Here is a 72,089-nt window from a genome sequence, read left to right on the forward strand (position 1 = left end):
ACCAGGCTCCCGACGGGAGTGGGTGTGTTCGAGAGGAGGGGCGTGGTATCGGTCAGGTCTCGCGGCGTGTGACGAGGCGCACCTGAAGGGATTAGCCTTGTCACCGTCGCCGTTAAATACCTGACCGCGTCTCTCCTCGGGAGACCGGTCTCTTCCCCCGTGCATGCACGCTGGTGTCCTCGTGGGTCCAGGAAGGGTGCGCGATGGACCTCACCCCGCCGTCCGAGAAGTGCGTCGTGGGACCCCCGTAGTCCAGGCTGTGAGCACACAGCTCATCCCACTCTGCCGCCGGAGCAAAGAAACGACGGAGACGCCGCGGAAGAAGCCGCCGCCCCTCGCGCCCCGGGCCAGAAAAAGGAGGCGCGTGCGACCGCCGGACTCCGCCCCTTACCTGGACCCTTCCCCCTGGAACACGGCCTCAACCTTCACTTTCCCCGCGGCACGACGAGGACACCAGATCCCCTTTTATTTGGACACTTTTCCCCTGGACACTTTATTATTTTGTATTATTATTTTGTCAATAAAAGCCTCTCCGAGGCCTGACGCCACGCCCACTGTGTCTGTCGTTGGCTCCTCCCGTCACAATATATATATATATGTGTGTGTATACTGTATAAGTATAGGCCTAACAAAATAAATAATTTCATTTTAAATTTAATACAATTACATGCAAAAAGTAAATAAATAAATATAATCCCCATATTAAACTGGAAAATGCAACTGTTTCTAAATTTGATTGGTTATATTGGATTTAGGTGTGATTGGTGGACAAGTCATGGATGAGTAAAACATGCAGTGCATGCAGGTTTCACACCACCCCTCTCTTCATTCATCCTCTCTTTCCTTTTCTCCAGCTCGCATGTGTTTGCATATAATTAGGCACGATTAGAGGCACATGAATGTAAAATGTTAATCAGGTTGATTTTGTTGAAACTGCTGCATTAAATATCTGGCCACCCAAGGAAAGTCTGCTCTCCTAAAAATCATCCCCAATTAGTCCTGGAGGCTGTAGATGGGATTAGATCTGGGTAAATATTGGCAGAAAATGACTCTCCGTGCGGGAGTAATGAAGTCATGTGGCATGTAAACCCTCGGCTGTTCTGCCGGGATAGACTACAGAATTCCTTCTTTCATCCGTAGTAAAAGCTTGCCTAGGTTTCTGATTCTGTAGCAGGAGACTCGGGCTTCTGTTGTGTTTACTTCTGCGGTGAGAAACACTTTTGGGGGATCTTGTGAAGCAGCGCTAAAGGGCATGTTGAATGCTATTAAGTCAACAGAATTTTGCATTGATGCAGACACAATCCATGCGGCGTACGGCTCTTATAAAAACCCTGGCTGACATTTGTGGCGAGTGTGTCTTTTGTTATGCACGCACCACAAACGCTGTATCCTTCTGAAAGGTGGTGGAATTGTTTTCCGTTGTGTTGTGAAAGAGCTCTTGAATGCACAAGCCTCTCAACGGAGGCTTTTATCTTTCCCCCCATCGGCACAGACAACACAGCTGATTTTTGCCAGACAGGCAGCAACTTTACCATGGAAATGAGGCATTATTGATTTTAATATAATGACCTCACGGGATATTTCATTAGCATCTCTGTCGTTCTCCTCTGTTGGGCTCAAACAGCTTCGATGAGCCCTAACAGCTGAAACTCAAGGACGATTTTTTTTTTTTTCCCAGAGCGGGCCACGGGTTTTATTGCATCCACTGAAAATGGATATTTAACAAATCGTTGAACACAATTTTATGTGGCCGTAGGCTGTGGCAAAGAAGAGCAGCGAAATTCATAAGACTCACAGCTACATGTGGGTGGAAAATATATTTTATGGAAAAAAAATTCTCAGACTGCTCATTCTTCTTTGCAGGTAAAAAGTAAAAATATCTTTTATTAGTTTGGTGTCTTTTTTTTTTTTTTATAACGTTTGCCACTTTTTCCCTCACGGAGGTTGTAGGACAGGGAGAGGACAGGAAATAAGTGGAGGAAGAGGATGAAATGGGAAATTAAACTCCAGCAGGTTTGTTAATTTCAATAGATTTTAGCCACACAGTCTTTCCGCTGAAAGTTCAAACATGGAAAGGCCAGTCGGCGAGGCAATCTCTCATTTCATAAGCATTTGAGAGAGAAAGTAATGGTCAGCTGGAGGACAGGCGCTCTGAGGTGATTCATTCCTTGCACGGATACATTAAATTAAGCTATTATATTTAGCTTTGGGTTTATAATGAAAGCTGATAGACAGGTCACTCTTATGCATTGTGAGTCATCTCTGCTGAAAGGCATTCTTTTTGAAAACTATACTGTTGGTTTATACCAGGATTTTTAACCAGGTTAACCTGCTTCATCACCAGATTTGCTAATGGATGCTCACCACTTTCAAACCAGAACAAACAAGCATGATATTACAGCTGTTCTAAGCCAAGGCTTTTGCAACCGGTAGTTATAGTTTAGGAACTCAGTTAGTCACCAGCGGGGTTCTCCAAGAATACGCTACAAATAAAGTGACTTGACTTAAAATCATTCTCAGTTCCCAGTAAACATGCGAAGAGCAAGGCATACTTCTGCCAAATAGTTATTATGAACTATGGAAACATTAATCTCTTCAGAAAATTCTCTAGTTAACTAAAACTAAACCATTAAAAATAAAATAAAAATTACAATGAAAACTAAAAATTCAAGAACCAAAAAGAAATTCACACTACAATAGCACTGGTCATGACATTATATTATGTATAAAACACACACACACACACACACACACACATACAGTATATATATATCTCCTACAACACACAAAGCAGCAATTTTTACTGTTCATACGACCCATTAAAATCTAAAGCTGCTCTACTGCATACAGAGTTCAACACTGAAATTAGTGCATGTGAGAATGCCTGTCTGAGCATGTGTGTGTGTGTGTGTGTGTGTGTGTGTGTGTGTGTGTGTGTGTGTGTGTGTGTGTGTGTGTGTGCGTGCGTGTGTGTGCGAGTCTCATCTTAGACAGGGTGAGAGAAGGTGAGGCACTTGAGTTCTCCACCAAGGCCAAAGCTGCCAGGCTACACGTCACTCTCTCAGTCTGAGGAAGATAAATGGGCCTAGCTTCAAAACACAGAGAAAGAGAGGAAGAGGGATAGAGCCGAGCCCAAAAGAAGAGGAAGGAGAAGAAAAGAGGGACAGGAAGAGAAAGAAAGCAAGAGAGATAAAAACAGACACACCTTCCAGGTGCCAGTGCTTGACTCTTTGACTGATGAGAGGGAGAGGTGGCTAATTGCCTGGCAGAGGAGAGAATGAAAATGGATTTATTCTAATAAGTAGCCTTGGAAACGGAGACCCACGCAAAGGGTTCTCAAGAAAGGCCTGTCTGCTACTCGGATGTCTTCAAAGAGACCGAGTGTCTGTGTGTTGTGTGTTAGTGACCTTAGTTTGTATTGAAGGACAATCCTGGTTAGAGGGCTGTGATTCTTGTCAAATAAAGCATGTAATAGGAGAAGACATGCACTTTTTTTTTGTTAAGTTTCTGTATGTGTGTGTACAAGCATTATAAAGTATCTGCCTATTAAGTTTAACCTTGATAGTGACTCTTTCTGAGTATTTTATGTTGATAATTGAAGAAAAAATATTCTACATGCACATGAGGTTTTCGGTGACAGTGATGTATAGTGTATAGTTCCCTTTCAGTCGGTCACTCCGAGTCACGTCGGATGACCGACGAATTGGGATCTCGCTTCGAGAGACCAATCTACTTCGAGTGTATCTAAACAAGCCAATTGAAGATTGGCATGCGCTAATCGCATCCAGCTGCCGCTGATCACAGCGCGTGTATAAATAAGCAGCGGGTGCAGCGCATATTCAGCTTTTCGCTTTGGAGCCGAGCGTGACTGTTCCGCTCCAAAGACGATCTACGAGTGTTGGAGTACGGCGTTTCAGCGGAGGTCGTTTTCCTGCGTCGAGTGGATTGCCACAATCAGGCTGCACTACCCCCCTGTTTGTGTGCAAAACGGCTATCCCCTGTTGCCGCAGCACTAAAAGAGCATTCGCGGGTGCGTCTTTTTAAAGACGACGTTACGTCTGGCAAACTCGACGCGTCTTGGAAGACAGCGTGGGTCTTGCTTCAGACTATGTACACCCGTGTGTTTCTGGATGCGGTTGTTACCTGGTGTTAGGTGATGGTCACAATCGTTGCCTCGTGTGCCTGGGCTTAGCACGCTGAGGTGGCGGTTGTGGATGAATCATTCCTCGCGGGGAGATGGTCATCTCGGAGTGATGGGCGGGCTCTGTCGCCTTGAAAAAAGGAGGCGGAGCTTGTGTTTGCTCGACTTGGTTCTCATTCTGGCTGCAGACAGGTGGGCTCCATTTCGTTGTGACGCAAAGCTTAAACTCTGCAACCAGTGGAGCTGCAAAAGGGGCAGTCTGGACCCTCACGTGGGGTATCAGCTGTACCCTCTTGGGCTCCCCCTGATGATCAGAAGTCAATCGCTGCATCGGAAGGTGAGCCAGACATTTCTGGAAGTGAAGATCCGGTTGCTCTGCGTCTACTAGGCGTTGAATGTACTGGATACAGATCTAGAAATGGTGGCTATGCTTGCCCAGGCCGTCGAGGTGATCGGGATCAAGTGGAAACCTCCACTGCTTCCCGGCCCTCGAGGCTGGACGATTGGTATTTAAGGGTGGCTTGCGCTGGTTCTCAGGGCCCCACCCTGGTACCTTTCTTCCCGGAAGTGCATGAGGAGCTTACTGGGATGTGGAAAGCACCTTTCACTGCCAGAAACTGCCCCAGTGGCTCCTCCTCCTTCACCACCCTTGACAGTGGCACAGCCAGGGAGTTACGGTGATCGCCCCAGTGGAGCGGTCAGTTGGGATGCAGCTGTGTCCCAATGCCGTTCCGCTTAGTGCGGTGATCCTGTGCTCCCCTCCGGGCCTGCAGGTACTCGTCGGCTCTGAACGGCAGTGCCTTGTGCGGCCTGTGGACAAGCTGCGTCTGCAGTACACGCTTTGGTGTTGTTGCAGGTTCATCAGGCCAAGGCACTGAAGGATCTGCACAGGGGTGGTCATGACCTGGAAGTTCTGAAAGAACTCTGTATCGTGATGGACCTCGCGCCACGGCGGCGAAGGTCACAACGCGGTCTCTGGGTTGTGCAATGGCCACTACGGTGGTCCAGAAACGCCATCTGTGGCTGTGTCTGGTCGACATGCGCGAGGTAGACAAGACACGTTCCTTGAATGCCCCCATGTCCCAGACCGGCCACTTGGCGACGCAGTGGAGAACTTTGCCCAGCAGTTCTCCGCTGCCCAGAAGCAGACTGAGGTAAGAAACATCCTGCCTCGGCGTGCAGCTGCTGCCTTCACCCAGCCGCCGACGGCCCACCTCAGCCAGCTCGTCGCCGAGGGTGCCCCCTGCTGCCGCCACCGCTCCCGTGCAGTCAGCGCGCAGCAGCCCCATCTAGGCAGCACCGTGGAGCTGGCAGCAGGGCAGCCACCCAGCCTGTCCAGGCTCCTGCCAAACCTGGAGGAAAGCGCAGGTGCAAGAGGCCCTCAGATCCGGGGATGGAGGGAGCTGCTCTGCCGGGCAGAGAATGTTGCCGCTACCTAAAACCTCGACAAGGGCGGTTTCCTCTGTCTCTGGGTCCCCAGGGAGAGCGAGGAGTTGAGCGGGCCAGTTCCGCGCCACTCACGCTCTCCTTGGGCTAATATGCAGCAGTGGGAAGACTGGGAGGACGAACCAACAGCCTACCCGCCTCACTTCTGCGGGGATGCAGGTAAGAGTTGCACACACTCAGACCCGCCGGACCGGCCACGAGGCGCCCGAGCCGGGTCCCTGCACTCCCCTCGCTGCCCCATCGCCTGCACGTCGGTGGTTCCGCTCGAGCCGCTAGTTCGGTCTCTGGATGCCTGGTTGAATCTTCCCAGGCTATTCCGGTGGCTCCTGCGAACCCTTCGACTTGGCTATATGATTCAGTTCATCCGGCGTCCCCCAAGTTCAGTGGGATCCGCTATATGTCAGTGAACAATGCGTGTGCCCCTGTCTTGTGGGCGGAGATTGCTGTCCTTCTAGTGAAGGCACGATAAAGCCGCTTCCTCCAGCCGATATGAGGTCGGGCTTACAGCCCATACTTCATAGTGCCCAAGAAGCGGTGGGTTATGACCAATCTTGGATCTGTGAGTCCTGAATCGAGCACTCCCGTTCAGGATGTTGACACAGAAACGCCTATTCAGTGCGTCCGTCCCCAGGATTGGTTGCAGCGATCGACCTGAAGGACACGTACTTTCGTGTGTCGATTCTTCCATGCCACAGGCCATTCCTGAGGTTGGCGTTCGAAGGTCGAGCATATCAGTACAAGTCCTACCCTTCAGGCTCTCCCTGTCGCCAAGCGTCTTCATGCAAGTCGCGGAAGCAGCCCTTGCTCCACTGAGAGAGTAAGGCGTTCGCATTCTCAACCAACTGGATGACTGGCTCAGTCCCGGGCTCAGTTGTGCGAACACAGGGATCTGGTGCTACAGCACCTCAGCCAGTTGGGGTTTCAGGTCAACCAGGAGAAGAGCAAACTCTGTCCAACGCAGAGGATCTCTTTTCTTGGGATGGAGCTGGATTCGATCGATCAGATGGCACACCTCACAGAGGAGCGTGCCAATTCGGTGTTGAACTGCTTCAATATGTTCAAGAGCAGGATGGCGGTCCCACTGAAATATTTTCAGAGGCTCCTGGGGCATATGGCAGCCGCAGCCACAGTGATGCCACTGGGACTAATCCATATGAGACCGCTTCAACATTGGCTACACGATCGAGTCCCGAGGTGGGCGTGGCAAAGTGGCACTCACCGGGTTCAAATAACACCGCCTGCCGCCAAACCTTCACCCGTGGTCAGACCTCTCGTTCCTTCGGGCCGAGTGCCCCTGGAGAAGGTCTCCAGGTATGCTGTGGTTTCACGGATGCCTCCACCACCGGCTGAGGGGCCACGCACAACGGGCATGCAGTGTCAGGGGTTTGGACGGGCCCTCAACTGCAATGGCACATCAACTGCCTAAAGTTGCTGGCAGTACATCTCGCCTAGGCAGTCTCGAGAACTGCCTTCGAGGCCAGCATGTACTAGTCCGCACAGACAACATACTGACCGTTGCGTACATCATCAACCAACAAGGTGGTCACGCTCCCGTCGTGTATGTCGCAACTAGCCCACCACCTCCTCCTCCTATGGAGTCGGAAGTTCTGAGGTCGCTTCTCGCCATTCACATTCCAGGAGTGTGCAACCAGGCAGCCGATGAGCTGTCGCGAGCTGCACTACCCGGAGAATGGAGACTCCATCCCCGGGCGGTTCAGCTGATTGGGAACGTTTCCGAGCCACTCAGGTAGACCTGTTTGCCTCTCCAGAGACTTCCCATTGCCCACTGGCATACAGCTGGCTGCGGGGCCTTTGCAAGTATGTATTTCCCCAGTGAGCCTTCTTGCACAGACACTGTGCAAGGTCAGGGAGGACTAGGAGCAGGTCTTGCTAGTAGCAGGTCTTGCTAGTGTGCTCCTCGCGACAGCCCCTCCTTGGCCGATCCCTCTGAGGAAGGATCTTCTGACTCAGAGATGGGGCACCCCTTGGCACCCGCGTCCAGACCTCTGGAAACTCCATGTCTGGTCCCTGGATGGGATGCGGAGGCTCTAGGTGACCTACCTCAAGAGGTAGTCGACACCATTTCTTCGGCTAGAGTGCCGTCCACGAGACAGGCCTATGCCTTGAAGTAGAGCCTGTTCGTCGAGTGGTGTTCTTCTCAGGGTGAAGACCCCCGGAATTGCCCTATCAGTCGTGCTTATCTTCTTGCAGCAAGGGTTGGAGCGAAGGCTGTCTCCCTCCACCCTTAAAGTCTACGTGGCTGCAATCGCTGCAAATCATGACCCCATAGATGGGAGGTCTGTGGGTAAGCATGGCCGGATTATCAGGTTCCTGAGGGAAGCCAGGAGGTTGAATCCTCCACGGCTCCCAACAGTACCCTCTTGGGACCTGTCTGTAGTGCTGACAGCACTGCAGTAGGCTCCGTTGAACCCTTGCCAGCAGTTGTGCTAAAGTTCTTTTATCTATGAAGACATTGCTCCTGCTCGCATTGGCCTCCATCAAGAGGGTAGGGGACCTGCAGGCTTTTTCGGTCGACGATTCGTGCCTACAGTTTGGGCTCGCGGATTCCCAGGTACCACTGAGGCCACGGCCCGGCTACGTGCCCAAGGTTCCCACTACCCCCTTCAGAGACCAGGTGGTGAACCTTCAAGCGCTGCCCCTGGAGGAGGCAGACCCAGCCCTGACGTTGCTTGTCCCGTCCGAGCACTCCGATGCTACGTTGACCGGACACAAAGCTTCAGGACCTCAGTCCAGCTCTCGTTTGTCACAGAGGCCGGCAGAAGGGGAGTGCCGCCTCCAAGCAGAGGATGGCTCACTGGATAGTGGACGCCATTACCCTAGCATACCAAGCACAGGGTATGCCCTGCCCCCCCTTCAGGTTGCGGGCACACTCAGCAAGTGTTGCATCGTCCTGGGCGGTGGCTCGTGGCACCTCGCTGACAGATTGTAGAGCTGCGGGCTGGGCGACCCCCAACACGATTGCTAGATTCTATAGCCTACGTGTGGAACCGGTATCCTCCTGTGTTCTCACCTCAAACTGGTAGAAGCACTGAGAGGCCCGGTTTCGGGTCGGCTTGTTAACCGCTCCAGAGCGTCCATACAGTAGACCCTGTCGAGCTCCTCCATTCCCTCGGCAGCCAGATGTTGCGGAGCATCCGGCGCCAGGCCCTCTCGATGAATCCGTGAGAACCGGTGAGGGCTGGGAGCCATGTAAAGTACCCCAAGAGGACTTTATGTGTGTATTTCCACGGCATAGCCTTAGAGCCCGTGTTTCCCGGCAGACCTTCTGCCCGTCTAAGAGGGTTCAATCACCTCCAATTTTCCATATGCAAACTGAAATACTGTCCATATGCGTATTCGTTCCGAGACCTCCTACGGGAAGGCTGGACTTCCATGACGTCCCTGTTCACTAGAACGTGGGGCGTTTCCCAGTGTTCCAGTCTTACGAATGGGTAGTGTTACAAAAGTAGCTGGCTTCTTGTGGTTGAGCCCCGGCCTACGCCGATAGACTGAGGGGGCTTGTGGGCTCCCACAGGACACTGGAAGAGGCAGCGTCCATGGCGTTTTGGTAGGGATCCCAATTCGTCGGTCATCCGACGTGACTCGGAGTGACCGACTGAAAGGGAACGTCTCGTTACGTATGTAACCTCGTTCCCTGAAGAAGGGAACGGAGACGTCACGTCCCGTCGCCACGGTGCTGCACCTCTGCTGAAGGGGCCGGGTCACTAGCTCGGCTCCTCAGCGAAAACCTGAATATGCGCTGCACCCGCTGCTTATTTATACACGCGCTGTGATCAGCGGCAGCTGGATGCGATTAGCGCATGCCAATCTTCAATTGGCTTGTTTAGATACACTCGAAGTAGATTGGTCTCTCGGCGAGATCCCAATTCGTCGGTCATCCGACGTGACGTCTCCGTTCCCTTCTTCAGGGAACGAGGGTTACATACGTAACCGAGACGTTTTTGCTCTTTATTTTCATTTTAATTTAGTGTTTTGTCTTTATAGCTTTACAAATGTCATTGCATATCTCTTTTGCATGCATTTATTTTTGTTATTTTGTGAGTTTTATTAAGTAGTAACCTTTGGTGCCTACTTTTTTTTATACTGGCCTATTTTTAATTTATTCTTTTATTTTTATTCAATTTAAAATTATTTTAGAAACTTATACTAGTGATATGTGTCACGTAGCTGTCTTTAAAACACTACTTTGCTGTCTGCTCTGGTTTTTGTTGCAATTTTTTCTGTTTTTTTATTTTGTAATTTAGTTAAATAATATAATAATTTGCTGTATAGCCTATTCTTCTTCTTATTATTGTTATTGTTTAGTATATTCACACAACAGTAATAACTCCTTAATGCATTATTTTGCATTTTCACTCTAGTTACATATATTTGTGTGGTCATTTCTCCTGCAGAACTGTGCTTTTGAATAAGAGATTAGCCAGACAGCGCTAAAGTGTTTGTTTTATTTGAGGACGTATTTGCAGAGAGATTTCACACTCTGCAAACAGACTGAAGAAGTAATTTCAGCGAGATGCTGCAGGAGCCCATATTACGAACATAATCCTCATACAAGACCGCAGACACCAGCCGTCACAACCTTGATCTTTACATATTATGATTATTACTTCCTAATCAACGTAACTAAATACAGAAAGGTTTTAAACTTTCAATTAAATAACTACGTGCAATAATGAGCCATCACTGATATCTCGTACAAGCACAGATATGTAGCTCAAGCCTTCAATACATCCTTGTTGGATGTTAAAACAACAGGCAGGCGATGGATTAGTGACAGATATGTCATAAAATGTATGATTTCTCTATGCAAGATGTTTAAGTCTTTCCAAGTGATGCGCTCTTTCACAGACGTACATCGGGTTAGACGCCGTATTGAATTTAATGCTGATGAAAACAAGTCTGCAAGAGACAGATTTATAGTCTTTTACGATGGCAAGCACTGCATAAAGGTCCTAAATCATGCAATTTTACAACTTTTCTACATTTTTATCTACTGAATGTTGTTTTTCAGACATTGCATCAACTTACAATCTACCGAACTTCTATCCTTCTACCAAAATTTTAAATGATGTTAATTTCCACCGTTATGTACCTTATAAAAGCATTGCCTTTCTTTCATTAGTATCCACAGGCTGGCAAGCTCCAATTAGTTCTAAGAACTATCTTCTCAGGGTGATTTTGATGAATATAGATTTAAATTTTTATCTTTTCCCCTCAAAAAGCTTGAAATAGATTCGAAATAGCTTAACATCTCCTTTTTATGTACCCCGCTGCTTTTACGGTCCTTTTTAGCACTTGACAGCCCGTGATTGCTGTATACTTTCATTGTATAGAAAAGAGCTGCATCAACCTCCTGCCTAACATCTCCTTTTGTGTTTCAACGAAAAAGAAATCATGCAGGTTTTTGAATTACTGGTGAATAAATTATTTTAATTAAGAGTGCAATATGTTCCTTAAAGCTGAACTTGAGATCATTTGGTCTGAAAGGCAATATGTTGCCTGCTTTATTAGTCCTTATAACTAATTAAGGAAGTTTTTTTTTTTTTATTTTAGCCATTTCGTTTGTAATTTAGTTTTACCTAGGGATTGCACTTGATGTGTTTTAGAGAGCAGATTTAGTCTAGCTATGCCTGTGTTTTTTATTCTGTGAATATTTGATGGTAATTTGTTGTGAGGACTCAGCTGTTGATTTTGTTATTTGTTTTAGATCAGTGGGTCGGGAAGAGGAAATGTGTTTGCGCTGCACTTTGACTTTCACTGATGGATGTGCAGTGCAGGAGGATTAATTAAAAACAAATTAAAAAAGGGGGACTCACCTTTAATTATCATTTTGAATGCTTGTCACACACAAACACACACACTTCGTCGTGTAATATGGTCTTATGGTCATAAGGATACACCACTCTAAATGCCACTTCGCTCCTTATGCTGGAAAGTGAACACAATCGATAGAGAGCTCTAATACCCCACCAAAGTTGCTACAATGCAAACTGTCGTGTTTTAAATAGCTTCAAAAAAACTCTTTTATATTTAGCTTCAGCAAATAACTCTCTTATCATGAACGGTTTTTCGCTGACAACTTCAATTTCAGCCTGTTCTTCACACAAAGCTATTCTAGACTTAAGAAGATTTGAAATATGGTGCATATGTGCCATATGGACTGCTTTTATGGTCCTTTTTGAAGCTCCAGTTCTCATTCATTATTCATATCTGCATGGAAAACAGTGGTCAAGACAGCCCAGGTAAATAGTAAAAAAATAAATAAATTAAAGCTGAAGAAAATTATCACTCAGAAATTACTCTAAACAACCTAAAAAACTCTAAAATAATATATAATAAAATATATATTATTTTACAATAATAATAATAATCGCCTGCATTTTTAGGTCTTTAAAAAAAAAAACTTAAATATGTACTTTGTATTTAATAGAACATTTTGGATTTAAAAAATGTGTGAAAAGCCATACAGCCCAAAATCTTAAAATTAACTAGGGATTTATTTATTTATTTATTTTATTTCCTTCTCTCTATACCTAAAAGTCATAGCTTTTTATGTGTCCCAACAGATACATTTATTTAGGCAAATAATTTAATACTGCGTTGTAACTGCTTCAGGGGGAAATAAAAGAAAAAGAAAGAAAGGAAAAAAAACTAAATAAGTTGTACAGATTTGGACCGGCATGAGGGTGTATAAATGATTTTCATTTTTGGATGCACTTATCCTTTAATTTTATCTGACTTAATTAAGTCGCGCGTTGTGATTGCTAATGTGTGAAGCTAAATTACAAAGATTTTTTACTGAATACATGAACAAAAATCAAAAAGACTCGCAGTAATCTTCCCTACAGGGCGCTCAGGATGTGGAAAGCATCCAAGCGAGCGCTTTCTCTCACTCTCTCCGTCTCACTGCACTCCATCCGGCCCGCAGACCGTTGTAGCAACCTCTGTTTCCCAGCAAAGTCGTGAACAAGAAACAGTGCGTCCAACGAGAGAAGCGTGTTCGGACCGCAATCACATCCTTCTCTTCATAATAGAGCTGTCAAGCCAATCAGTTCCAGAACAGAGAGAGAAAGATGGTGATTGCGATAGTCTTTAGATGAGGCTAAGCGCAGACTATTCAGTGTGGTGCGTGTGAAGAGTAAACAAAAAAGAGAGCGAAAGAAGGATGAGATCAGCCAGCGGAGAAACAAGCGGCAGGGTGATATCAGTCATGGCAGCGGTCTGAGACGTTCTGTCAGAGTCAGACACAGCAGAGAGAGCTGAGTGAGGAGTTTGAGAGGAGCATAACGAGTGTAATGACAGCCATCAGACCAGAAGAGGCGGAGAAAAAACGAGACAGGCTGTAAGATAAAGAGAGCGAGAGATTGAGTGTGAGGCATGAGGAAAACAAGACAAAGAGAGATCGAGAGTTCTAGTTGAGCGCTGTTTGGGTTGGGTTCAACTAATTCTGCATCGCAGCCCACGGATAAAGCTTTACTTTTAGCCCCAGAAAGAGAAATAGCACCTGGCGACTGAAATAAATTCATGCTGCAGGCTATCCAATGGGACACGCTATTATCATCGTGGGGTTTTAAAGAGATGGCTGAGATAGGAAAATATCAGGGGGAGAGAGAAGGACCACATGAGAACCATCTCAACATGTTTCTAATCTTAAAGGCATACACCAAAAATCTGTCAATCAATCAATAAAAAATTGTAACACTTTATTTTATGGTTACACCTATTAGTTGCTTATTAGCATGCAGGTTACTAGAAAATTAGCCATTTATCAGTGCTAAATAAGCAAATATTAATGCCTTTTTCTACATGTACAACTTATTCTGCATCCCTAATTACACACAATACCTAAATTTAATAACTACCTTACTAACTATTAATAAGCAAATAATTAAGAATTTATTGAGGGAAAAGTCGTAGTTAATATTTAGCAAGTGTTACCTTTTCTAAAGTGTTACCAAAATATTATGTGCAAAACAAAAGGACTATATGAAAATTCTATGACAATTTGTCACGAATTTTTTTTTTCACTCGGCCCATCCTATTCAGACATGATGCACATGCAGGTTGCCAGATTCCCGCCCATTCCCCTTTCATTTGCCAGCTTCTATGATTGAAATAAAATATGCTGTGTTTTCCGCCAACTGGCAACCCGTGGTTCTGAAACGTGATTGGGTAATCTGGCAGTGGGCGGGTTTCACAAACCAAAACAGAAGTCGACATTCAGGGCTGGAACACACATTTTCAAAGGAGAATAACTGACTGTAGCATTGTTTTTCAGAAAAACAAGTATGTTAAGTGTGTTACATCTGCATACATATTATAGTTTTTTTATGCTTTAGTACAGCCAAAATCCTAGAAACAGCACCTTTAAAGTTCTCGTATTATGGGTTATAAGTTATAAGTTGCATATTTTTGTTTTGGGAGTCCCCAACAGACTGGCATGTAAGGTCAAAAAAACACTTTAATTTCCTAATAATTTGCATTTATTTTTACCTTATTTGCTCAACAACTTTAAATAATTTACTCAAAATATCTTTTTTTCCAAACCCCTCCTTTTCCAATCTGCGGTGGTTGTTCGAGTGTTGTCATTTTCATTTCATTATACCTGTAATGCCTGATAAAACAGCGTTTGTAAGCGCAATGCTGCTTTGTGTACAGCTGTCCGTGGAAACTGCTACATTACCATTTCAAAAGCAGCACCTAATATTAAAGAATGACTTTGCATTCAATTCATTTTAAAACGACTAATTTCAATGATTCCTTTAAGATACAGGGTGCACTTTTAGACTTAAAACTTTGCAGGTTGTTTTTATTCATAAGAGCTATGTTACACACTGCATGAAAGGTCTTTTTTTTTTTTTTAAATCCATAATAGGGGCACTTCAAAAGCACACTAGGCTATTATAACACTTCATTATTTAAAGAACTACAATGCAATATTATTATTATTATTATTATTATTATTATGGTAAAATAAAGTTACCACTTTGTCTTAAGAACTAGCCTGACCAACTAAACTCCAAAAGCAACTATGACCAGTTCCATTACTACAAATAGAGTGCAATGGAGCTTGTGACCGTAGTTGGATAATGGTGCTAAGATGTATGCTTTTTTTTGCTTTAAAGAAGAAAAAGAAAAGAAAAAGAAAAATGACAACATAATTGCAAGCCAGTAAAAATGTAAAAGTTAAAATTTAATTTTAAGACATCAAGTGCACCTGTAGAGATTGTGTTGACAGTCTGTGTAATTGGTTAAATGAGTTCAAGAAAACCAGTTATGAAGTGCTTTGAAGCTATTTTTCAAGGGTGGGAATAAAGAACCCTAATCTTCAACACAAGAATGTCTAAACAGAATGTTTAGCACATGTAAGGAACCATTATTTTTCAGAAGGTAGATCACAGGCATTACAGAGGATTAACTAACAGACACAAATATTCAGACAGGGACTGATCAGATGTGATGGACGGAAACATATTTAAAATCAACTGAGGAACTGGTAAGAGCTTAGTGAGATTTCACAGTTCTTAAATTTCTCTGTATGTGCTTTTTTTTAATTATGTCTTGGCTTGACACAGACCACAATTTTAAGTTTTATGAGTATTACCAGCTCATTAACCTTTGACACAGATAATGTACAGTCTCACATTGATCTTACATGGTAGGCTAAGTGATCACCTTATAATATGTGGAGCTCTAGCACCTTATTATATGTGGAGTTCAGCACACCTCACTCGTCTGGAGACGCCTGGAACAGCTAATTGATGTCGAGTTCAGGAACCTGAGGATGAGGCCATCTCACAACACAATGAAGAGTCTAGCACTCATAGTACCGTGTGAGAGAGGCTGAGCAGAGAATCCATCACTAGTGAGAGAGAAACAGACAGAAACAGACTGTAAAACTTCTTTTTAATGCCTCATAAAGCTTTTATAAACTTCTTTCAGCATTCATATGTACATTTAGACAAGCAGAAGTTGCCAGAGGCAGTTTCACATGATTATTATTTTTACACTTGCTAACAAAGAGCAGGATCTATATTTTAAGACATGTTTATTTCATAGCATTCTGAGTGAGTATAATGGCCACTGGGGCTCAATATTAAAATGTGGTCTGATTCTGCAATGACTGACTCTTAGATGTTGTTTCTTTTTAACGAATCAGCATTACCAATCTAGTCTTACAATTGAATGTTGGTTATTAAATCAAAACAGACAACTAGTGTAGTTCATCTAATACCTCAACAAATGACTTTTATCAGTCGGTTCTTTTTAGTAAATGAAATATAAATAGCAAGTGTTGTCCAATTGATTCCTGAATGAATGACTCTTATGTGTTGTTTTTTTTTTTTACTAAATCAAAACCAAATAGCCAACCAGTCTAATCCAACCAATTCCTGAACAAAGGTCTCTTTTCATGAATTGGTCATTTTTAATGAATTAAACCATGCAGCACAACCAGTGTAGTCCAGCTGATTCCAGAATGAATGACTCTTATGAGTCTGTTCTGTTTATTGAATCAAACCTATATAGCTAATCATTGTATATAATTCCTGCACAAAGGACTTTCTGGTGGTTGTATCTTTTTAATGAATCCAAACCATACACTGTAACCTAAATGATACCCAAATTAATTACTATTATGGGTTGGTTCTTTTTAACAAATAAAATCAAAAACGAAATACAGTATATATATATATATATATATATATATATATATATATATATATATATATATATATATATATATATATATAATTTATTAACATTTTTTATTAATTTATGTTATTTACGGGCAACAATTTGTTCAAAGATAAATGAGCATTAAACATTTAAAAGTATTTATATTTCAAGTAAACAGGCATATTTTAAGTAAAATAACAGGTTGATGAAAGCTTTCAGAAAGCTTTGCATGAGGCCGTTTTTAATAGTTTTATTTTGTAAAGATAAAGACTTGTTTATGTTTAACGTTCATTTATATTTGAACAAACCGTTGCCAAATCTTTTTACAGCGTACGATTCAGTGTAATGATTTTAAGTGTCAAATTATATTTTTTCCATGTTACATTTACCATGTTATTTTTTTATTCAATTTTATTTTTTTCTAAAATATTGCTGCAGGGTTTTGATCTTGAACACTACCTGAGAAAATCATGCATGAGACTGTACAGCATGGTACTCAACTCGTGTCGATTTTTTTTTTCCTCTGTCTTTCTTGTTATATCACAGTAATCCTCATTCCAGATTGTGGAAGAAGCAGATCGGAGGTGCTGCTGAAGCTGAATCTCAGTGTGAAATGATACATTCAACACCAGAAGATTGAATCCAGAGAGTGATGAGTCCCTCTAGACGCTGATGTCTGTGCTCTGTGAGTTTATAGACTGAGATGCAGCTGCGTGAGGGTTTCATGGTCCTGTAGAGGCTGTATACCCCAGAGGCACAAATACCGATGCCCTCACCCAGGTGTGGGGAGCGAACTCACCATTTCTTATCCGGGTGGTTTTTGATATGCACGATACACAACTTGCTTGTTTTGGTATCACGACATGCAGACAACCATGCAGATAACTACAAATAAGGTGAAACTACATGCAAGAATCTGCTGACACATACTTGATGCCAAAATCACTGAGAAATGTTTGAGAAGAGTTTGAATAAAAACTTTTGCCAATCAGTTACTTATTAAACCTAAGCCAGTGCTAATCCCTGCCTGATAAATGAAGACTCGTTTGGCCCCAGATCTGTCTGTGCAGATTTCCGTCCGGACAAAGAGGCCAGCCGGCAGTGGATAATGAGATTCAGAGCTGTATATGCTGGGCAGATCCATCTTTTCTCTAATTATGCAGAATACCCTTCATTACTGTGCGTTCACGTAGCCTCCTGAGAGGCCTGTGGCCTTTCCATGAGAAAAATATTCAGGGTTCCTCTTCCCATGGGGATGTGAAGTCGTCTTTCTCACACCCTATGGATGTACCAAACATTTTGCCCACTTTAAGAAATGTAACCTCAGTAGAACTTCAATAGCTTTATTAGTCATAGGTCTAGCTTACTCAAAGCAATAACTTCTTTACTAACTTTACCTGCCCACAAGCAAGCCATATACACTACTGTTTAAAAGATTGGACTCAATAAGATTATTATTTTTTAAATGTTTTTGACTCTTGGTTGATCAAATATGAAGTAATATCGCAAAATATGTTTACAATTCAATAACTGTTATTCTGTTTTAATGTAATTTATTCCTGCGATGTCAACGCAGAATTTTCAGCATCATTACTCCAGTCTTCAGTATCACACGATCCCTCAGAAATCATTCCTGGTATGCTTATTTTGTGCTTAAAGATAAACCAGGAGGTTTTCAAACGCGTTTTCTTTAGCAGACGAACAAAATATAGGCCATATTGAACTTTTGGGGCATTTATAAAGCGTGGCGTTTGCTCAGATTTGATTGTAGAGCGCGCGTGCGCTTAAATCCGCTCTAATATTTATAAAAACTGTCTTTGCCGTGGAAAAGTGCTTAGCGTCACGTCAGAGTCTGAGCAGGCGTACATATTTTTATTGTCACAGTATTGTATGTTTTTGAAAATGTAAGCTGTTCTTGCAGCTTGCTGCTGTAAATTGTGATTATTGGCGATATTTTATCTTCTAATGGTATTATTTAGGAGTTGTTTACACGCAGAGAGCTGAAACCATTAATTTACGCGCAAGTTCAAGATAATTTGCGATACATAGATACCTGAAAGAGAGGCATACATGCAATTTCTGTTCGTATGAGCATTCTATGAATCGCACAGAGGAATGATCGTGATTTAGGATGGTTTTCTGTGCAACATTTTATAAATGAGGCCCCAGGTCTTGTGCAGCTAAAGCTCCCTGTTGATGGAAAAGCAGAAGGTGAATTAGATTAATCTGGGACACTTCTACAGTTACTGTGACTTCCTCCTCAATACTTCAGACCAAATAAAATGTTACTTTATCACTTCGAAATCCAGTAAGTTTACATAGTGAGTCTACAGCTGTCGAAGATTGCTCTGATTCTTCCTATTTTCTTGAGTGAAAGAGTATGGCATTAAATAGAATGAAATAAAGTAGTCATTAAGTCATGCATACAATAATAAATCTAATTGTTTATATTCAGAAAATCGGTGACATTAAGAGAACTGACGCAACGCTTCATGTGTGCTTCTACTCATATGCTAAATTAGTTTATCGTGTAGATTTTGAGCTATTCTGTGATACACACAATGCAAACCTTAACGTGGAAATGTGCCAATCAGCTAAAAGGTACATTGCGGTCTCTTTGAACTAGCAGCTAATGGTGGATTTTAAGAAAAATGGATTTTAAAGAGAAAATAGTCTGTCGCCTTTTCTGCTGTTATCCCATTTCCATTTTCCTCAGCTCTCGCATTTCTCTTTCTTATTCTGTCATTGACATTTCTCATTTTTGCTCGTCCCTTTCCCACTCCCTTTCTCTCTCTCTATCTCTCTCTCTCCACTTGTCTTCATATGTACTCATCCTCCTCTGCATCCCACTCTCTGCCGTCTCGCCATCGCTCTCTCCCTGATTGTTTGCCGTATTGCTGTTATGATAATGGGCCATTCTCTCCATCTCTCCAATTCCACATCCCACGCTCTCTTCCGCAGCTGTCTTAGCCGGGCTGATACGAGGAGAGAGTGAGAACCAGACATCTGCTCCTCTCTCTGGCACTCATAATCCAGTGCATTCAAATGTTTGACTTCCCTGTGTATTCAATTTCCTTCACGCCGCTAACTGCGGCCTCATGCTGTACATCATTCTAGCCGGTGATGGGAAGGGCGTTCGGAGTCCTGCGGGCAGAGGATGACCAGGGCCTCGTTCACGATCACTGCCAGCTACACACAAGAAGAGTAATAAAACAACTCGGGGACATTTACAATGTTAGAGCTTGTTCCTGCTGACAGCGGCTGTGCATAAATTACTGTTAAGAGGGGGAGAGGGTTTTTTATGTAAAATCAAAGTTTGGCAGGTCTGCATAGCTAAATTGATGGAATCGAGTCACCTTTTTGATAGCTTCATTGATTAGTATATAAAATCTATTTTGTTAAATGTATTAACAATTGTGAAATGTATCATTTGTAACGGCTTTTATTGTTTTTGTGTTAGATGCGGCATCACATTATTGTAAGGGGCTATAACACTTTTATCACATGCTTGAGGTGTTCGGTCACTCGCTGTGCACTAAATAGCTGGCCAATCAGAGCACACCTCGCTTTTTAGAACGATAAGCTTTGTACAAATCAACCCGTTTCAGGAAGACAGGATTTTTAATGGGGTCTCCACGCCCGATAATTTTTAGGATCCAGCCCCAGTCACCAGATCCTGTTAGAAAATATACGTTAAAGCTGTTGGTGCCCACAATGAGTGTTTAACAGTCTTATGCCAGCCAAGACTAGACCAGGAAAACCCAGAGAAGAGCAGAAGCAGGACATGAAGTGATGATGGTTGTTGAACAATCTTAGTTGCGTATGTCTCAATGTTTACCCTTCATCCGACTGGCACAAAGTCAACATGTACTCTTATAGCAAAACTGCTTCACAACAACATCCCATAAACCTTGGCATCCCATAGACATTTCCCTTTATCTACTTCTATTCATACAGACAAAACAGATCATTAAACCCTACGCGCATGAAACTGAACAACAATGAAAATACATAAGCAAGGAAAAATGTATAAGAAAAATAAAAGTTAAGTTAGTGAATAAACTAAATGATTTTTTTTAAATGAATAAATGATCAAAAAAATCTAATGATTTTTTATTTAAAAATTATATAATAATAATTCATATTAATAACTAAGGATTATAAAAATTTTTTGTAAATGAATAATTATAAATTAATAAAAAAAAAACATAAACATAGAAACATAACACACACAATTTGCACATGAGGATCTAGGGATCCTTCAAAATACACAGAAAAAAATAACTTTTTAGCAACATCATATGAACCCTTTAATCATTTTTTATAGTATTGTTAATGTAATTTAGCTTTTTAGCCAAAGAATTTAACACATAAACCATGTTTCAAAACAAAAGTCCATAATCACCATGTGAAAAATAACAAATTAACAAAGTAAAAGCCACAAAGCTACAATTTTGAAGTAGATATTAAGTGAAACAGTTTAACTGCATGTGCCAGTGCTGCTTAATAAAAGCATTGTAAAGTTTCAGTGTTGCGTTGCAGGAACAGTATATTGTAATAAAAAAATGCCTAAACATTCATAATAGTGAAGAGTATAGAAAAGTCAATAAAAAAAATAAACCTTAAAGTACTATTTCAGTACGAAGGGGATTTTCTGTATTGATTTTTCAAAGGTGTTTCACAGGTGTTACATGTATATGTGAATTACACATTCCACTGTGTCGTGTTTTAGTAGTGAAGGCAATAAAATCGAAGAAAAAAAGTATTTGCGATTTTTTTGCAAGGACATTGTCCTTTTTTCAATGGATTATTTTTTAATCCAAACAATACAATAAATCCAGACAGGTTTACTCTAAATGGAGGTTAGTCATTAGTCAGCTCATCGTTGGTATGTTTTTTTTTTTTGTTACGAGTGCATCATAGCAACAGCATGAATCTGTCATAAGTACTGCATGCACGAGTGCCCTCTAATCCTCAAGACGCGCTCAGCAGCAAAAAGGAAAAATTAACTCGAACGGATCACAGCGCCATTTCCATTTCAAGTCTTTATACCCAGATAAACGGAATGCTAAAGTGTTATGTACAAAGGCTTGCAGAACTGTCTGTATATGTGGGAAAGATGTAATTTGTTCTGAATATCAGGCTCTTGTCCTTTAGCGCCAGTCTGAATGTTAGCGCGCCGGCTCGCTTGCGGTTGAGTCACGCCGACCTGATTACATGAAGATGTCACAGTGATTTTACCTCATTCCACCGTTACAAATGTCTCAACCACGTTTTTGTAGATTAAATTTGTTATTTTGGAAGACTAATTTCCCCACAGAACACAAATAGAACCGTGACCTTTAAAGCGGAGAGACAGTGTGTCTCGAATCGGAAATTCGCCGTTCCTCAATGTATTTATTTATTTATTATTTTGCGAAAGCTTAATTTCCAGTGTTTGTTGGTTTACTTTATCCACTTTATTGTCTCAGGGGCTTTAAAATCACACCCCTTATCTGCTCGACACACATTGTAATGCTGCAGACAAGGTCACGGGAGCTCTGCCTATATCAGGAATACAAACACGCTATTCTAAACCGTGTGTGAAGGGCGCAAAAATCCTCCAGCTGATGAAGTGAAACCCAATCAATATGTGCCATATAAAGAGGCACGTGTTCATTTTGAGTGTTTTCCATTCTTTTATTAACATGGCCTCCCGCTCTTTAGGTTTTCCCTCCAACGCAGTTACTTTGAAAGGCATCTCACGCCAAGCAATTTGGCTTCCATATTTTATCCTGAATTACCTCGCTGATGCCTCTAATGAAATGCGGTCTATTGTGGCAGAAAGACGGGGAGGGAGAGAGACAGAGCGCGAGTACATGACAGTTTCTCTGGAATAACAATCAAGCTGTGTTATTTTTTTTTTAACACCATTGATGACCTCGAGTCCATCTGCAACGAGAACAAGCAGTGGCGTCAGGAATTAGCACCAGACAGTTTCCGTGAGCATTTACATTAACATTTACTTGGCAGACATATGTCACGTTGACTTGTGAGAAAAAAAGCATAAAGCATATTGTTGTTGCCAATTAGCTTCATGAGGTAGCAATAAGAACAGAGTTCCTGGAAAAGATCCAAGCTGGTTAGTTAGCATTTTTAAGAGTCTGAAAGACTGCCTAATTCCCTCACTGAGCATCAAGGGGAGGTTTCTTATGTAACTCTTCATTTGAATTTTTTATTCAGACCTTTGTATCTCCAAAGAATTGTGATTTTTCTTGTAAATGACTTCAAAATGAAATTTGAATCAAATGTGAATGTCTTCTCTGTAGTGCATGCGGTCCAATGACTTTTTATGTTTGAACTTGTTATTTACCCTTCCCTCCATAGTGTGTCCATAAAAAAAAATAATAATAATAAAACAAAAATAAATTATAATAATAAATAAACAACTGCTGAAAATGTTCTCACCCTCAGGCCATTCAAGATATAGATTTTGTTCTTCATCAGAGCAGATTTGGAGAAATGTAGCATTTAGCAAAGGGTGCCAGTAGAATGAAAACCCAAACGGCTGCTAAAAACATTGCAATAATCGTTTAAAATGGAAAAAATATTAAACCAATTTTTTTACCAGTTTTTGCTCGTAAATGGTGCTTAATCTGTGCATATTTCTCTCCTGATTCAGTGAAATTATCCTTTTACTCAAACAAGGGAGAGCATCGAATGTATAGATTAAATTTTAGCAGAAAGCAACAGTTAAGTAATAAACAGTAATAAAAACTTCTTGATGAATTTATTACAAACACACATCTTTTTGCCTCACAAGATGTTAAATGATGAGTTGGGGTGGTGTGGATTACTTATGGATTATTGTGATTCTGAATGAAGAAAAAATCTATCTATCTATCTATCTATCTGAACACGTTTTTGAAAATGTTTTTAAATATTTATATCCAAAAACATACATTTATCATCTTTTCCGTGACCTCCTACCGTGAAGATTTTCTTCAAACAGAAGTGACACACGCCTTCATACCACCCACACAACTTCTACCTCTTTTCATCACTTTTCTGTTTATCACTCCACATTTCTGCCTTTCCTCTCATGCACTGCAAACAATCCCAGCATTTTTTTTTGCGGCGAGGCAGCCGGTGTGCCATCTCTGACTGATAGCATTCCTGTCAGGATATCAGAGACACTGATTCATGCTGGCAGGCATGTCATTGGGTTTGTGGACTGAGCTCAGACTGGAACGCTCACCTACACTGCTGGATCAGTCCATGCGATTGGACACGGTCCACTGTGAGGCCAGCTCTCCATATGTATTAATTTCTCCTTGCTTATAATGTGTTTTTCTTTTACAGTTGGCCTTCCCTCTGGGACTATTGACAATGTCTCACTGCTCAATTGGACGCTACGGCTTCGCGGAGGCCGTGAGATTTTGAGGATGCACGAGCTTCTCGCTTTTCAGAAGTAAAATTGCGTCATCTCCTATAATCACTCTGACTGTTTACAGAGCTGCAATCGGCAAGCATGAATAAATAAAACCACCCAGGCACTTTTCAAAGAGGATCCTCATTTGCTGGTTGATCGGCTGATGGCGGTAATTTTGCCTTTCTAGCGGTTTAATCATGAGTCGACCAGAAATGAGATGACAATCAGCATTTGGTGTTTGAAAAAGGCATAATGTAAACTTATTTATATAGAGACAGTTAAATAAAAATGATTCGAGATTAGATTTTCCATTTTCATCTGAGAGAAATCACAGAGACATAAATAACATTCATGAGAGTCTGTGCTGCGCAAATTAAGATGCATCAAAGCTTGGCAATATCAACAGTACTCAATGAATTGGTCACATTAAAACTCACATAAATGGAAATTAAGCAAAAGTGGGAGTGAAATAAAGGACAAACAAAAATGTATGTTTGCCATGTAATAATGTCATTATTGGACTGTCTATTTACTTTCAGTGCAAATAGCTGTCTTGTTGGAAAACACTTTTTTCAGTAATTGTCTACCATTGCCTAGTCGATAGATAGATAGATAGATAGATAGATAGATAGATGTAATGTACACCAATACACTTGGCTGCAGACATCTCGTTCACACAGAGTGTAAATGGCATCTATAGTGGAAAGCAAATGCTACTATTTTATACTTAGTCTAAGAAGCTGTTAATGCTATTTTATCAATTATAACATTAGACAGCATTACATAAGTTTGGCAGTTTAGTAGTCATCTGCAGAAAATGCCGTGAACCGATCGGCTGTGTATGAATATACCTTGTTTATCTTTAAAGCGTGCATAGTAGTAGACTGTGTATTTTGTTGTGTAGGTTATTGACGTATCATTTAGAAGAAGAACAACCCAGTCTATACGTGTACTTTATTATGCTATTTGCTATTATAAGGTCTTTGGGAACATGTTAAAGCAAAAATGTATTTGATTTATGATGTTAATTAAAGCAGAAATGTGTCTGTGAAAATGAGTCCATTTATTGTGTGCAGAAGAATAGAAGCAGTTTTATTAATGTTTACTTTTTATTAACATTTTGAACAGTTTTGTTTTTATCATTTTGGTCAAATTGAAGTTTTAGTCATTTTGTTTTATTTTACGTCTTTTTAAAGCACGTCTATACGATTTGTATTCCTTTTTGTAGTTATTTCAGTACATCAATATAAATCAAATTTAAAAAATAAAAAGCGTTACATGTGCATTTTCTCTGTTTATTTCAATCAACAAAAATGAGTTCATGGGTTTTGTTTTAGTTAATAACCATACATAAAATTCAAAAATTTCTAAAATTGTGTCTGTTTTATGGAATGAGTGTTTGAGGAAACTTAAATGGTTTCGCAATGAATGCTTCTGTAAGTACAACCATCATATTTTTGAAGTTTTTAAATGTTAAATCTGTGCTGTATCTCTAATTATTGTTTTGGTACGGTAGAAATGCAGTTCTCTGCAGCCGTATTGTTGTCTGCAGACGAATGCTGTATTTCTATTGGTTCGGAGCTGGCAATCAGCCCAAGGTAAGCGATGTTGATGTGAACACAGTCGAGGCATTACATTCTCTCTTCCCTGCTATAAAACAAGCTCACTGTGAAAGAGAAGTTCACGCTGAAACACTCGTTTTGTAAAGGCCATTTACCATAATGAACCTGGAAACAAGCTGAAAGAGCCCCACTGCAGCGAAGGAATTAAATGTCAACTTTGGTCTGAGAAAATAGACCGGAATTGTCCAAGAGGCATTCACCTCCGAAATGAGCTAATTTAACACTGAGAGGCGTCTCTGCATGGAAATAAAATCATCCGAGTGCTCCAACTCTACCGAGACGAGACCAAACCGAAGCAGGGAGAGAAAGATACACAGTCTGGATACAAAATATGATGCTCTTCCTTTGAGATTCGGCTGCGATATGAAGCTAATTAATGCTCCTTCTTGTAAAAACGACCTATGAACTCGACCATGTGGTCCGGGGCTGTATGGGCAGGAGCGAGGAGAGAGGAGGAGTGGATGTGCGTGAGGGCCAAGAGGGGCACAGAGAGGGAATGTGCCGAGTAGATAATGTTGGGTGGTGCGCCGTGTGCGGAGATTGCTTGGATCTCGCTCTAATAGAAGGATTATCCAGAGAGAGGTCGAGCTAATACTGTTGTTCAAATGAGGGATAGAGAGAAAAAGAGGTAAGGAGTGTGCGCCTCATCAGACTAACAAGCAATCCAGTTTTCATTAAGTCCCCGGCAGACCTCAGATCAGTGTCTTGTTAGCGAGAGCAGAGTGGGATTAGTTCAGCTCAGACGCTGGGGATGGAAGACAACTACAGCCTGATTACCTTACACAGATACTCTGGCACCGTTCAGATGGACACACAGGTCGGAACTAGAGAGCACACCGTAAAAACAGCACTGTGTCATTCTCAACGAGGGTAAAACATTAATGAAGTTCCTGCATTTTTCATTTGAGTTCTATGTACCTCGGACTATGAGTTTGTCACTTTAAGATTTCTCAGCCAAAAGCTAAGAAAGGAGGAATTCATTTTACACCTAAGCACTCTCAGAATGATTCTGATTTCACATTTATCAGCCATTAATTGAGAAAAACAACAACAGTATTAAAGCATAGAACTTTTTAAAGAAATTATTATTATAAGTCAGTCTGGCAAAAGTGATTGTAAATGCTAAATTTAAATAACACCTTTATATTTTAATATACTTCAAAAATACAATGTATTCCTGTGATGCAAAGCTGAGCTTTCATCAACCATTACTGTCACATGATGATTGAATATATGCTAAATAATCATCTTTTGTTCAGATCTTCAGGGATTTCTAATATTAAAGAAAACAAAGAGTTTTGATGCTACATTGCAACAAGACTGACATGAGGATCCACTATATATATATATATATATATATATATATATATATATATATATATATATATATATATATTATCTCTTAATATATTTATTTCTCTCTATTTCTCATCCATAAAAGTGGTGGTAAACTGGTCAAACATTTACACATAAAAGAAGTATCTGTGTTTAATTAGACACTCTACATACCTGTCAAAGAGTCTGAAAACATTCAGCAGATGCAATAACAGACTTTCAATAAATGTTGCTTATCGGTTTTTGAGTGAATGTGTGAAAGCTTCTGCTGTTCTTCACCTGTGTCTCTTCTATTCTCAGCATCGTGATGGTTCCAGAGCAAACAAGACGCAGGAGAATTTGTCCTTCCTCTTTTTTTCCTTATGCAGCAGATCGACCCTGGTGTGTGCTCACACACCCTGTCTGGAAGTTCCCAGTCGTCTCATGGCCTAATAAACCGGCCACGGCTGTCTGGGGGCCTCTCCCGAGGCCGGGGACCCGAGTGCTAGAGGATGAGAATAGCTGGATGATGGATGAGACAGAGTCTAAACAGACCCAGATTATTTATCGATTACATACACCAGACCTGGTCTGAGAGGCACAGAACCTCATAACGGAGAATATATAGACTTACATAAAGTCATACATAAAGAACTTGAAAATCAGCGTGTTTAAAATAACACTTTGTCTTACAAACAAATATGTATCTCATAGATACTTTTACATTACTTTTACATCAATCTTTCTATAATTTACAAATATAATAAATATAAACAGTTCGTATTGGCTGCTAAAGCTGCAGTGCATTATGGGCGCTTTATTTCTCTCACTTTCTTGCAGGACTTTGGTAAAGTAAGTTAAATGCTTTTGTGAACTTTTTCTGCATTTTGTCCCAATATTATAGTACTTCTTTCTGTGAAGATACTACTACATTCATGAATTTATACTTTTTCTTTTAATGGATAAAAATGTATTTATTAATATACGTCTATAAGTAGAAATAGTAACATAAATACATTATAAAGTATATTTATATGAACATGCAAACTTATTTAGATTTATAGATATATCCTGTTATATTGTGCCATCATATATCTTGTGTTTTGATTTTTTTTCAGCTATCAGACACTCTGCTGTTGAGTTATTAGTATCTGCGTCCTTTTTTCCCCTTCGGATTTACAAATGAGTTTCCTTTTTTGCATTAAATTTATCAGCTAGCGCTTCATCTAAAATTCTCTATTGTTATAAAAAACTATATGTAAGAATAATGCTGCTCATGCTAATGCCTTAAAAATGGCCAATTTGCTAGGAATTATGACCCACCCTGGGTGTTTAGCTGTTTCCATTTGCTCGGTTTCAGTGCAGAGAATCAGGAGGAACCTTATTTAATGCAGTGGGGTCTGCAGGAAGTATTGGTAGCCTCGACTCAGTAATTACTCTTGTTTATAATCATAATAAGGAAGTTTAACAGCTGAAACTTTGCTTTTAAAATGAGCCGTGCTTAACACAGGGGTGTCAGAATTATTTAGCGATTCAGTGCTTGCCCGATGGCAGTCGGCTACTTGACTATAAAACTGATCGTTTGGGACTGAGGTGAATAGGACGACAGGACTATCCATTACCATAATTAATTGATTTGTTTTCTTGAGCCTGCAGGTTAAATGCACTCTGTCTTCTCACAGTATAAACCGCAATAAAAAGCCTTTTAAAAGTGGTTTCCACGGTCGCAATGCAAAACTTCATGCCTGACCTGTTTCCATCATCTTTGCAGGATATGAAGATTGATCTTTTTCATTTGTTTCTATCCAGGTCACTGAACTGTCGATGCATTAATAGAAGGCTGGACGATGTCCACATTGGATAATAAGACTCATAGACTCACTGATGGCGAAGGGTCAAGGTTTGTCTGGTAAGTATGATCCACTTAGCTGTGTTTTCATGTCCAACTAAAACATGTTATAATATTTTGCAGTATATATCATCACTCACTCTCTCTCTCTCTATGAGTATATATATGTTGTAGTTGAAGACATTAATATTTTATTTGACATGCAGAGAAATCAATGCATGTCGAAAGTAAACAGCTTTTAACTTTACAAGAAAATGTAACCTTGAAACAAAGCATGAATATTCCCCTAAAACTATTTTTATAGCAATCAGAAATGTTCCTCTGATTCGACCACATCTGCGAAGCATCCTAGATAACCAGCGATTCTGTTAAACATTCCCCAGACCATTTTGACTCAGAGCACCCTGGCAACCGCATAGCAATGCCTGGGAGTTTTGCACGAGTAAACATCTGTAAAAATGTGTTAAATCTAGTTCCAGTCAGACATTTGTTAACATATGCTCTGCTTTCCAGTTTGGTGTCAACATGCTAAAGTCTGTGAAATCAGGCTCCCGACACAGCCGTGTTCAGCACAGCATGCATGCCTGCAGGGAACAGGCCGTGTGTCATTAATACACTGTCCTACATGAGTTTCTGCTGTGACACAGCGTATAATGAATCATGGTTATAAAACCCATACCTGAAATTAAAAATCTTATTATAGCCATCTATTCCGGCCGACATTTATATACAACCACAAGCGCACCAGGGTAATACTTTGATGTTCTCAACTCCGGAATATCATAAATAATCGTGTTAAGCAGTGGAGGAGCCATTGAACTATGGCCATTAACAAATAATAAACAGAAACGATAAATAAAAAACGCATTTAAAGTAATAAAACATAAATCAGCTTGATGAAAGTTGTACTCCGTTCAGTGACCTTTGATATGATACTTTGATATTATGAAAAAGCTTTAAAAAAAAAAACTTTCCTAGCCAAAATTTATTATGCAGTTTTTTATAAAAAAAAAATATGGCTGTCGCTGAATCAGTGCAGATTGTCATATTTTAAGTTTACAGACAGCTTAAAAAAGTTGCTTTGTAATTCATCATGTAATCCTAGATTGATGAGATAGTGATATTATATTTATGTGCATCTGTTTTAGGACTTTTTGTTTATTCAAAAATACTCAATATTACAATAGCTATTTGGAAAAGCAATGTTTGGAATTGCCAAGTAGCACAAGCAAACTGTTTTTAACCATAGCTTATAATAAGCATTTACATCCATACATTTACACATACATATCGCTCTGTGTGTGATTTATTGTGATTAATTTGGTTAATTGCTTACCATAGCATGTAGCTTATTGATCTGATTACATTATAAGCGATTGAGACAGTGCCAGTGAAAACACACCTAGCAAAATTAGCCTTCCGGTTTTGATGCAGGCGATTCTGCTTAGTATTCTGCTGGGATTTGTCACAATATTCAATAGGCTGGTTGGTTTTCCCGCTCATGTGAGGTATGTGGAGGAGTATTGTGTGATGGGTAATGAGCGTTCCGCCGCTCGCCTCACCTCAAGCTTTTGTTTGCGGGAAAAGATTAGCTTAAAGCGCGCTAACCACGGAAAAGGTGCACAAAACCAGATGATATCCTCTCATGCGTGGTGTTATAAATTGGGACGAACTGTCAGAGTCACGGTGATTTATAGCATAATTAATGAACAATTAGCTAACAGATTAACGCTCGCGACTCATGACTCATTTATTTGCGAAACTTTTGAGTTAACGTTCCGCATTTTATGAGGCGTAACTCGACGTCGTTCGAAGGACGAAAGTATGAAAAGGCTGTATCAAGGTGAACGCCGTATTTTAATATGTTGAGACTGTAAGACCGTCACGTGCCTTGTGTCGCAAAGGTTCGGAATAATTAATGCCGTCTGGCCACGTTCGCGGTCCAATTCAAGCTTTTCATTCGTTTTCCCCTCAGAGCGCTGAATGGAAATTGTTTCTGAGCGCACGCGCGCGCGTCTGTATGTAATAGCAAAGACTGATTTGGCTCTGTTGTGAAAGGATTAGAGTTTGTGAGACATTGTGAAGCCGCTAAGGAGGACTAGTCTGTTAATCGGTGCCATGGAACGAAAGAGAGAGAGAGCTCGTGAAGCGCACGCATGTTAATGGAAGAGAGGTTTCCCTCCCAGTACAGGCTTTTCAACGCCGAGCTACTCCACATTCATCATTTAGGAGCACTCACGCTGACTGCAGTTATGGAACAGTTCCAGTCGGAAGACTTGCATTTCTCTCTTCCCTTTAGCCATTACAAAGTTATTACAAAGTGACATATGTATATCTATCTATCTATATGTATATCTATCTATCTATCTATCTATCTATCTATCTATCCGTCTGTCTGTCTGTCTGTCTGTCTATCTATCTATCTATTAATCTTTCTCTAATCAGTAAAATTCCCTCAACATATTTTAATATTTACCCATGCACCAATCAATAAAGTAACCTACGTTTCTTCTAGATTTAGTAAAAAACCAATTGTAAGTTACTTTTAAAAGTTATGCGTACTGCATTACTCTACAAAAAAAGTAATTAATTGCATTACTTATGGAAAGTAATGCATATTTTTTCACTACTTTTGTCACTTGGGCTTAATCTGAAATTTGAAATTGATAAACCTCAGCCTGAAGAAAGTGCCTCACTCCCGATTTCAGGTGTCAGTGAATAAATAGGAAAAATAATTTAACATTTATTTAAATTAAAAAAGTCATTTAATGTAATGCATTACCGACACTGAATAATTCTTTGCCAAGAAATGTGTTTAAATAATTCCAACGGTATGTAATATTTAAAGTAATCCAGTCAAAATAGCCTCAAGCTGATTTTATAAGGCTATGTAGGCTATTCAATATATAATCGTATAATATTTTTGCATCACATTACTGCATATTAGCTAGCTGGTCATTAGCATTGATAGCATGCTAAACGCTAAGTAAACGATCTTTGAATAGCAAAAGCCATCCTCTTCTCAATGTTTTGAATCTCTCCAGCAACTCCCACATGAAGCATGCTGGGAACTCCAAATCTATTTGACAGCTATATCTTGTATTAAGAATGAGAGGCGTGCTTTAAACCACTCAGACACTCCTTTCTGCGCTTTTGTTGTTTTGTTGTGTTCTCTGTCTATCCTTTAGCGCTGACCCCTCATTACAGACTCATCTCTCAGGTGGAGAAGTCTAACTCGTCTGCCTCTCATGGGCCCGTTTCTGTCCATCTAGCTATCTGACTCAACCGGCTGGCTATAATCAATAGCTTCTCCCATCATTTCTCATGAGATACAACCACTAGAGCAATGACCTTCCTCGCTCTCATTCTTTCTTTTGCCGGCCTCTCCTCCCTCATTAAATTCTAAGCTGTGAGGTCGACCCTAACGATTCCAGCATGAGAGAAAAGGATAAAAGTGAGAGACAAAATAGATGAGAACTATTTTGGGGCTGGATATCCAGGAATGACCCAAAGGCTTTAGCATGATTCCAGTCTGATGGAAAACGGGACTCCGTAGTCACTGCGGTCCCTTAATATGAAGACCATCGGACCAAAGAATTCATCACCCAAAATAGTTGAAGGACTCTCAGACGCCTTTTTGAATTTAAGAAAACTAAATTCAGGTAGACATGTTCACTCGATGCAGTATTCACAGAGGGGCCATTGTAGGAAGCTTGAGATGCATCCACCCACATCTAAACCAGACCGTGGAGAAATATAGCAGCTTTAGCTGCATCGGTGCAAAAGCTGATAGCGAGAGTTTAGGCTTGATTTCCTGCTTTCATTCACAAACACTATCAACACTAGACACGCTATGAGTGGGACCAAAACCTCAAAAATTCTGTCTTATCAAATGTTATCCGGAGGTATGAAGGCACCGGGCCACATCCGAAGCCAATGTTTTCCTAACATCTTGCCTACTGAAACACCTCCATACTGCCAGTTTGTGACTGTAATATAAATATATCCTTTGTCACCTATGATGCCCTAAAAAAATTCTGTTTCTATTTAGAAATAAGCATCAACATTGACATCAACACAAACCCAGTTTGTCTATCTATACTGCATTTTTAAAGTAATTTTTTTGGCCAGATTTTCAGTTAAATTATACATGTAGTATATGATGAAAAAAAAAATCATATTGGCTATTTCATTTGTTTTTGATGTGTAAATTATTATTTTGTGAAAAAAAGTCGGTAATGCAATACATAATATACTTCTATTAAAGGTGCCCTCTCTGAAATACACGAATCAATAATAATATGTTAAATTATATGGCTAAATAGAATGAATAAATAATACAAAAATAAATGGCTTGACAAATAAACGAAAAAAATAAGAAAAATTAATTTGGGGGAACCACTGAATAGACATTGACATTGTAGCTGCTTTTTGAGTTGGAAAAAAACGCTATAAAACAAAATCACCGTAATTAGAAGCATCTGGAATGCTGGGATTCTGCTGTTTTCATCATTAAATCATGGTTCGGTATGCTGCTGTTTTATAGATTTAATATTTAATGTGTGTGTGTAACACAAGGTGTAAGGTTATCCTAATTAGGCTGTAACCTTCAGCTGGTGTAATCTGTTGAGTCAGCACATTGCAGGGGAAGCGTTTAATTGGTCAGTAAAAGTTATGTTGCTCTCTCATCTTCTTACTCTCACACAGTCTACCAAGGTCTGGCCTGATGGGAAAATGCTCACTCTGTATAAATACACACGGGCACTAATCAGCGGATTAAAGAGGCAAAGGAAAACGAATCATAATGCACCAACAGAAAGAGAGCGAGTGTGACATTTCTGGGCTATCTGTGCTTTAATTAAATGTTTGAGACTTTCTAAGCGCTTTAATTTTCACTTAACTGCATTTCTAATCATGAATCACTGCTTCACAGTTAAAATTAACACATTTGATGTCGCCAAAGAGAAAACCCAAAGGACAGACCAGGGGAGAGAGGTGTAGTTTATTTGGTTGATTTGGAACTTTGTTTGTTTAACAGGTTGTGACATACAAAAACCAGGAGTTAAACTTTAGTGTAAAGAATGATGAAGGTGTAACACTAAACGAGAGCAGTTGCAGATCAGAGAATCCCTACATGTTTAAAACATGGCCAAATATTCATATTTCAAACTTCAAAAATATATGGTTTTTATGGACATTTCATGCATCTAAACTTTTTTTTTTATGTAAAACTTCAAAGTGTTTTACAGAAGACATGTCAGAAGGTCTACATACATACAGGTACATAGAATACAAAAACGTATTTTAAAGGCAGAACAATTCTGAAGTTCTTCAAAGTATGTTCATTTCTGCACTCAATACTTGGTCTGGGCTCCTTCAGCGATACGTCTGTGACTCTGCTGAAACACTGTTGAGCTTCAGCTCATCCGTGTTGTTGGATCCACTCATCTTTCTCTTGAAAATATCCCATAGATCCCACATGAGGTTCAGGTCAGTCATGTTAGCTGACCAGTCATGGTGGGCAGGTGCTAAGGTCCTGCTGGAAAATGAAATCAGCATCTTCATGATGTTTTTTATCAGATTGCGCATAAAATGCTCCAAGATCACCTGACAGAAGGCTGCATTGACTTATGACTTCATGAAACACACTGGTCAAACATCAGCAGATGTCACAGCACCCCAAACCATCACCGACTTCAGAAACCTCCCACCAGACTTCAAGAAGCTTGGTTTCTGTGCCTCTCCAGTCTTTCTCTGAACTCAAGACCTTGATTTCCAAATGAAATGAAGAATTTACTTTTATGTGAAAAGAGGACCTTGGACCAGTAACAGTTCAGAAAACTTTCTCCTTAGCCAAGTTAAGATGCTCCTGGTATTGTTTTTGTTGCAGAAGTGGCTTGGTAGCCCTTTTCCTGAAGATGTTTGAGCGTGGAGACTCTTGATGCACTGAATCCAGCTTCAATTTTTAGTTGCCTAAAAACCTTTTCCTATTCAATTTCTTCCTTCCAGTAAAATTTGCATTGAATATGCTTTGATACAGCACTCTGTGAACGGTCACTCCTTTCAGTAATGACTCTTTGTGGAGGGTGTCAGTGATCATTTTTTAAAAAAAAAAAAAAAAAACTTTTTTACTTTACATGCTATGAGTCTATTTATATATTAGTGAATTAATACTTTTGCAATATAGTGTGTGTGTGTGTGTGTGTGTGTATATATATATATATATATATATATATATATATATATATATATATATATATATATATATATATTATATTGCCAAAAGTATTAATTTTTTATATTTTGCACTTCTATTTTTCTGAGAATTGTGTTTATATATCGTAATTCAGATTTTATTTTTCTTTCAATTTTAAATTTACACCTTCTAGTTTTAGTACAAGTTTATTTATTAGTATTTACCTTTTTTTTTTAATTCCATGGTTTAAACTGGATTTCAATATTTTTTTTACCATTTCTGTATGCCTGAAGAATCCAGTTTCAAATAAACTACCAAACTTTCTGCAACACAAATATGTTTACATTCACAGTATGTATTTGAGATATTAATGTATTTTTCTACAGCAATAAGGTCGTGAATAATTGCTTTTTCGTTTGATAATTCTAACTATATATATATAATTGCTATAGCAACACGAGCACCCTACATGTGTGATGCTAATGGTCTTCTTACAGCTGTATCCTGAATTTTGATGAGAAGCAAAGGCGAAAAGAGTGGGAATTTAGTATAACTACTCAAAGTAAAGTAAGTGAGAATAATTGCAGGTTTTAGCATTGAGTAGAAGCAAAATTATGACGGTACCTTCCAGCACTTTTCCCTTTCTTTTCTCAGCAGATCCAAACAAATTGTCTTTGAAGAGTGGAAGCCTGTTAAGTCAGAAAGTGGTGGCACAGGTGAGTTTAGTCGCCGCTTGGATCAAACTCCTGAGGGTTTCTGGGCATGTGAGTACTGACTCTTGACAACTCATTATCAGTAAAGTGAGCCCAAGACCATCATCCCAGCTGCTTTACAAACCCCTCCGCTCAGGACATCTATTCCCTTTACATGCACTATAACACCCGCTCGCTCTCAGAAGAGAGACGCTCTACTCCTTATCCATATTCAACAGCAAAGAGTTTCTTCTGACAGTTCTCTTTATATGACCTCCAACCTTTCTCTCTCGGTTTCAGTTTAATCTGCTTTATTGGAATGATAAAAATGTATTTTTTTAACAGCTGAATATATTAATAATAAAAAAAAAAAGAAAAAGAAAGAAAAGTTCTGACTCTAAATTATTGTTGGAAAAGCTGTGTAGAGCTGTCACTGTGCATTGTATATTAATGATGATCTGTAACAGAGCCTGTAACAAACAATCTGTATTGGATGAAGTAAACCTTCAATAATCATCTTTTCAAAACATCAATCAAATCACTCAGAAGAAAACTGTAACTCACAAAAAAGGCAAATTAATATTGGCTATAAAGTTACTCCAGCCACTTTAATGTACACAGTAATGTAAATGAAAACCAAAAAAAAAAAATTATTTAAATGAATAGATTTATTCAGCAACGATGCATTAGTTTGATCAAAAGTGACTGAAAAACGTTATTTAAAATAAAATAAGGTAGTGGTTTCAACACCAAATCTTGTCTTCACTGACTCCAATTATGTGCAGTAGTGTGTGAATGAAGAAAGAAAGATCTTAATACTGATGTTAGCACATCTATTGCAGATTGAATGAAGCAACAGTTATCGTGTGGCCACCCATCAGCGTTGGGGTAAATCTAGTCTCATGACCTCCTGAGATCCTTTCTAAAACATCTGCTTTGGAAAATCACAGCCGCCTGACCCTTCAGTGTCTACACTGACGAACAAGGACGTCCTGGTCCTGAGTGTAGACTGTGTGTCAGCATGAAGGGTGGTCTCACTCACTCACTCACACACACACACACACACACACGTACGTCCACACACCTTTCTCAGAGCAGAGCTGGCGTTTAACTCACACTCTGAAGTGTGAAAGCAAGCTGAGACTCCAATCCTGAGGGTGTAAGTGCGCGCGCGTGTGTGTGAGTGTGTGTGGGAACGAGTCACAGCGGGGTGTCAGCAGTCACCCAGAGGCTCCTCCATCATTAGTGTAGTCCTTCCTCTTCCTACTGTCACAGAGAAGAATCACAGTGCCTTTGTTCTGAATCCAGCCATCCAAGCATCTGGCAGCCGTCTGTATCTCCTGACAGAGCAGATTCAGTGTGGCCACCATGCAGCGCTGCTTCCTTTATCTCCACAGACTCGTCTTGGTCTGTCAACAGCTCTCTCTCCCGCTCAGTTCAACGTAAAAAAAAAATTGTTCTTTTGTGTTTTTGTTCGGCAAGCAAAACAAAATACTCTTCTTTTCAAGAATGGATTTCCGTGCACTGTACAAAAAACAGCATTATTAATATTTCAAGTTGATTAACAGATGTTTCAAAGTATGATTTTATTTATCACAGGTTTTTTGTTTGTTGGCTTACATGTATGTATGTGCGTATTTGCTGCTGCTTTTATGTAGACACATTCATTTTGTGTTGAAACCACATGGATTGATGGGCTTGTTCCCTGCATTCCCAATATGTTCCCAAGCATTATAGCCATAGCCTTAGCATGTTATATATATCATATTTTGTTTTTACATTTTTAAAAGAAGTTTAATCTCACCAAGTCTTATTTGATCAAAAATACATTAAACATTGTGAAATTGTATTTCAAAAAAAAAAAAAAAAAAAAAAAAAAATATATATATATATATATATATATATATATATATATATATATATATATATATATTTTTTTTTTTTTAGATATATATATATTTGATATAGATATAGATTGCACTGCTCATTTTGATACATTTATTTGATATAACCATGATACGTTTCTTTAGGACTCTTATACAAATATTTTGAAAATCTATTGCAAAAGACACATTTAATCACCATCAATTTTAAATGAAATGCTCTCAAAATGTACACCATAACTTAACGGGATAAAAAATATATGCATACATATAAATTTCTTGTCAGTTTAAAAAAATGCATGCAACATAAAAGTACAATTTCAAAAAGTCTATTTACTCAAAGAACCTTTGACCAGTTTACTTCAGTTTATTCAGTCAATTCCACCTCATCTAAAACTTATTTTGAAATCCAACATTTGTGCGTCACAACCGACTTGGAGTTGTGCGGAGTCAGCTGAGACCCGGCAACTTAAGACTCTGATCTTCAACAGCCCGCGATATCCCATAAAACACTACATTTTGCTGAGGCACAGAATCAAGCTGCGCTATGATGGATTTAAAACCTCACTAAATGTGTGTGTCTCGGTATTTTCCTGAAACAATGCTAGTCTCTACAACAACCGCGAGCGGAATAATAAAAGCAGACAGCATTGCTGGAGGAATCAGACGTCAGGCGAGCACACGGGCTAATCGTCTGTGTGTGGGATTACTCACAGGATCAGTCCCACCACAGCCTCTGCACCTTTTCAACAGTAGCTGCAGCAATTTTCCTCAAGATTTCACCCCAAAACAATCTTCGACCGAGAGCTGATAGAAAAGAAGCGAAAGGTTGTTCCCTGCAACCGCTCTGTCACATTTTCTGCCTCAGTTTAGGCCAGTGCTTCTCGGCCTGCGCATAAGTACCTTTCACTGACATAAAACCACAATTATGTTCATTTAAATTCATATCATACTGGCTATCGTTTTGCAAAAGTATTAATATTATTCATATGGCCATTAAAACAAAGATCACTGAATGACTTGCTGTAACTTTATTATACTTCATCTGATTTTATATTCATTTCAATGGATGCCACATATGTTTACATCAAAATTGTTAAGTAAAACTACTAAAAATCATTTCTGTATATACATTTGTAAATAAAATTAGTGCTGTCAAATGATTAATATATAATCATATGTAATAATATATGTTTGTCTGTATATATACATATCCATGTAAATATTTTATACATATATGCTGTCTGTGTGTTTATATGTATACATAATCAATATACACAGTACACACACATATATTACTATGTAAACAATTTTTTTATTTAGGATGTGATTATTTGCAAGTAATCAACTGATAGCACGAAATCTAAAAAAAAAAAAAAAAATTAAACTTAAAATACTGGAAAAATGTAGCCTTAGCAGCTAAATGAAATAAAATAATTTAGTACTAAAATCTTAAAAAATAAATTATAAATAACTGGTATAAAAACATGAACTGACTAAAACAAAAAGGTAATTCAAAATATGAATGAATACTACACTAATATATAATAATAATAATTAATTATAGGTGTAAAGCCGTACACCTAAACACACTAAATATTCCCATATTTCAACATTTATACACATTATAAATTATTATTATAAACATTATTGTTTTGCATATGTGAATAATTTTATAATTATTATTTTAAATCATAAATTCTATTTTATAAATTAGCTTAAACATGCAATTGTATTGTGAAAAAGTATGCGTTATATGAATATATTAAAAGATTTACTTTTAAAAAGAGATGCTGAGAAGAAAAACACATTGCACTCACTGCAAAGGCCATAGATGTCCATCAGATGCATGGCTATACATTAAATTAAAAAACAGCATAGAATGAAAGCCAGCAAGTGTCCTAACGGGGAAGAGTAGACAGTACATATGTCACTGCTGGCATTTGGAAAAGTGTCTGTAACCACCATTAGCAACGTGTCTGCAACATCAGCTTATGTCAACAGGTTAAATCCGTGGCATTTCATTCAATTCTGCATCCCAGATCAACAGCAGACAGCAATTGTTGTGCAACCATGTGGACGAGTCACCATACGAGGTTACCAAGGAAATGATACAGATTCTGGCATAGTGACAGATGTTCAGTGACATTCAGAGGACCGTCGCCAAGGACAGGGTATTTGACGAGAGAACCTGCTGCAAAGATCTATTATTGAGTTGCCGCCACACAGACCTTGGAATGTAGCGATAAGGACAAAAATCGTTAGATAAACAATGCATAAATACCACAAGTGCTTCTGCATGCAATTCCGACCGAGATTCACAAGACTATCATCTTGATCTTTTCCGAAAAAAGTTCCACACTCTGTTTGGATTTTCGCTAAGCATTAAGAATGAACAGAAAATTCAGAAGTCAAGTGCTTGGAGCAAAATCAGGTGTGAGTCGAAACTATTCAAAGACCGAGACAGAACATAAGTCATCCTTTTATTTGAAGGTGGGTCTCGTCGGGCAGTAGGAGCCCGTTTGCCTCGGGCGAACAGCGCTCAAGCTTATGAGGTCGTCATAGAAACATTGGTTGCATTTCCTTTATGATTTCACGTGGAGAAATCTCAGCTCTGCTGCCGCTCTTATTGGATGAGAATCTGATTTGGCCTGAAGTGAAGCATCTGACTCAACTACCAAGGCCTGTATTAGCTCAGGTTTGGAGTAAAGTCGTCTACAAAGAGGCTCCACGAGACTTTCCTTCCAACATTCCAACATTCACACACTTCTTTATTTTTTAATGAAGGCTCTGTAAGTGAGAAAGATACCTTGTACAGAAGAAAAATATAATGAGCAGTTGTGTGTGTGTGTGGTGTAAATGTTTAATGTGTGCTCAGGGGGCTATTTCCAGTTATCACTAACAGTCAAATAAATAGATCTAGGAGCCCAAATCTAAAAAAGAAGTAGTGTGTGTGTGTGTGTGTGTGTGTGTAAGTTGAGGCATGTAAGCAGTGCTGATACTGATCAAACACAACATCTAATTAACTTAATTTGCTGCACTGCAAATAGGAAAACATGTGAAAGAGAGAAAGTGAGGAAATTACCAACAAAAAAAAACAAGGGGGGAGAAAAAGACTTGCACCCATTAGTTCAGCTTGTAAGAGGAAAGATGAAGATCAACAAGATAGAAAAATAAAATATGAAAAAGTACTAAAGTAGAAAAGAAAAAGACAAAAGAAGTATAAAAGGAGCAAATCAAAGCAGGAAAGTCTTCTGTTTGCACAAACACGTTTGCCTTTTTTTAGTTGAGTGTTCATCATCTATTTAAAAACAAAGAGCAATTAAATTTAAGCTTGGTTTAAGATGTTAGGTCTAGTTGTAAAAGGGTTCCCTCTAGCAAGAGCTGAGGTAGATTTTTATTACTGAGAAAAAATTTATACTGAATGTATATAAAGAAATACTCCCTGCTGTACCGAAATAGTAAAGAACTGTGATGTTAAAACATATTCATACATCGTATTTGGGTAACGTTACACCACTAGTAGAAATGGAAAACAGAGAGATAGAGGAAAAAAGAAAGCTTGATATAGAGAAAGTATTAAAGAAAGAAAATGTAAAACAGAGAGATAGTGGAAAAAAGAAAGCATGAGAAAGTACTAAAGAAAGTAAAAAAAAAGTATGAGAAACTTGTTTCAACAAAGTAAAGTCTGAAAGAAAGAATTAATAACAAACACTGCAAATTTGATTTTGATGTTTCGATGTTTTGCACTAATATATTAATTCTCAAATCATTCTAATACGATAAGAAACGTGAGCACGAACTGTTACGATTGTGTGTCTCTGGCTGTCTTCGCGGTGTCCTCTAATTTACAATAACAGATTTGTTGTCAGATCCAATATATATTTAGTGTACAAAAACTCGTCAATAGCTCAACATGAATAATGACATTTTAATGTCTTTATTTACAACTCTGCCAAATGTGCTTTGACAGTTTTATTGTGATGATGGCAGGGAGCCCAACGTACATTATAATCAGCTATGAAAGAAATGCTCTGACATTGGAATGCTGCAGAGACTCCTTGACAGTGAATTATGCACAGGATTCCCGGCAAAGCCCCGGATTCGCGCAAAACTAACTAGTTTTTAATTCCCGGTCAAGGACGGGTGGCGTAATCGCAACTCGGTGATGGACATAATATAGTCTTTTCGTCTGAAAGCTTATAGAGTCGGCAAACAGATCGGACAGCAAATGAACCCAATGAAAGACGATATTCACCGGTAATGGTGGGCAGGCAAGTGCTCCCGGTTGTGCTGCATGCGGTGCTTTGTCGGGCCGTGTTATCGTTATGTCATGCTTCCATCAACGAGAGGACTTATCGATCTTGGCAGGACTTCAGAGGTAAAGGTAGATACAGTATAGGGAAGCCTATCCTCATCAATATTCCCCCTGCTGCAATCATATCTCCGCATACTGGCCCTCCGGGAACGGACGGATGCAACGCCGGAACCATGGACACCTCCAACATATGTAATTATGTAGGACATACTTCATAAATGTTTGATGTGTGGAGAGACGGGGAGCAAGATCAGAGCGGTTTTCGTTGTATGGTGCTGCAAGCGGTTGTCATAGCTCATGAAACTGGTCGTCAAATTTGATTTGTCGAGCAGCATTCTTGCGACGTTATTCTATGCATAACCGGTTATTCTAATAATTCAATGACCCAACGTCAATTATTCTGTACGTATCGCGCTGTGCATTCTTGAAACTAATGTTATTGTTCTTATATGTATATTTGCAGTTATTAATGTCAAACGATTAATCGCTATTATTCACATAAAAATAAAGGTTTTTGTTTGCAAAAATATATGTGTATGTACTGTGTTTATATATATATATATATATATATATATATATATATATATATATACACACACACGTATAGAAAATATATATACATATACTTTTTCATATTAATATTATTATATTTTATATTATAGAATTATATATAAATGTATTTAATATATAAACATCATGTTTCTCTTGAATATATACATGCATGTGTTTGTATACATACAAAATTAATATACACATTGCACACATACCAAACATTTTTGGATGCGATTAATCGCTTGAAAGTACTAGAATGCATCATAATGGCTGTTTACATATTGGCTCCTATTTACCGTAAACCCTGCAGAAATGTTTCCCATACCTGGACCTTTCGGGGGACTACAAAGGTTAAAATAAAACATACTTTCTTCGTTCCTGTTCATGCGTTTTCTGACACCATTTAACATGTTTCTGCTCAAACGCCATTTTTCGGTGAGTGTCCGAAACTTGCGAATATGAACCATGTTATTAGGTGCCTGATAAGCATCTAACCGTAACATTCTACTGTAACATTTCACACTGTTCAAGTTTGGTACTGCAATGCACTTGTGACTTAATTTATAACCTCTATATTATTTAGAGTTAAATGTACTTTAAACTAGGTTTAAAAGAAGGTTTTGAATGGCAATAACTCAAGGTTTGAACTTTTCACTTTTTGAATTACTTCGCTTTTTCGTGTTTACGCAGTCCAGAAAAGACTTCACACATGTTGCTGGAACAACATTACTGTCCAAAAAAACAGGCCTAAGCCTATCCCTGTCTCTACCCCTAAACGTACCCATAATGTATCCCAAAAATAAGAGGGAAATGATGAATAACAAGGGTGCAGAGGCACCTAAGCCTTGCCATAAGCTAAAAACAGTAATTTTCTGTAATGTATCTATCAGTTGTGATTGGCCGATTGAGATGATGTTCCCTGCTCCTAGGACATTGATTCAGGAATGTGTTGTACTTGATGAAATCACGTGCACCCATTTATTTCCAATTCATTCAAATATATTGATATATTGATATATCCAATTCATTCATCATACCGTCATTGTCATGTTCATCCAGGAACGAAACTCCACTAATTTGTGTTGAAATGGTTCTACGATGCCTTTTTCACTTGCTTTTTGCTTTTTTGTTGTGTGTTGTGTTTTCGCTAGCCATGCAAATAGAGAAAACTGTCAATAGTGTCTTCTGGCGCATCTGCCAGCTCAGAAAGGCTGAAAAGAAAACACTCAGCCAGTTTGTTATGATCCATCTGAGTCCAAAACTGTGTCAACCAATGAGCAGTTTTATTTTGCAGCCAGTTTCTACATAGCTAGCTGGCTATTAGAATAAGACCACCTCTGAGCCACATACAGAGTCCAAGGCAGCAATTCATGTGTCTTGTGTCGACTCCGCATGGAAGAGAGGAGTGGGGTGATCAGTGTGGGGTTAGAAATTTTGTGGAGAAGATGTTTAGAGAGCACAAAAATTATTTTTTCATTTAAAAGAAGCTTTTGGAACATTTCACTAGCTTGCTACCCCGATGCCCGCCCTCAGTGCTCTCTAAATTCTCGCTTGCTCAATACGGACGGCTCAGAGCTTGCTCAATACAATGTGCCAACAATTTCAGCCAATCAGAGCGAAGCTGCTAAATTCTGATTGTAATTATCTTTGATAAGCAATCACAACATTCCCTGCATTTACCAAAATGACGGAAAGCCTAACTACTACTAAAATACAATGCATCATTTTTAATTATCGTAATTATAGTACCTTATTCTAATTTATCGCTGTGGGCAGATCGTGGCAAACAACCCCAAGAGTATTTTTAGTTCTTTTTGTTGTTATCAGGTCATAGAGAAAATACCAGACAGACTGCACCGGTGCAGGCTTAGAGAAAATACCAGACAGACTGCACCGGTGCCCAGAGGGTTAAAGAGACATGCACGAAACAAGTCACTGTGAACAGAGCCGTTTTAGACGAGGTAAAAATAGCATTGTTTTACATCAAGCAATTTTAACCAAAGTATGTTATATATTTCATTGAAAACCTTAAGGAACCACACCAACTTGTGAGAAATGGCCATCCGATTGCCCTTTAAACTAACTAATTAAATATCTAACTTTGATCATTACTATCCTATTTCATAAATAATGAAACAAGACACTTAGAAATGTTTACTAATTTTAAAAAAGAAACACTAGTTAAAGAGTAGGTCTAATTGTATAGTAGGTCACACATTTAACTTTTAAAGTCTAAATTCTAAACTTTTGGCAAGTATGTGACAAATAAAGTTTTAATTAGCTATCTTCCCCAGCTGAAAGAGTTGAGACATTAAAAATCCACTTATGGTTTATCAGTATGCAGCAACAAGCTGCTAATTATCAGTTATCAGCAAATAAACTCTGTATTGGTGCATCACTAATTTACTTGGTCAGTATCTGTCTAATAAACAGGATGAATGGAGTCAGACGGTCATTAATGCAAAAACTTAAGCAGACGATCAATACATAAAAGCTTTGTAGCTGGCAGCGTGATACACAAACAGTGTTTTTCCCTACACTATTTCTTTTCAGAATGAACCGCGGGTTTCTTGAAAAGCAGCTTGCGGCTGAAGTGAAAATGTCATGTCAGATCACAGAGGGTGTGGGAAATATAAAATGCAAAATTGCCGGCAAGAGAAAGTTAAAAAGAAACAGAAGGTGGGGAAAAAAAGAGAAGTTTAGGTTAAAAATAAAAGCAAAAATTAGAGAGGAAGCTGTGACAGGCTGGTAAACGAATAACCGGCAACAGGGTGAAACGACTGGACAAAGAGGAGAAACAGTGCCCTCTCCTGACGCCTTACACATCTGGGTGTGTCACCGGAGGAAAATCTAGTGTGAAATATTAGTGTTTCTGACTTTTAACCTCTTACAGAATATTATATTGCTGTTCTATAAGGTTCAGACAAGGCCTGCGGCTGCAATCTTCCTGTTGCACAACGTACGGTTGCAGTTTTAAAATGCTTTAGAGAAGCTGAGGACACTGCAAGTCTAATTCTGTGACCTTTCCAAAAACTTCACTAATGCGGTCAATGGTTCTAAGCGTAAAAAACAAAAATACCCCTGCAGCTAACGGAATTTATCAGAACTTTCACAAGCAGCCTGCTTTGGGTTTGAATCGTTCACTGACCTATTTGTAATCTCACCTGGATTGATTGTGCTTGGGTTTACTCGCTTGCTTTATTTACCCATAATTCCGTTCGAATAAGGCGCGACAGACTCTGAGCGTGCAGAAAATGTAAGCGGCGTGAAACTGCTCTTTCCCTTTCCGAGGTCACCTTCGGTCTACATGAGGGATTCAGACATAACCGCTTACGAGTGAAAATTGCTCACGAATACAGTGAGAGAGAGAGAGATGAATCTGGAATGGTCTGCCCCGAGATCGGGTTTATACGGGAAAATGATTGTTTTATTGCTGTGTTAAAGTAAGTGTTGCGGAGTTTCGAGAAAGTAAATAAAAGATGACTCAAGCAATATTCAAAGATATGAGGCTTGGAGTTTTATCCTTTTAAAGCCTTTGTGCGGCTCTTTGCAATCAGCTGCCAAATGTAAAATAAAGCAGCTTACTAAAATAGCCCACCTTTGTCGGTTTTACATAAGTATGCATTTTAAAAATAGTGCAGTCTTATTGTTTCAAGCCGTAATTATATAATAAACTATTATAGTATTGGTTCTCGATGCTGACTGGTATTGACATTTAAGCAATGGTGATTATAATATTTTTTTACATTTTGGACACAAAAAGGTTATGAACCACAGCTTTAAATGAATATATATAAAAAAAAAAAAAAAAATATATATATATATATATATATATATATATATATATATATATATATATATATATATAAACCAAATAAATACAAGTACATCTAAATCTTGGCCTTTTATTAAATACAAAACAAATTAAAATATAACATGTAATAAATAAATAAAAATATACTAAAAACTTTTTAAGAATTATATAATAAATATAAATAAAAAAATCATTCAAATCTGGATGCATTTTGATTAAAAAAATATACATAAATTAAACTATATAAATATAATAAATAGAAATGTATCTAGCTCTAACTCTTAAATGGGTTAAAAAATAAACGTATGTGTTAAATCTAAATCCATATTAAATACAGATTGTTTGTAAAACAAAATATATATATATATATATATATTCATGTAAAACTGAAATCTTGTAAGCCAATTTAGCAAACTGGGCAGTTTTTTTGTTGCTAAGTCATCCCATATTTTGTAGTTTTTAATGTCTTTGCACAGATATACTGACACATGCACAAAGTGTCCTTTCACATTCGATAGGCAAGCAAGGTCAGCCTTAATGGTGATGTGATGTATTTGATCAGAGGGGGATTGGTATCCCTTTGTAAGCTGTCATGTGAATACATAATAACAGCATTTGCCGTCCACCCTCCATTCTCTCTTCCCCTTAAAATATCTCACTGTATTTCCTTTCAATATACCCTAAATACAGTCATTTGCCCACACATGAACAGCATCTCTGATGGGTGACCTGTAATGTCCAGCTGAAGACAGAAAGAGAACCGATATCCTGCCGCGCTAAAAGGCACATTCAGGCCGAGAGAGAGAGAGAAAGAAAGAGAAAGCATCCACACGGCTCTTTACAGTCATCCTGCACCTGCGGTCAGTGAACTGATATTCAGAAATAAACATCGCCGGAGTCAGTCGTCCTGTACAGAGAGCTGCTTTCACGCACTATAATCATCCCCACTGTGTTCTCGTCGCTCTCGCTGGGTTAAATGTACACCTGAAGTGTTATATCTGACTGATATCATTCAGACATTACCATTCAGCGGGTTCAGCATGCTGGCTGAGTGAACAAAACCCATACCCTTAACAAAAACCTAATCGAAAACTACTGCAAGAGACATATTTATATTACATATATACCAAAATTTCATAGGATATATAATAAAATATATTTTATTAATTAATTTTATGTTAATGTAAGCTACTTGTTAATTGCCACTTTTGGGATGTGAAAGAATGTTTAGATGTCGAGATGTTGGACTACAGTTCACATTTGTTTTACATAAATGGTAAATGATACTAACTTGATGTTATGCATTTCAGCTTCGATACCAATCAATGATATCATTAATATTTTGCAGCATAAGTGCTCAAAAACCTGTATCCAAAAACTATGCGCATGACTTGGCCCTAGCAACCCCAAGGATATGATTCTGATTCCAGGGAGCACATTAACTGTTAAAAATGTATACATTCAGTGCAAGTTGCCGAATGCATAACTGTAAATCTTAGTGATTGCGTGATTGTAAAAATACGTAATTATTTTAACGATCCAAAAAACTAATGAGACAGTTTGTGAACAGACTGTGAGTGTGATTTTAGGGGGTTACCCGGGGTTAAATGCCTTGTTCAGACTCACAATGGTGGGTCACTCCTTGATGGGATCAAAGCAGCAACCTTCTGGTCACCAGCCTTGAGCTTCAAGCGCCGCGCCACGCGATGATCATCAAAAAGACTAAAATCAGCATCCTACAAACATCTTTTGTAGACTAGCATCAAAATAAAACAAAAGACAGTGATGTTCATGAATGCAAATTGGAAGAAACTATTTTTAAGCTGTTTTTGGCTCAGCTGCAGGGTCCTAAAGCCCTGTGGGTTGAGGGAGGGAGGTATAGAAAGAGAGAGGTGCACATGTTCTTCCTCTGTTCTCCAAATGTCCTGTAGGTGTCTGTGTTAGAAGCGTGTGGCAGATGGGAATAGGTTTGTTGAGGAGTGTAGGGCCAGGGTTTCTGCCAGCGCATACTGGCAGCACGTAGATTTAATTACAATCACAGTATGGCAAACACTAAACGGCCGCGGGCCACATACACCCTGTTTCATCAACACTTTCTCTCCTTCTTTTCTTTTTCTTCCACAGATGGAGACGCTTTCTTTTGGCACTTTGCACTAAGAGGGTAGGAAACAGGGTCTAAACTTTTTCAAAAAATGGCCAACGAACAGAAACGCTTAACTTTCATAAAACATTAATCGTCAGGAGGTAAAACTAAATGTTATATGAGCAATTTCTATTTGTATTTTTCTCTGCCTCTTTCTCCTCTTCCTAACACCCTGCAGTGATGGCCAAAATATATGAGAAATATGATTTCAGACATATAATATCGAGATCCTGTTCTGCACCGCATCGAAGGAGTGTTGTCAGACCTATCAGAAATACTAGCTTAAAATAAGTTCTCATCAAGTTCCCATCCTCGCAGCAAGGGTGGATGTAAATGTCCGGTGACACTTCTGCATGTAAATCAGCATTGTTTAGGGCCACTGCTTCGGTCTGTGTTTGTGTGTGCACAGGGTCCCAAAATAACCTTTCAGATGGACACACTAATTAAAGTTGTGAAAACCCTGTGTGAAAAAGCTCCTATTACATGATCCCCTTCAGCCTGCCAGTGAAGTGAGACAGTGCTACAGCTCTTACAAGAACACACTCTACCAGTATCATGGGGCAGTCGTAGTATCATATAGTAATACCGTGCTATTCTGATGGTGCCATTAAATGGATAGAAAAAAATATTACAATGATACGTAAATTATATGGATGGATGGGCAAAATGTTAGAATGATATATAAATTAAATGGATGGATGGATAAAATTTTATAATGGTTGGATGGATGGATGAATGATATATAAATTATATACATAAATTATTTGAATGGAGGGAAGGATGGATAGACAAAACGTTATAATGGATGGATGGATGGATGGATGAACAAACTAAATTATAGACTGATGTATAAATTATAAACCTAAATGATATGAATGGATGGATGATGGATAGATGGATGCATAGATGCATGAATGGATGGACAAAATATTAGATTGAATGGATGGTTGAATGGATTGATGGGTGGATGAACAAAATAGAACGACATATACATTGTATACATAAACGATATGGATGGATGGATGGATGGATGGATGGATGGATGGATGGATGGATGGATGGATGGATGGACAAAAAATTAGAATGGATGGATGGATGGATGGATGAATGAACAAAATACTAGAATGATATATAAATGATATACATAAATGATATTGATGGATAGATAGATGGATGATGGATGATGAATAAAATATTATAATGTATGGACGAATGGATGAGTGGACAAAATACAAGAATGATATATAAATGATATATATAAATGATATGGATAAAGGGAAGGATGGATGGACAAAAAGTTATAATGGATGGATGGATGGATAAACAAAATACTAGACTGATATATAAATGATAAACATACATGATATGGATAGATGAACAAAATAGATTGATATATAACTGGTATACATAAATGGTATACATAAATGATATGAATGGATGGATGGTTGGACAAAAAATTATAATGGATGCATGGATGGATGAGTGGACAAAATACTAGAATGCTATATAAAAAATATATGCATAAATGATATGGATGGATGGTATTAGTATGTATTAGAATGATATATAAATTATATTTAAATTGTATTATATGGATGAATGGACAAAAAGTCAAAGTGCTACAAAGAATGATAAATAGACATAAACAGAAGGAAGATAAAGCTAAAGATAAAGATGGATGGATGGACAGATGAATGGACAGATACCTCTCTGTCGCTCCAACCATCCATCGATCAGCCATAGATAGATAGATAGATAGATAGATAGATAGATAGATAGATAGATAGATAGATAGATAGATAGATAGATAGATAGATAGATAGATAGATAGATAGAAAACAAATAAAACAGACAAAGAGCAGCAGTGTATCTACATCTTTCCCTCTCCATCTAATACTGCGATCACTGCTAGAGGACTCAGGTCAACAAATGCTTCCTGTTAAAGCTAAAAAGAGCTCCAAAACACAAGAGGCCTTCACTGTGACTCTCTCATCTGTAACAGCCTCCCAGGAACATCAGACAAGATGTAAAAATACCATCTAATTCTGGTCGAACAAAACAACATCTCTGACTGTGTTGTGAAACGGGTGGCATTGTGACACCATCTCTGTTCCATCCCTGCCCCTAATTTGCGGCTGCTCCGGTACTTTAGCTGCCTAGAGTCAGTGCACGATCTCATTATACAGACTGGGCCTAGCTGGAGGCTTGAAAACGCAACTGATTGGCCTTTTTTCTGCTCTTAAGTAAGCCAGAATAATACAGACACGCCGCAGCCAACGACAGCAAGCGCACCTGTCGCTCTCGTCATGCCAACATGGGCCTTTTAGACACTAACAAGCTAGCGTTTGGCAACGTTTACATTCATTTAACTTTCCCCACTGCATGCTGGGAGATATAATTAGGGGAGGAATGAAGGGGCCACACTTGAACACCATCACAGGTGACAGCACTAGAAAGTAAAACGCTGGGGTTTTAGCACAAAAATGAGAGGTGATTGGATCTAATTTGAGGGGCGCCAGAAAAACTAAATGGGACAGGCTCAAAGAGTGTATACTAAGGGGCAAAAACCGGCAAAAGCCTGGCTGACTAGACTAGATAAATCAGTTCACCAACTCACTTGACTTTGTTTAAAACTGTATCACATTCTTCCATTAGGATGCTACTTCAGCTGTAATCAATTTTAGTGAATTGGTTCAATTACAAGGGTGGATGGATGGATGGATGGATGGATGGATGGATGGATGGATGGATGGATGGATGGATGGATGGAATGACAGAATGAACCATAGCACAATAGATAGATGGATAGATAGATAGATAGATAGATAGATAGATAGATAGATAGATAGATAGATAGATAGATAGATAGATAGATAGATAGATAGATAGATAGATAGATAGATAGATAGGGCAATAAAATGATAAATAGAAAGAATGATGTAGAATGGAAGGAAAACAACATAAAAACCTCCATCACAAACATGGCAACTTAAATACACCAACATTTTGCTTTTATTTTACACCACATTCATTCATTTAGCAGATGCTTTTATCTAAAGTGACTTACAAATGAGGAATAATACAACACAAGTGATTCATCCTGCATTGATTTTGTTATATAATGCACGTCAAGTCTTCTCCTCAATAGAAATAAAGTCTATTCATCAAGATTCACCAGAGATGAAGAAACATTACTATTATTGATGTGATGGTTTGGAAGTAGCACTCCTGAGAGCCACATAAACACTTTATGTTAAAACTCCGTTGCTAATGTGAGAAAGAAACTATTCACATTCAAGACAGGAACAAAAGCATCATTTAGATTCACTTTTCAGAACAATGAAGAGGAACAGAAGGGGTTCTAATAAAAGATTAGACAATGGGAAGTTTTAAACTTTAACACTGTGTCTACACTAGATGTGAACAGCATGTCATGGTACATTTGACAGTGTAGCAACTAGTTAAGTTTTAGGTCTTCTTACTGAAATTAAATTTAGGATTTTAACCACATGTGCAATACTGTTAAAACATTTGCTCAGTAAGATTTGTTATGTTCTTATGAAAGAAGTGTCTTAAGCTGGCCAAGGCCACATTTATTTTTTAAGAATATAATAAAAAACAGTAATACCATTTAATATTTTAAAACAACTATATTATTATTATTATTATAATTTTTTGGTTAATATATGAAATTATATATTTATTTTATTAATCATATTTACCCCATGCATTTGTAACTGTAGTCTGTAGTATATATATATATATATATATATATATATATATATATATATATATATATATATATATATATATATATATATATATATATATATATGAGATTGTGTGCAATTATTTCAATGTCTAATAATCTTTATCACATAGACTGGATGAGCCTTGTTCAAAGAAGTTAAATAAAGTCAAACTTGTAACATACATAGCTGAATTCACTTGACAGAAGAACTGTTTGTGTGGATAAATAAATGTAACAATTTATTTAACCCTGTATCATATTGCTGCTGCAGTCTTTTTATAAAAAGCAATAAGATATTCAATGTCATACATTACATTATGGCAATTTTCTGATGGTTAAAGGGCGTTACATTTACATCAGTTATTTTACATCAGGTTTCATCTGTTTCATAATACCAGTTCCAAAGTACCATATTTTCTATTTTATATAATCATATATTCACTTCTGTGCCTGGAGGTCAGTAAAGCCTCCTCTTATTTTATAGCACATAACCACTGTGCAAAACCAGCATGTCAAAATGTATTAAAATGAAGTGTCATCAAACATAACTGACTAACGTATCAAAGGGGAGTCAACATCATCTTTCCCTTCCATGAGGTAAAATCCTTGACATCACCTTTGTGAACATGTGAAGATGAGTTATTGATCCAAAGCTGTCATAAAGCACACAGCGATGTGTGTGAAGTGTTTGTGTGTGTGTGTCATATGTGATGCAGTCTGAACCATCACCTCTTGACCTACCCTCCTCTTCCTCAAACAACACACATCAGTGCTCATCTTTCATTTCCTTCCCTCCTGAGACAGTCTCAAAGACATTTTATATATTACTTTTAGTCTTTTTTATTAAACTGTTCATGACAGAAAGAAGAGAAAATTATTAAGGAGTGAGAGGGGACTAAAATCTGTTAGTGTTGGTAACCCACTCTTAAACAAATATTTGAGTAAGTTTGTAATAAGTTAAACTATGACAGTGCTTTAGTGAGATGTAAGGAGAAAAAATATTATAGATTATGAGATTACAGTTGTAATATTTTGAAAATAAAGTCGAAATTACAAGAATAAAGTTGTAATACTATGAGAATAAAGTTGAAATACTACGATAATAAAGTCGAAATATTTCAAGAATTTAAAAACATATTAGAATTAATTTGCAGCAATTACAAGATTAGTGTTATAATATTTTGGGAGTCTATTAGCCTATTGCACATACAATGGCTTGGATTGGGAGCAATATTCCAGAGTCTTAGCTTTCAAATTCTGTCTGTTTTATAGAGAAACACAAACAATATGTCTTACAATAATGTGTTTTTTCATGTTCTGTAAAGGGTTAGTTCACCCAAACAGTAATGTCGTTCCAAACCTGAGAAGCTCTTCGTTCATCTTCAGAACACAAATTAAGATTTTTCTGATAAAATCTGAGAGCTCTCTGACCCTTCGTAGACAGCAATGCAACTGCAACGTAGGTCCAGAAACTTCATATGCAAATACTTTTGGCAGTAGTGTATATAAATATACACACATATATACTTACATACACTACATTACCTATATACACTATATTACACTAAAGTATTCGCTCACCTGCCTCGCATAGGAACCTAAGTGACATCCCGTTCCTAATCCATAGGGTTCAATACGACGTTGATCCACCCTTTGCAGCTATAACAGCTTCAACTCTACTGGGAAGGATGTCCACAAGGTTTAGGAGTGTGTTTGTGGGATTTTTTGACCATTCTTCCAGAAGCGCATTTGTGTGGTCACACACTCATGTTGGACGAGAAGGCCTGGCTCTCAGTCTCCACTCTAATTCATCCCAAAGGTGTTCTGTCAGGTTAAGGTCAGGACTCCACAGTTCATCCACACCAGACTCTGTCGTCCATGTCTTTATGGACCTTGCTTTGTGCACTGGTGCATAGTCATGTTGGAAGAGGAAGGGGCCAGCTCCAAACTGTTCCCGCAAAGTTGAGAGAATGGAATTGTCCAAAATGTCTTGGTATGCCGAAGCATTCAGAGTTCCTTTCACTGGAACTAAGGAGCCAAGCCCAGTTCCTGAAAAACAACCCCACACCATAATCTGCCCTTTACCAAACTTTTCACTTGGCACAATGCAGTCAGACAAGTACCGTTCTCCTGGCAACCGCCAAACCCAAACTCGTCCATCAGATTGCCAGATGGAGAAGCAGGATTCATCACTCCAGAGAACACGTCTCCACTGCTCTAGAGTCCAGTGGCGGCGTGCTTTACACCACTGCATCCAACGTTTTGCAAAGCACTTTGTGATGTATGGCTTGGATGCCAGTTTACGCTCCATCAGTTTACTTCGTGGCTGAGTTGCTGTCGTTTCCAAATGCTTCCACGTTCTTATAATAAAGCTGACAGTTGACTGTGTAATATTTAGGAGCGAGGAAATTTCACGACTGGATTTGTTGCACAGGTGGCATCCTATCACAGTTCCACGCTGGAATTCACTGAGCTCCTGAGAGCGACCAGTTCATTCACAAATGTTTGTAAAAACAGTCTGCATGCCTAGGTGCTTGATTTCATACACCTGTGGCCATGGAAGTGATTGGAATACCTAAATCCAATTATTTGGATGGGTGAGCAAATACTTTTGGCAATATTGAGTATATAAACTAATTATTTATTCATTTATTTATATCAAAACACAATGAACATGAGCATTTAACTATATGCATCCACAGAAAAGAAGCCATAAGAAAACTTCTATTAAACTTAATCCAAACCATCTCATTGTCCAAATAAATTGATTCGCTTAAATGAATTGGACCTTCCTAAACCAACTGAGCCCAAGTTTGTTCAACTATTGCGTCACCTTACACAGTTTTAAATCTTTATGCACAGTTTAATGAAACAAAATGCAAGCTCTTTTCAAGCTATAGCTAGTTACTGGAAAAACTAAGCTATCCTGAAAACAGCTACACGACTGTCATGATTTCAGAGAGTGTGTTTGATCAGCTGTCTCAGTTTGTTCGCCCATAAAGCTGCATGTGCGTTATAGCCTGACATAAACTCCCGCAGCATTTTGTCATGCAACACTGCTATTTGTTAAGTAAAGTGGCTTATTACTGGAAAATCTATGCTTTTTTGAACAGCTGAGCTACCGTCATGCTACTGAAAATGTAGTTAAGTTATTAGCGTTGCTATTTTTAACCAGTTACTCTCCCCCATAAAGGCTCTGACAGAAGTTTCAGCTGTGGAATACATGATTTGTTCCACCATTTATTTAAAATAATCCAGTATTCATATGCACAATTTAATCCTTTTAATATTTACAATTTCTGACAAACTGCTTTCTCACTCTCTCTCTCTCTTAACTGCTTTCTTTGTCTTGCCGTCTACCTTCTGTCACGGCCTTAACCCCCATTTTCTTCTCTGAATAACAATATTTCTGCTTCAAGAGAAAATACGGCCCTATGCGTATGAAGGTGACTGCACCCTGGGTCTATGGGACGTGATTCTATTCTCTCTCTGAGTGAGAGAGTGTGTGTGTGTGTGTGTGCGCAAGAGAGAGAGAGAGAGAGAAAGAGAAACACACACACACATAGAGAAAGAGAGAGAGGAAGCCAGAGCTAGAGAACGACTGAAAAAGAGAAGCGTAAATTTCCCCACTTGCAGAATACAGTTCACAACTTCATGAATAAAATGGCGAAAGTTTATGTTCTAATATGTTGTAATATTGTATTAGGATTTTGCTAGCCTTGAGTTTTACCCAGAGGATCAGCTCACCAGAATGAAAGCAGAGAGTGTTACATCAATATTTCTATTACTGAACGTGTTCGTAAAACCTCACTGTTATTGTCCTCGAGTCCCAAGGGTGATGTGGGAATCATGTATCCTGTAGCAGATCTTGGATTGCTGTAATTTTGCTTGGAGCTCTGGGGATTAAAAAAAAGATTACACTGAAGTTTTATTTTACAGAATCAAAACCTAATTGTCATTATGAGAAACGGAGAATACGCATACTGCTTTTCTGAGCAAAACTTACCCTGGACAACTAGACAGTTTTATACAGTTTGACTATACAAGGTTTTCTTTGGTCATAGTTTTTGTCTTTCGACATACACGTGTACATAAACAAATGAATGAAGGTAAATAAATAAGCCGAAAATGGATGAATGGTAATTGACAAAAATTTATATTTACATACTATAATATTACATATAATTATAATTGTAATAATATTCCTTCAAATAATTGGATTTTTTTTTCACTTTCATTTTTACTTTAAAATTTTTGCAATATTTATATTATTTAATCTTAATTATAATAATTTTTTTTTTTACATTACACAGTTTTTAGTAAACAGTTTTAGTTAACAATAACAATCTTATTAAAAAAATACCAAAAAAAAAATCAATTTCCAAGTAATTTTGCAATGTTAATGGATTCAGTGGGAGCCAGGAATAAACGGAAAAATCACAATAATGGGATCTTGCTGCTAGCAGCACCTCATCACCTCTTCCATAAATCATAACAGCAGGGAACCCGTTTCCCTTGTGTCCTCAAGATCCAGGTAAAATCCACTAATAACCACCCGGCCTTTAACCTCTGGGCCTATCACGATCTGACCTTATCTTACCGGGTATGACACCATGCCACATTTTGCTTCGAACCCCCTGGATTTTCACCTTCCTAGACACTATATTTCTGGTCATTGAAAAAAAAGCATTTCACAGGCATGTAATGTTACCCTCATAGAGCCTGTGCTGACTTTCTGCTTTTGGCTTCACTATAGTTCACCTAAATCACCCAAACAAATCTAAATGTACTGACGAACTGATTCAGAAGAGTCACTGAGAATCCTGCATGCAAGTACCATTAGAAATGCAAAATCTACTGTATTACAAATTAATCTTTATTTTGAACAAATTCAAAAGATTCACCGACATGTTTTAAAACAAAGTCTCCTATGCTCACCATGTATTTAATCAAAAATACAGTAAAAATTTTCCGTAAATTTTATTTACAATTCAAAACAACTGTTTTCTATTATAAAACATTTTCAAATATAATTTAATCATGTGATGCAAAAGCTGAATTTTCAGCATCATTTATCCAGACACGATCAATCTAATATGCTACTTTGCTGCTCAAGAAACAAATTATTATTTTTGCTGTGGTGTTGCATAATATTTGAGAGGATTCTATGAATATAAAGTAAAATAATTTGTTTATTTAACTTTTAAACATCATAAATATCTTTAGCACTTTTGAATCATTTCATGCCTCCATAGATAAATAGATGGAATACAATAAAATAGCATATAGACCCCAAACTTTTGAAAGGTAGTGTAAGTTTCATAATCAGTAACAAATCGGGGATCAAATCTAATATTTTTTGTGTGAACTGATTCAAAAGAGTCACTGAGAAATGAAATCAAAATGCTAAAAATAGAACGCTTTAAATTGCGTTTCTTAGTAGCCAAAAGGAAAATGTTCAAAAATGTTTGCATTCACCTCGCAGAAAACAATCCCATCATGCTGAAATTGCAGCCGTTCTGGTCATCCATCTATCTGTCCTGGTTTCTTTCTGCCTTAATTCATAATATATAAACAAAGCTATATGTCTCTCGGTTATCTTCCTGATGTAGACTCTGATAGATGTTCTCCTTCATTACAGTATACATATGCTGGACCGCAGCTGAGCAAACAGAGCAAGCGGCTGCAGGGGGAAAAAAAATCCCACATTAGGTCAGCATTATTTATTTGTCCACAGCTAAGATGTAGTATACATCCAAGGTGCAATATATATACATGACACAATCACCTCGGACTAATGTCAATAAAGCAGCTTATGGAAAGAGATTGAGGTGGAACGACCTAGAGGCACATAGCGATGTATGTACACATGCTTTGTTTACATTATGTGATTTGATAGAGATTACCTTGCTCACCTTGTATCAGAGGAACTAGTAGGATACGTGGAAATGAATTATTAAAAATGAGGAATATTGCACGAGAAACACTGCTGTAGCAAGTTGCTGTACCATCAAAACATCATTGTGACGCCACTTTAAACTTTGCATATGTGCTTTATAAATTGTGTCATAATTTACTGACCTTCAAGCTTTACTAAATATTTATATCTTGGTTTCTTCTGTTGAAAATAAAGTTTAAAAAAGTAACCGCACAGTTTCTGCGATGTCCAAATAATTTTTTCCCCGTTTGGTTATAACATCATCGTAACATATATTTTATGTTTCGCGGGACAAAGAAACTTGGAACAGCTTGAGGACTAATTAAATGATGACAGAATTCTCATTTTTGGATGAACCATCCCTTTAAGTACAGTAAGATAAAGCAATGGCAAATTACACCAAATGCAAAAATGTAACTTGAAGAGTAAAATAAATGCCACGAGAAAACATGCAAAATTCTGTGATGAACAACAGACGAAAATAAAAATAAAAGATGATTTACAAAAAGCATCCAGATGGGGAAACATGTTTAATTAATTAAAAAAAAAGGAAAAAGATTTTAATAACCTTCATAAAACACAACCACGACCACAAAGTTTTTCCAGCAGCTTTTAGTATTTTTCCCATTACTTTCTTCTATTGGTATACTAAAACAAAAAATAAAATAAAATCTTATGATGAGTCCTTGAAAAAGCATGCAGCTATATAATAAATGACAACATTACCGACCTCGATTAAATCGTAAAAAAATAATCTTATATTTAGTCTACACAAGTAATTCTAAAGCGAATGGAGAGTGACTGACTTGCCATTTGTTCGCATAAAAGGTAATACATATCTTCAGAGGGAATTACACAATTTTTAAACAATAAACCTGAAATCGCATTGACTACAAGAACATATATCATCACTAAATCTCACCGCACTCCGTTTGTCTTAAAAGGTTTACACTTTATTGCTAAAATCAGTTTCTCTATGGAGAAAATGAACTATATTTTCACTTCGTTTGTGCCTGTGATTTGTTACATCCACATGTGTGTGGACGTTTTACAAGCCCGTATTATCCTGCAGTAATTCACTGCCTAAAAGAGCCCTAACTCTGATGGAAAATTGGAGCTTGCGTAGTAATAAAGAATTTATCTACACGTTCAGCGGGCCACGTTCCAAACTAAATGGATAGAAGAAAATAACTCTGTCAGTAAAGTGCCTAGCTCCACTTACGGTTAATACTTAACCAGCTGACATGGTGAAGGAGAGCTACATTAAGCTTTACAGTATTTCAGAATGAATAAACTGGAAAAGAACCCGTCCCGTCTGAAAAAAGGTCAGTGTAATTTATAGGCCCTTGGAGCATTAACCTGTCTGGTTTCATTTACCAAGCAGGTTTGCATTTTGACTGAGGGCTGGGGTTTTTTACTACTCGATATGTCTTTGTCGAACTCACTCCCCCGTTAGTGACGAGAGCTGATTACCGCTGATACATCAGAGCCAAGCTGGTGAGAGTGAGGCTCCTGAATCACTTCATGCACACCTGTTATTACACATTTTCATACAGGCATGTTTAACAAGGCCAGACAGCAATTACAAGTAATAAATGACAAGAGGGGAAAGTATCTATGACTTTAAAACTACGCCGACCGGCCCAGCACCCACCTACAGCCTCTCGCTCCTGTCGTGAAGCTGACGAAGATGTAGAGGCCCGCAAATGAGACCGAGTGACTAACGCTGACTTCATTTCTGCCTCATCCATCTTGCTGCGGTTATCAGAGCTCAAAGCCAGATCCTCAGAGCAGCGGCTACAGGGAAAACCAAGAACAAACATGAGGAAACGAGGACAGTCCCAGAGCGGTTTATGAATTGACTGATTGGACAAGTAGGTGTGTTTTATTTCTTGCTAAATAAACAATTATAACTGTACGTAATCTAATTATTACAAAATTCATTCATTCATTTAAAAAACAAAGAAATGTAATTGTGCATATACTTATAGTTCTTAAGTTCAAGCAATAAATGGACAGTTCACAGAAAATGTAATGTGAATGTATTCATTCATTGATCTAAGTTTGCATAAAGCTGAAATGGTAACAATTTCTTTTTTCCCAAATGTATGCAGAGCCAAGACAACATTTAGCTACTGTCCTTTTCTTAAAATATGTATTCTATGGAAGAATACATATGGAAGACTGTTTCCACCATGAGATAAAATTAAATATTGGGTGACTAAGCTTTTTGTTGTTGTTGTTGTTGTTGTTTTTTGTAATTCTGAGAAAAAAATGTCATAATTAAAAACATAAAAACATAAAAAATGTGTAAGCTATAAACTGTCCTGTGTGTGTGTGTGTGTGCACCTGGTATTTATGTCCCCACAAGGATAGGAATACCAGTAAATTTTGACCTTGTGGGGACATTTTTTAGGTCCCCATGAGGAAACAAGCTTATAAAAACTACATAAAGGATTAAATTTTTGACAATCTAAAATGCCAAATGCCAGTACTTTCCTGTAAAGGTAGGTTTAGGTGTAGGACAATAACACACACAGTCTGTACAGTATAAAAACCATTACGACTGTCCCCATAAAACATGGAAACACAACGTGTGTGTGTGTGTGTCAAAGTTTAAAAAGTTGTAATTACCTTAACTCAAATTACAGAAAAAAACGAGAAAAGAAATAAGTGATTTTAATCTTGAAACTTTAAACTCAACTTTTCTCACAGTTGCAGGAAAAAGAGTACAATTGTAAGACAATTTTTTTACAGTTACCAGCTTTGAACAAATCTTTGGAGTCAATAAAATAATAATTTAAAATTAATAAAAAAAAAAAAAACATCTCAATCGGCACTGCGTACTGGTACACAGCACAAAAATAAATCAGTCAGCAATTATAAGTCTGTGCTTTGGAGATCTAGCCAGTTATACCACAATGACCAATGATCTGTGAAAACAACCAAATAACAAAACATGTGTTGCATATGGCACAGTTTTGTGCACATTCAGATTAAAAACACTCCCTCATACAAACATGCTAGAAACTAGACATGACCTTCTGGTATTTTTTCCAGTGTTGGCTTTGCATGTGCCGTCTCGACTCTCGCCACACCTGCCATAAACTGACATTGACAGAGTGCTATCACGTACACTTTAACAAAGGGTGTTCAGCTGCGTGGGTCACTTCTAAACCTCAGCAGAAAATGAACACTTAAAGGAAAAAATAAATAATTTAATCGCATGTAATGGATGTGTAGGAGTTACTGCATATTAAGCTCTGAAACATGTAAATGAGTCACTTGCTAGTCGAAAGCCTCTTGTTAGTAGTTATATTATCAATCAGTTTGTACATTTCTTTACACATTTGTAATTATTCTGTTCCAGAATGGAGTAATTACGGAAAACGTAAAGTTCCGGTTCCGCCACTGGTCGAATTGCATTAAAAACCGGAACAAGCTGTTCTATAAAAAGTAAATATTGAACTGCATCAACAGTTCCATCCATTATTATATTTTGCTTTCTTATTGGCCCAGTTAAAATGACAGGCTGCTGTGCTTCCATTTGGAGCAAGACATATTACATTAGCGCTCCTGACATACATTCTAGTTCTATTACGACGAGAACAGCACAAGTGTCCTTAATAACTATCTTCAGAGAGGAATATTAGATCTGAATACTTCAAAGCGTCCTCTGAAAGAGCAGGGGGGAGAGTTTCATCTCTGTCCTATGATTCAACTATTCCCATTGTCTTTCAAATACTTCATGAAAAGCCTTAAAGACAGTCTGTGTTGGCTGCTAATTGCCTGCATATCTGCGAAGCGTGACAGTCTCATTTGCAATACAAAAATTTAACACTGCAGTCAGCCAGAGCGCGAAAAGGCAAAACGAGACAAGTCCAAGATGAAAGGATTTTAGCTGGCGGAGAGAGAGAAAGAAAGAGACACACAGAGAGAAATGCAGCGGTGCTGGGGGGAGACTGTTTGGAGGGAACACATTGGATCAAAAGGGAAGGTCGTAGTAAACTCTATCAGCGCTGCACTAATGCAACAACTTTGCATGAGACAATTGATGAAATATTAAATTAGGACAAGAGCATGAGGAAGAGTAAAGGTAAAAAGAAAGAAAACACTTTGTGCATGCTATTCCAGTCACAATCCAGACATTAAATGTGCTACAGGGAGTATTATATTTATAAATTGCATAAAATGGCAAATTGGAAATTCATGGAGAAAAACTTTGTTAGTATCACTTTATAGTGATGTAAACTCAAAATTGTGCTAAAATCAGTTGTGATTTTGATTGCTAGTTCAATTCTCGCAATTGACTAGTCAACAATAGTCATAGTCATAGTGATATACAATCAGACATTTGCAAGAAAAATTCAGAATTGAGTTTTTATTTCGCAATTGCAAATTTTTATCATGCAATTCTTGGGAAAAAAGGCAGGATTGTGAGATAAAAACTTTCTTAAATATTTTATTCGGTGATGGAAACAGGCATTTTGTGTTGGTCATTGTCTCACTGTCTTCCATTCCACTTTTGTACACTATGGAATTCAATGGGACAAAAAAATATTTTATGTTAATTTAGGTTCAGAATGACATGTAAGGGGAATAAATATTTGACAGTATGTTTTACTCTTTAAAAAGGTTTTTTTATATGAAATCTCTAAACAATGCCTGCCGAATCTTAGCAATTAGAATATTAGCCACCATCAGACATCCACAATTCATGTTCTAATCTGGTCGTTTCAACAAGCACTCTTTTGCTTATCACCTCCTCCATCTTGCCCGGTGATTCCAGTCTCTCATTACATCGCCACATAACCCCTGCCGTCACCACGGCAACATTGGCGGTGCGGCAGTTCGAGGTTCTGCAGAGCAACAGTGGTCAGATGCAGAGCTGCAGGGTTTCTAGCAAATCCATCACACTAAACGGATCCAACATACAGTCCCCATCTGAAAAAAGACCCTTCAAAAGAGCTGATAGATCAGAGGTTTGATGGGAGGTTCATCACTGATTCTGCTCAGGCAACATTCAACAGAGCGGGTAAAAATTCACAGAAGTGCTGTGGCATACTGAAAGTGAAATCACTGGGTATGTTGGTAAATCATCAAAGTTCTACAGCTTTTAATGACAGGAAAAACACCTGAACATAGAAGAATCCCACAGTGACTGCAACGATTCGTGAAAACCCAGAAATCATTAGTCCTAATTAATACTTCAGTGTTTTGATGAGTTTTCTTGATTCAGCAAAGCAACTCAATAACATCAAACCTTTGATGTTTACCTGCTTTCTAACAGACTTTAAAAGTACAGGAAAGTACAATTCATGTTTTTCACTATTTGGTCTCGTGGCATAAATGTACCTTGGTACACTTTTTAGCGAGACACAAAATATGTACCAATCAGTACATATCACTGCAGTTTCCAAAAAGAAATGACCGCTAGAGGCAGTAAAACCGGACACTTTTTACACCGTTTCATACAAATTTACAGAGTTTCAATTAATGCAGAGTAATTTTCACACTTGAAGAATATAATGTTATGGCTTCAAAATAATATTAATATACTGGGGTATTTGAAAACCGACATTTTTTAACGTTAGCATCATATATATACAGCTTCATATCTATGGGATTTTATAGATGACAGGATTGTTTGGTAGCTCACAGAATACAGAGATGTACTTGAAAATCAAAGAGCTCTGATTCAACTCCCAAAAAACAGTTTAAATCTGTTTAAAAGGAAGTTGAAATGGCACAGTTGCGTCAACAAATGCGTATTTAAATTAGTTTTGCATTTGTTAACACTATCGGGTAGGTTTGGATTTGGTGTAGGGCATACATACATATATCAACGCAATATAAACATGCTTTAGCGCCACTCAGTGAATATTTCTCTTTGAAACTGCGGTGAAAGTACAGTAAGGTACATAAAAATGGTGTTGCACAAAAAGTGCACAGAGGTACATATTTTTATGAGACCGGGTTGGTTTTCCAGCAACCTAGGCCAAGAGGAAAAATGTTGAATTATATTATGTTGCTTCTTCAATGTTTTGTGACAGTTAGGATGTCAGAATCGAAATGAGCAGTTCACTTACCGAATGAAAATTTCATAGTAAATTACTGGACTCTCATGTCATCCGAGATGTTCATGTCTTTCTTCTGCCACAAAGAAATTAAATTTTCTTCAGTGGTGGCCAGTGATTGATTCATTGGTCTACTTCAGATTTATTATTCTTTTTTAAAATAAAAGGTAGGGTAGGGTGGAATATATTTGCATGTACACTTTGTAAGCACTGGTTGATACCTCCGCCTACATCAATGTAACTATGTAATGTGTGAAATCGAGCTAGTGCAAGATGTGCTTTTGTGGTAACTATATAAATGTTTATTTTTCTTTTCGACTAATTAGTCATTGGCCTCACTGATCTGAGCTTATTTACCTCAGTTTTTTGGAAAAGTATAATTTTGAAAATGTTAAGTCAAAAAGTGAAGCGTAGCTCAGATCAATGAGGCCTTCAATCAGTCAAATCATCAATCAGTTCCAAAAAAGAAATACAGTACCCAATAGTTGGTAATACAACATAATGAGAGCTTTGAAGGCATTTTTATTTATTTATTGGTAGACTGATCATTTGAGAACATCACAAGAGGAACTACTTGTTCTCGTCTAAAGCCCCTACGAGATTGACAGACATCACCATGGCAACTGCACGCACACACAAATCACTCATTGAAAAAAATGGTCATAATCTATGGGATGACACTAAAGCCTATAATCTTTTCATGAGTTGGTTCTTCCGGTATTTAGAAGAACTGAATTTAAAGTCAAATAGCAAACAATGCAGAATTTACTCGCTCTTAAGATGTTCCAAACCCATACATCCTGCTGAAGATACTTTGAAGAATGGTGACAAACAGCTGTCAATAACAACTGAAATCCATAGAAGTATTGGTAACACTTTACAATAAGATTTTGTTGAAGGTCATTAGTTAAACTTAACAAAATTAGTTAACGTGAACTAACAATGAACAATACTTCTCCAGCATTTACTAATACATTAAATCGCACATTGTGTTTGTTAAGTAAGGGATAATGTACATCCAGCACCCTGTTATTGCAGAATAAAGCCGGATGTACATGATCCCGCTTATTACAAAGCTTCTTGCCACAAAGGTAAATAATTATACATGAAACCTTGATCTGAGTTGAAATATTTGAAAGTAAAGCTTCAGTGAAGAAGCCATTGCAAGTTCAAACTAGAAGGACGTTTAAGGGAGACGGTGCAGTCATAGCACGTATTGCACACAATTTCATCACAGAAAATAATTATGGTGATAAAAGATATTGATTCACGACAAAAAGGTTTCAAAACCTTAACAGTTTGTTATCGTATAATCCAGTCTACTAAACAATCGATGCAGCGGCTGTGTTTGTATGAAACGAGAGAGGGAGTTCACGGTGCCAGGATAAAATAATGAATTAAATAGTTTTACTTGTAATATTGAATGAAGTTTTCAGATTTTATTAGCCAACCTAATGCGGTTTTACCAGTTGTTATCTGGGAATAACAAACATTGGAATGTGGCGGCTGACCAATCAGAATCGAGCATTCCACAAAGCCGCATAATAACATTAGTAAGCTGACATGAACTAACAACAAATGCTTGTATTTTTATGAACTTTAGTAAAAGAAGTTTAGTAAAGATGAATAAATGCTGTAATAAATGTGCTGTTCATTGTTTGTTCGTGAAGGTTAATAAATGAATTACTGTTCACAAATGATGCCTTACTGTAAAGTGTTACTAAAGTATTTGAAGTTAACAGCTACTGTCGACTGTTTGATTTTTTTAAGGCTGCAGAATAATAACTACCTGAAGTGGCTCCTAACTATAATGTAGAAAAATATATACAGACTTCAGAAAGTTTGAAAAGTCTTTATACAGATCTTACAGACTCAACTGTTAATAAATCAAGATCTTAACAAATCAACTGAACCAGAATGGAAGAACTATCTATATTATTTAAAGCATATAACGCTGCAGTATAATATCAGCGTTTCAAATGACATTTTGTCTTAAATTTGCAGGTTAATTTAGATTTACCATAAAGAGCTATTGTTCATCCTCTTGGTTTCTTTAATTTCTAATAGCACTACCCACCCGCTGTTTATATTATTTGTTCCAAATGTGTTTGCGAGCTGGCAGCAGAATTAATACCAGACATGCTGAGGTTGAGAGAAGAGAATAAAGCTCTGGTAATGTGTTTTGTAATGCATTGGTTATACTTCACAGTCAAATAAAAAATAAATACAAAAAAAGAAAAGAAAGAGACATTCACCACTTTCAGCCACCAGACTCTACACGTCGCCTCAAATTGGATTTTTTTTTTCTGCTGACAGCATTCGTTATGCTTTCCACCTCCATCCTGTTCATCATTTATTTATTTTGGCAAACAAGGAGCCTTTTCGGAGACGGCGCGCGCGCACACACACACACCTGGGAAGATTGAGTGTGACAGGACGGAAAGACGTACAGACAGACAGATGGACACAAGCAAACAGATGAAGAGAGCTCGGCTCTGGGACTCCATAATTTAAATAAATTGAATGCCTCGCGCTGAAAGAAAGACAGCAGAGAGGAGGAGAAAGAGAAAAGGAGTGTCAGGGTGAGAGTCTGAGCAATTCATACATCTGTTAAGGTAAAACCCCAATTTTCCTTCATTGTGTCCCCTTTCAGAAGCGATTAGTGGAGCAGAGAGCATCAAGCCGACAGGAAAAAGACGTCTGTGTTCCAACTGCTGTCAGCTAATGAAAAGGTGTCATTGATGGAGAGTGCAAGAGCTTGATGCTGTGCCTTTTCCCTTTCTTTTCGCAAGGAGATGACCATCGATCATTCGGAAAAGTCGCAGAGAGAGAGAGAGAGAGAGAATGAGGACGATCAGAATCCAGTTCAGTGATTCGGTGCGTCACGCGCAGCCCGGGACATTAGCATGTTTCTCCATGTGATGAATCACAGCCTGTGAAGCGGAAAAGCGCTTCATCATTGCTTAGCTGTGACTGACAGCATGTGCTAAAGATGTACACGTCTGAAGGCAGACTTTTCTTAACAATCAAGAAAAGAGAAAGTAAATATATTAGAATAAACCACATAGACCTGAAAATACAGAAAAACTTCCATTTCATAAATGCACAAATGACAACAGATAAGCAATTTATCAGTCTAATGCAGAGAGCAAATATTGCAATCCATTCTGAGCAATTAGCAATAGCAATTGATCCCAAAATAAGTTTTTGTTCACGTATGTTTGTGTACTGTGTATATTTATTATGTTTACATAAAGGCACATACATAAAGCAATGTAATTTATATTAAATATAAAAATCATGTAAACAAAACATTGTTCTTAAATATACACATGCATGTGTGTGTTTAGGCGATATATACAAAAGAACACACAGCAGACGCACACGTGCAAACAAGAACTTTCATTCTGGATGCAGTTGATCGCATTTTAACATAATAAACATCTTTTTGGTCACTTTCAATCGACATAACGCATCCATAGCTTGCTGAAAAAGTATAAAAATGTACCCTGAACTTTTGAATGACACAAACACTATATCAAAATCTCACATAGCCCTTACAAAACAGAACAGAACAGGCTTCCTTAGTTAAATTTATTCTGGTTTGGTTCTGATCTCAGTGTAAGTGTGAATGTTAAAATGTTGATGTAAATGCTGAATATGTCTAAGACGATATTAATATTTACTCACCATTTTGAGCGCACGCAAAAACTAGTGTTCCTAGTGTCTACACCTTCTCTTCATTTATTAACACAATACCTACTTCTCAACATCACTTGTTTCTACTCGGAAAATGAAGAAAATGGTATCGGCTCTACCCTTCTTGTCAGAAATGTAGACAGCAACAGTATAAAACTAAAGAATCAGCAACTGAGCACAAATCTCTCAGGTTAATAGAGCTGTCAAAAACACGGCTGGACTTTTGGGCCAAATCTATTCTAGACCAGCTCCCATTCTTATGCAATTTATGATTCTAGTTATTTATTGAAGAACGACCCTATGCAAGAGTGCCGAGAGTCCATAGAGCGGCTGTTTGATTCACAGCACGCTGCTACAGGAGTCTCACCTCCTGTTGGGTTGACGCTCGATATCCAAAACCGGTGGTTAATATTTCATGTGTGTGAATGCACGCCATTGGCATTTCGACTTCAGACACCTCAGTGTGCCCTCTCTGCCCCTGTCCTTCCCCTCCCTCTCCGGCTCGAATCGAACAGCGGCTCTCTGTCATTAGGACACTCTTTTATGGCTGCAACATTGTGATGGCTTTGGCTACTGTTCAGGCTTCTTCCTCCAGACTCAATCTTTTGCACATCGTGTGTTTACTCACATTGATCTCCAGTCGTCGCGACCACACACAGCTGGATTACGGGAGCTAGAGAGGACTATGCAAATGTGTTGAACCGATATAAAGCCGAACAACAGGATTTATGAAGAAGAGCCTTTAAAACCTTAAAAAGACTTTTAGCATGATTAGATCTTTCTGAGTAGACTATACACTTCTCATAGACTTGCAGTGCATTCAGTACCAACAGTTTATCAGCTGATTCATTCTTTGGCATTGCAAGCATGCTCTACATTTTGAGCTACAGAAATGCTAACAATTTATGCTATATATTATTATTTATTTATTTTCGATTAAAATAATATTTGTATCCTTGTAATGAATTCTTGTCAGCAAGGATGCACATTTATAATAAAAAAATTCCATTTAAATAATAATAATTAGGAATAATAAGAATAAAATGTATGTTATTTTTCTTTTTAATTTATTACTGATATATTATTATATCGTTACTATTTAGAATTAGATTTTATATTTTTAGTTTTTCTTTTCATTTTAGTAATTTAGATTTGTATTATTGTTCTTTTATACATTTCTATGCATTTTTACTTTTAATAGAGCTCAATCTAAATGAAAATTATTTATTATTTTATGTTTATTATTTATTTTAGTTCAAACAATGAAAATTATTTTATGGATTCTGTGTTAGTTTTAGTCAATGATAATAACACTCATTTCTCCCAAAACAAGGAAAAAAATCATGAAGCAGCATAATTGTTTTCAACACTGATAATAAGAAATATTTCTTGAGCGGCAAATCATCATATTGAATGTTTCTAAAAAATCATGTGACACTGAAGACTTTCAGCCTTACATCACAAGAATAAATTACATTTTAAAATATATTTAAACAGAAAACTATTTGGGTTTTTTTGCATAATTTATGTTTTTACTGCATCTTAAATGCAGGCTCGGTGTACTATGTAAAAATATTTAGCACAATTTCTGTTTTTACTGTATCTTAAGTCTTGATGTGGTTAAGTGTCTTTTGGCAAAACCTTCAAAAATCATACAGTATGACCCCAGACTTTTTAATAGCAGTCATTCTAATATATATCCATAGAGATTTGCAAATGTTTATTTTTTTAATGCATGCCTAAATTCTTGCTGATTTTGTCCCTCATAATCATGCATTTAAAACTCACTACTCATCTTCCTACTCTTCTGTGATAAAAATCCAGATTGTAAAACCAGCCAATCAGGCTGAAACTTGCCATTTCTGTATATAATTGGGAGCATTAAGGACAGAATTGCTAAGAATAAAACAAGCTGATGGTGTCTACATGTGTCTAGTGACTGGCAGTCGTTTCTAATGGTTGTGTACCTGCAGTGAAAAGTGTTTTGATTGATGAGTACAGTGTGTGGTAAACGCTCTCCTCCACAGCGTGTCCGTGTACAGTGGGATACCGGAGTGGGTCACGGGCCTGGCGCCAGCGGGCAGATCAGGTGGACTGGACACAGTCTGCTGTCTGCTGTGAATCAGTAACAGGTTCAAGCAGGGGCACGGCTTGTTAGTAAACCACCTGTCAAGTGAGTGATGGAGCGATGTTATGGAAACTTAACACTACAACGTAATAAATAAATAGAGCATACAGCACATATATTGCTCTTTTTTATGCCCATCTAGCATTCCCGACATTTTGGGTTTATGTATACAGTTAAGAACAAAGTCTCTGAAACAAAGTTTCCTTTCATCTTAAATCACCGAATGGCACTTAAAGGTGCCATAGAATGTAAGGCCGTGTTCACACTTGGCGTCTTTTCTCACAAGAAAAAGTCAAACGCTGACAGTGTCTGTTACTAAAAAGCAGCCAAGAGCGTCTTTTGTTGCTGTAGCAACAGCAGCCTAGCACAATGTGCTGCAGAAATGTCAAGAAAGCATAAAACTCTACGATTGAATACACGGTTTACTCTATTGGCTGTAAAACAGACGCTGGCAGCTTCAAAAAAGATGCAGAGTGTCAACATAGCCTAAAACTGTATGTACCTTGGCATAGTTAAATAATATGCGTTCTGCAAACGGAAATGACATTCTGTGACCCTCAAACATCATTGTTCCCTCTCTGTTTATAAAAAAGACCACTGAAAAATAGGTGAATCAGAACATAACACAGACTGTGATGTAACGGTCTGGATCGCTACGCCCCCCGACATTTGCGTAACGTATACCCGCCCATGATCTAGACCAGCAGCCACCCGAACCTACACAGCCGATCATCAGAGGTTCTGCAGGTATCGTGAAGAAACAAGAGGTAAAAATAGCGAAAACGGCAGGTCATGAAAATAAAATTATGTAAAAGTAGCTAACATGCTAGCCTGTTACGTTACAGTACCAGATTTCACTTACCAAATAAACAGAGTAAGAAGAGATGACTGAGGATGATGGTGAATGATTTCAGATCCTAAGCACCACTGACTGAAGTATCTGATCTTGTGAAATATGTGTTAAGTACTGGCTCCATAGTATAAAGAGAATTTGTGCAATCACAGTAAAAGTAAAAAGCGATCATGCACGAAAGCAGTATCAGTGCCCATTATCAGTCTCCCTGACGCCGCATTTTGTTTACAGTATAATTACCTGACGACATAACTGCGATAGAAAGCATTGAGATATATATTTTCATCCCTGTGTTTTCTTGAGTGTGAGCTACTTTTAAATATCTGTTAAATTGTTAACTGTAAATTTTTCCTAGTTTTTCCTTATCAGTTTTGTACATTAGGGTTGTATGTTATATCGGTAACACTTTACATCTGTTAATGTTTTAACCAACATGAACAACAGTATTTATTAATCTTTGTTAACGTTAGTTAATAAAAATAGCATCATTCATAGTTAGTTCATCTTAGCTAATGTTAACAAGCACAACTTGTGATTTTAATTCAGCATTAGTAATCTTAACAAAGATAAATAAATGCTGTAGAAATTAACGAAAATAACTTAACGAATGAACCTTATTGTAAAGTGTTACCGTTATATATAATGTTGTTAAATTAATGTTTATGTGAATGACACGGTGCACTTTATATACAGTTTATTATTTAAAAGCTGCTCGTGATGTTCTTTGCTTCATCATTTGACTTCTTCATCACCACCTGCATTTGGTAAATTAAAACTAATTTACAGTTAAATCCAATTTCATTAACCGATGTAATACTAATACACCAACCTATTGAATTATTGAAATCTAAGGTACTGTTAAAACCATTTTTTGACAGTAAATTTCCACCACAGCTGGCGCTTTTTTTAACATATATTTTATACATTGTTTTTTTACAGTGCATTGCAAATCAGCGTTCCTTATAAAAACAGAAACCATTTCTACAGGAACCTCACGCTTAGCTGTTCTCACAGCCAAAACAGAATGTTCAAAAATGCTTTAGAACACTTTTTGTGAATCTCCGTTTTTACTTTCACTCTCTCCTCCAGCTCTTGGACGCAGTCTCTCTCCCGTTTCCTCTCCACTCTGCAGGGGCCAGTCATTTTTAGTCAAGGCGTGTGTGTCAGAGCACGAGGACACAGGCTGTTATGAAACCCTCCAGGGCTCTTCTATTGGTTCCAGGATCCTGTGCCCGTTTCTGGCCCCTTCCACACCTGTACCTGGTGGTGCCCCAGAGTGCGTGAGGAGCATATGCCCGTGAGGGCAGTGGGAGGGTGTGTGGGCAGACAAGAGAGGTATGGGGCGCTTTGGCACTGGAGGATAAAAACGCAACGAAAGATGCCCGATTGGTTCTCTCTCTGCAGGTTTTTAATTGGTTAGTGAGAGCACACCTGAGCCCTGTGGAGGCTGAGTGCACATAATGCCCAAAATATGCCACGTGCAGAGATCCAGCCTCAGGGTACGTAGACACATTGCCCACGCGCGGATACACAAACACAAAAACAAATCCCAAGCTCTTTCAAA

This window comes from Puntigrus tetrazona, chromosome 2 (genome assembly GCF_018831695.1).
Source record: "Puntigrus tetrazona isolate hp1 chromosome 2, ASM1883169v1, whole genome shotgun sequence".
NCBI classification, from domain to species: domain Eukaryota; kingdom Metazoa; phylum Chordata; class Actinopteri; order Cypriniformes; family Cyprinidae; genus Puntigrus; species Puntigrus tetrazona.